At 37.6% G+C, this 72,089-nt stretch overlaps 3 protein-coding genes, 2 long non-coding RNA genes and 1 pseudogene across 8 annotated transcripts; 3 read left to right on the top strand and 3 right to left on the bottom strand.

Moving 5' to 3' along the window:
• The first annotated feature begins 26,670 nt into the window (after window positions 1-26,670).
• Window positions 26,671-32,543, top strand: LOC113346723 (protein MRG1-like). Of its 3 annotated transcripts, none has more exons than XM_026590217.1 (11): window positions 26,671-27,182; window positions 27,844-27,909; window positions 28,075-28,088; window positions 28,518-28,666; window positions 29,189-29,224; window positions 29,531-29,571; window positions 31,148-31,252; window positions 31,412-31,487; window positions 31,630-31,794; window positions 31,927-32,011; window positions 32,142-32,543. In XM_026590217.1, the coding sequence occupies exons 1-11, from the start codon at window positions 27,006-27,008 to the stop codon at window positions 32,248-32,250; spliced, it is 1,023 nt and encodes a 340-aa protein (XP_026446002.1). In that variant the 5' UTR covers window positions 26,671-27,005; the 3' UTR covers window positions 32,251-32,543. The 3 variants fall into 3 exon arrangements, with proteins under 3 accessions (XP_026446002.1, XP_026446001.1, XP_026446003.1); XM_026590216.1 differs by having other exon boundaries at window positions 26,674-27,182; window positions 31,412-31,491; window positions 31,625-31,794; XM_026590218.1 differs by lacking the exon at window positions 29,189-29,224 and having other exon boundaries at window positions 26,678-27,182; window positions 31,412-31,491; window positions 31,625-31,794.
• A 3,015-nt stretch (window positions 32,544-35,558) lies between these two features.
• LOC113350606 (craniofacial development protein 2-like) lies at window positions 35,559-36,229 on the bottom strand. The gene is made up of 2 exons (XM_026594745.1): window positions 36,167-36,229; window positions 35,559-36,035 (listed from the first exon to the last, which is right to left on the bottom strand). The coding sequence occupies exons 1-2, from the start codon at window positions 36,227-36,229 to the stop codon at window positions 35,559-35,561; spliced, it is 540 nt and encodes a 179-aa protein (XP_026450530.1).
• Window positions 36,223-42,708, top strand: LOC113346722 (probable cadmium/zinc-transporting ATPase HMA1, chloroplastic). Its single transcript, XM_026590215.1, has 13 exons — window positions 36,223-36,935; window positions 37,101-37,251; window positions 37,351-37,535; window positions 38,421-38,567; window positions 38,728-38,923; window positions 39,240-39,352; window positions 39,707-39,942; window positions 40,503-40,608; window positions 40,899-41,063; window positions 41,238-41,454; window positions 41,839-42,026; window positions 42,118-42,204; window positions 42,369-42,708. Exons 1-13 carry the CDS (start codon window positions 36,372-36,374, stop codon window positions 42,546-42,548), a joined length of 2,535 nt encoding a protein of 844 aa, XP_026446000.1. The 5' UTR covers window positions 36,223-36,371; the 3' UTR covers window positions 42,549-42,708.
• Window positions 42,709-46,019: 3,311 nt separating this feature from the next.
• On the top strand, window positions 46,020-48,636 carry LOC113352928. Of its 2 annotated transcripts, XR_003360991.1 has the most exons (4): window positions 46,020-46,112; window positions 46,324-46,450; window positions 46,872-46,982; window positions 48,281-48,636. It is a non-coding gene; the product is annotated as an uncharacterized LOC113352928 (long non-coding RNA). The 2 variants fall into 2 exon arrangements; XR_003360990.1 differs by lacking the exon at window positions 46,020-46,112 and having other exon boundaries at window positions 46,167-46,450.
• A 10,116-nt stretch (window positions 48,637-58,752) lies between these two features.
• LOC113352927 lies at window positions 58,753-62,570 on the bottom strand. The gene is made up of 4 exons (XR_003360989.1): window positions 62,034-62,570; window positions 60,974-61,120; window positions 60,561-60,690; window positions 58,753-59,495 (listed from the first exon to the last, which is right to left on the bottom strand). It is a non-coding gene; the product is annotated as an uncharacterized LOC113352927 (long non-coding RNA).
• An 8,480-nt stretch (window positions 62,571-71,050) lies between these two features.
• On the bottom strand, window positions 71,051-71,150 carry LOC113354592 (annotated as a pseudogene).
• Window positions 71,151-72,089: the final 939 nt, after the last annotated feature.

Below are 72,089 nucleotides of genomic sequence, written 5' to 3'. Positions count from 1 at the left end.
ATTTTGGATCAGGGAAGACCAATACTGCGGAATAACAAAGATTCATTCTATTTTTCATCACTATTTGCACAATGACATATAATAGACTTAATCTTTGTAAACAAAAGTTCATCCTTTCTTCCATCAATATTTGCATAAGGACATAAAAGGCTTAACTTTTGTTTGTCAAAAGTTCATTCTATCTTTTATCAATACTTTCATACCAACATATGATAGACTTAACTTTTGAACAAGTATGGGACAGTCATAGTTCACGGACGCAAACACGCATATCCCTTAAGTTGCAATATATGAAACCATAAAGATTAATACTGCAAAATCATCTTCCAAATAAACTTTAGAATTTAAATAAATAAATCTAAAAACGTTGCAAAATGAAAATCGCTGGAAATAGCTATGTGTACTCACAATAATTGTTATTCCAAACCCTAGTTATCCTTCTTAAAATATAAGAATAAATTCTCATAAGAAGTTTCCTAGACATTAAGACCTTTGAAATTTTTTTTATCGTCCCCGAACTCCTTATCGTCAACAGCCATTGGGACATAAGGCTCATGAAGATAGGAGTTCATATCAACAAACCTTCTTGACTGATGCCGAACCAGGGCCTTCTGAATCTCAAGAGTCTTAAACACAAAAGCCTTTATTTGCTGCACTTCCTTCCTTAATTCCTTTAATTCTTCAAGGACACCAGAAAATTTCTGAAGATTTGAAGGGACAACTCTTGGTTTTCTCATATTCCTCCTTTTTCTTTTCAAGTTTGAGTGAATAGGAGGAATGTATTTTTCCTTCATGATTGATAGCTTAACAATCATATTAACATCTTTTCCATCAGAAGTTATAATGCTCGGTGTCTCCATAACAATATGGGTTTGTGAGAGGAATTTCTCAGAACAAGCTCTACAAGCAAACTTGTGATAAAAGAGTTTTTTAGGGAAGGAAAAAGGAATGTAGGGTTACGGAACCTTTAGACACTTAAAGGATTCACGTACGCACAACTCTTACCCTATAAAAGGCAGAATTGTCTATTTTAACCCTCTTTTATTGATAAAACAGAGAAGGGTCCTTTCAATATCAATAAGATATGAAAAGATGGAAAAATTCCAAAAAAAAACAATCAACAACGAAACAAAGAAAGAACACTTTTTTCTAAAGCCTGTGGGGTGCCAACTCTTGTCTCTTTTGAACCAGGCACGTGAGACATGACATTTAACCAACACAATTACTTTGTGCTGGGGTGAACAGCAATCTGTCCACCATACCTTTCTTGAATGAAATTCCTAGTTCTATGTTTCCCAGACTGTTCAGACCAATATCTTTTTCTTAATGGTCTAGACACATCTTTGGGTATTAACTTCTTTGATGAGGAACTAAAATTACATACCTTATTCGATTCTTGAACAAGTTTGAGCTTGTTAGCTAATCGATTTGCTCTTCGTTGAAGTTTGTTGACATATCTTATCTTATGTTTGTACTTGAAACATTTTGATAACTCATGAACTCTAAGAGTACAATAAGAACACGTCAAACCGGAGGAAAGTTTATACATCATATTTGTGCAGGCTGCTAGACAAACTGTGGAACCTGCAAGATTAGAAAAAGAATTTCCATAGAGCAAAGAGAAATCCATTTTATCCTCCAATGTGGTTGAAGTTTATTCTGGAAGAATATCGAGGTTGATGAACGTATTGCTACAATTATAAAAAAAATCAATATTTTGACAGAAGAGTGCAACATTTGATTTTTCGTCTTCAATAGAATCATAATGGTCAGACATTTCATCAAGAGTTGCAGCAAGACCTTTGTTTCCAGTGTACTTTCCAGGATTTGGACCTTCATTTGCAAAATGACCAAAAACCGTTACACTTGAAGCACTGTGGCATATCCTCGTCATCGGTATCGTCAATATCCCTGTGTTTGAGGGTGAAAACGATTTCTGCTGATTTTGGTAATTTCGGGTGTGTGGGTGAGAAATGAGTTTAAAATCTAAACAATGTACTGCAAGGGAGTACTTTAGATTCGAGAGATCAATCTGTACAAATCCGGACTAAACCAAGAAATGGTCGTTCCAGACTTGCTTCTGTCACAAAGTGAAGGAGAAGGGTTGGTTTGGTGAGGGAAGCGAAGAGAGTGTTGAGACCAGAATAGTTGTTTCATGACTTGTATCAGAAAGTGGGAAGCTAACAGATGGAAAGCTAGCAAATATTTTCTGAGTGTTGTATCCTCCTGACCTGAAATTGTCGTTCAGTGGAAATCGGTAAGACCTATTTATACAAGTCGAAGTGAAACGTACTCTGGTCTCGTAAGAAATGGAAAACGGATGAGTAAATGGGAGGGGGTGGTAACTGGTAACGCCTGGAATTGATGTTTCATAAAAGAAAGCGTTTCACTATTACTCCCTGTATTTACTAACCGCCTCATCCTTATGACACTGTCTTATAACGGGCGTAGTGTACACCGCACGCTATAATCCGCCAAACCAATACCCAATGATCATCCCCCAGTTTGTGACATGTGTTGATGTCTCGAGTGTTTTCGTGGAAAACATGTAGCATGTTGTTGTTCGACAAGAGCTTGGGAGACTTGTCGGCTCGGTGGTGACCTTCGACGGTCGATATTTTGCATCTTGAGAGGAAGGGTAGCCGTTGATTATTGCAACCCTTCGTTTGGTAGCCAGTGGCATGAAAGCATGGCCGGTACGGCTTTAATGTGGCCTAGTTTAGGAGCGGACAAAAGTTAGGGTTTTGGATTTGTTTGGGCGCGACCAAACTAGGGCTTGGCGTCGGGCCAAAGGTTGCCATGCGTTAGCTAGTAACCTTGGACGGCTAAGATCTGCATCTTAGATAGAAAAGTGGTCGTTGATCTTCGCATGCCTTTGTTTTGGTAGCCGCATACGGAAGGCCGACATGGTATGGCGCAGCAAGGTGACTGGCATGCCATTGGCACATGTGGCATGGCTGGCATGCCTTGGCGCGGTTTGGGCGTGGCCAAAACAAAGGTTTTGGCGTTGGGCCAAAGGTTACCATGCGTTGGTTGACGACCTTGGACGGCTAAGATTTGCATCTTAGATGGAAGGATGGCCGTTGATCGTCGCCAGCCTTTGTTTTGGTAACCGCATAGAGAAGGACGACATGGTATGGCGCGACAAGGTGGATGGCATGCCATTGGCACATGTGGCATGGCCGGCATGCCTTGGCGAGGTTTGGGCGTGACCAAAACTAAGGTTTTGGGCCAAAGGTTACCATGTTGGTTGGCGACCTTGGACGGCTAAGATTTGCATCTTAGATGGAAGGATAGCCGTTGATCGTTGCAATCCTTTGTTTTGGTAACCGCATAGGGAAGGCCGGCATGGTATGGCGCGACAAGGTGGCTGGCATGCCATTGGCACATGTGGCATGGACGGCATGCCTTGGCGCGGTTTGGGCGTGACCAAAACTAGGATTTTGGCGTTGGGCCAAAGGTTACCATGTGTTGGTTGGTGACCTTGGACGGCTAAGATTTGCATCTAAGATGGAAGGATGGTCGTTGATTGTCGCACGCCTTCGTTTTGGCAGCCATGAAGGGAAGGCCGGCATGGCATGGCTTAGGCGCGGCAAGGTGGATGGCACGACATGCCATTGGCACATGTGGCATGGACGGCATGCCTTGGCGTGGTTTAGGAGTGGCCAAACTAGGGTTTTGGCGTTGGGCCAAAGGTTACCATGCGTTGGTTGGTGACCTTGGACGGCTAAGATTTGTATCTAAGATGGAAGGGTGGTCGTTGATTGTCGCACGCCTTCGTTTTGGCAGCGGTGAAGGGAATGCCGGCATGGCATGACTTAGGCGCGGAAAGGTGGATGGCGCGGCATGCCATTGGAACATGTGGCATGGTCGGCATGTCTTGGCGTGGTTCAGGCGCGGCCAAACTAGGGTTTTGGCGTTGGGCCAAAGGTTACCATGCGTTGTTTGGCGACCTTGGACGTCTAAGATTTGCATCTAAGATGGAAGGGTGGCCGTTGATCATCGCACGCCTTCGTTTTGGTAGACGCATAGGGAAGGCCGGCATGATATGGCGCGGCAAGGTGGTTGGCATGCCATTGACACATGTGGCATGGCATGCCTTGGCGCGGTTTGGCATGGCCAAAACTAGGGTTTGGGCCAAAGGTTACCATGTGTTGTTTGGCGACCTTGGACGACTAAGATTTGCATCTAAGATGGAAGGGTGGTCGTTGATCATCGCACGCCTTCGTTTTGGTAGCCGCATAGGGAAGGCCGGCATGGTGTGGCGCAGCAAGGTGGTTGGCATGCCATTGGCACATGTGGTGCGGCTGGCATGGCATGCCATTGGCGCAGTGGTGCGACTGGCATGGCATGCCTTTGGCGCGGAGGTCCGGCTGGCATGGCATGCCATTGGCGCAATGGTGCGGCTAGCATGGTTGGCATGCCTTGGCGCGGAGGTGCGGCTGGCATGGCATGCCATTGGCGCAGTGCTGCGGCTGGCATGGCATTCCATTGGCGCGGAGGTGCGGCTGGCATGGTTGGAATTCCTTGACGCGGAGATGTGGCTGGCATGGTTGGCATGCCTTGGCGCGGTGACGTGGCTGGCATGGTCTTCCATTGGCACAGTGGTGCGGCTGGGATGGTTGGCATGCCTTGCGCGGTAGCATGAGAATTAGGGTTTGGCATTGATGATGTCAGTCAGTGTTAAGGGTTCTGCCGTGGAACATGACCCATGTAAAAAAAGGGTACCCCGGTAATTCTTACGTAGGCATGCTGATTGATTCAATAAATGTGATAATGGTCATAGTGATGTCATGTCAGATGTACAGTTTTATGATTTTGATCTTAAGCTAAAAACCACCATCAACACCCTGTTATTAGGAGGAACACAATTAAGAGGCTTAACTGATGACTTAGGTTTGTCTCTAGTGAACCGTTTACTTCTCTTCAAAAGAAGATCTTTAAATTGTCTAGTGATCAATGAGACTGACTTGTCAAGATATTCATCTGAAGAATCAGTCTCATGATCAAAGATATTTAACTTCCCAACAAGAGTATTTCTGGAAAGCACATCAAGGTTATTTCCTTCAACGATGGCGTGTTTCTTAGAATCGTATATAGATGGCAGAGATCTGATAATCTTCATCACAATGTCCGTTTCATGAATAGTCTTACCCAATGCAAAAGATGCATTAACAATTTCAGACACTTTGTGATTAAACTCATCAAATGAATATTCATCTTCCATACGAAGGTTTTCCCAATCAGAATTTAGGTTTTGAAGCCTAGCTTCCTTTTCACAGGTATTCCCTTCAAATACGGTTTCTAAGATATCCCAAGCATCTTTAGACTTTGTGCAAGTAGTCACATGATGCTGGAGATCTAGGGTAATGGCATGGATGATTACATTCAATCCATCAGAATTTTTCCTCGTAACAAAAATCTCGGCAACATCATAATCACCAATATCCTTTGGAACCGTTACAATGTCTATTGTAACTACCGGAGGATTATAGCCATTAACCACGTAAACCCATGATTGAAAATCACGCGCTTGAAGAAAGGCACGCATCGGAATTTTCCACCATAAGTAATGCGAGCCATCGAAGACTGGTGGTACGTTATTGAGATAATACTTCTGTCGATAGAGTCAGATCGCTACAAACACAGACTTATGAGGTCTTAAACGTGTTTGCTTGATCTGATACCAATTGAAAAAGCGGGGGTTTAACAACCTCACCCAATATTTCGCTTAGCAATCTGTATGGACTAACTTCAATATACTTTCAAGAGAATCAACTAGACAGTCAGACTCAATCTTAAGAAAAGTATATCCAAGAGTTATATCTCAGTTTTTCAATTCAATCTGCAATCAAACAAATAGGAATTTGCGAGACCAATTGAATATAAGAAATAACTTGGACGGTATCAAAAACCAATATCCAACTGTCAATCAATTTAATCAACAACCCAAAGGTTGGATTATCTAATTGATTAAACTACACACAACCTGTGATATTTCAATTATATAAACAAATATAATGCGGAAAAGAAATAACACAGACACCAGAAGTTTTGTTTACGAGGAAACCGCAAATGCAGAAAAACCCCGGGACCTAGTCCATATTTGAACACCACACTGTATTAAGCCGCTACAGACACTAGCCTACTACAAAGCTAACTTCGGTCTGGACTGTAGTTGAACCCTAATCAATCTCACACTGATTCAAGGTACAGTTGCGTTCCGTACGTCTCTGATCCTAGCAGGATACTACGCACTTGATTCCCTTAGCTGATCTCACCCACAACTAAGAGTTGCTACGACCCAAAGTCGAAGATTTGATAAACAAATCTGTCTCACATAGAAAAGTCTATTAGATAGATAAATTTGTCTCCCACAGAAATACCTACGAGTTTTTGTTCCGTCTTTTGATAAATCAAGGTGAAAAGGAACCAATTGATAACCCGGACTTATATTCCCGAAGAACAACCTAGTATTATCAATCACCTCACAATAATATTATTCGATTAGCGAAAAAAGATATTGTGGAATCACAACGTTGAGACGAAGGTGTTTGTGACTACTTTTCTATCTTGCCTATCGGAGAAATTAATCTCAAGCAAATCTTACGATTGCACTCAATCACGATAGGAAACAGCAAGATCAGACCACGCAACTGCAGAGAAAATAGTTGGGCCTGGCTTCAAAATCCCAATGAAGTCTTCAAGTCGTTAACCAACAGGGTTTCATGAAAAACCTAAGGTTAAAGGAGAACCGACTCTAGCTTATACAACTAGTATCACAGGGAGGTGTGGGGATTAAGTTTCTCAGTTGATAGAGTTCTCCTTTATATAGATTTCAAATCAGGGTTTGCAATCTAAGTTACTTTGGTAATAAAGCATTCACTATTCACCGTTAGATGAAAAAATGATTAGATTCAAGCTAATATCTTACAACCGTTAGATCGAACTTAGCTTGTTATACACAAATGAAATGCACCTTCATTTATATTTGAGTAACCGTACCTAAACGTGTACATTTAGTTGGTTCAACAATAGTTAACCAATGGTTAGACATATGAGCACTTTCATACCAACCTTATTCATCATCACCATAACTAGTTCAAATGACTCAAATGAACTAGTTAGAGAGTTGTTCAATTGCTTAGATCTCATAGAAGTATACAAGATACAATCGAAGCAAAATCGATTTTGATTCACTCGAATCAATTCATGAACATTATAACCACGGTTTGCAAAGATAGCATTCCTTATTATATAAATGTTTTAGTTCATGAACAAACAGATTTTAGAAAGTAACCTACTTAAGTACGCAAACGGGTACGTATACCTAAGTAGTCGAACCGAGTTTGGTTATGCCAGTACGCGTACGGGTGTGCATACCTATTCACTTTTCCAAACTCCAGTAGAAATTCACGGACGTAAAACTTCCGCTAGTACACATACGGGTTCGTATACTTTCCCGGATTTCCAACAACCGCCAGTACGCGTACGGGTACGCATACTTTAGGTTCCCGGTTTTGGACTTTTAAACAAATGTGAGAACACACTGTGTTTATATCCAAACATGGTTACTTCTTCTAAATTCTCAATCATTGAAACTTTCTTATAAGATGTTATAATAGTCGTTATCCACAAACTATTTTCATCAAAGCGATTTTCAAGTTATTGAAACAATCAACATGACTTTCGTCACGAGTAAATATGAACTCGTCCAAAGCGAAAGCTTACCAACACATATTTCGAGAGATATATAAGCGAGATAAACTCGGCTCGTAATAGCAAATGTGTATAATTGAAGTCTATATAGCAATACGACTTTGTCTCAAAATAGTAGATAGACTTTTGAGTGATAGATAAGTTCAAGTCTCCACATACCTTTTATCGATGAAGTTCCACCAGTTCCCTCGAGTAGTTCTTCGTCTTCATTTGATGAACACCATGGAGTCTAGGCTCAACTACACTTACTATCCTAATCCGAGACTTAGATATAATTAGACTAGAAATCAAGACTTATAATTTTGGCAACTAAACTTGACAACCAGGATTGAGATAGCAACGCTTGCAAGTTCGACCGAGCAATGATCTAACACCATATATGCTCAAAAATTAAGTTTATTATGTCTTTATGCAAGTAATGATGAAAGATAGAATGAATTTTTGAAAAATTTTGTAGTATTGATCTTTCACTGATCCACTTTTATGTGAAAGTACTGTATGGCTCCGTAAGTTTTCTTATGTTGAGTGTTTCCGATTAAATTAATCGATAAGGTCTTCTTGTGGTAAATTTATTCGAGTTTACTGGATACAAATCCATGTGGTTTTTTAATGTCCAAAGAAATCCTTCTTTTTTCGTAAAAGTAAGGTTGCTCATGTTGTTCTCTTGAGAATGACATCAAATGGGGGAGATTTCTTAATTGAACTTGTGTTTAGTTGTCATTCTTTGTGGGGAGTACGACCGTGGAATATTGTAGGAGTTATCTTGTATCTTTATAAACTCCTTGATGAATACACTAAGTTTCGACTATGCGAAATCATCGAAACAAAGTTGATATGTTCTCTTTTAGTCATGAATTATCTTTTTCAAAATTTCATTATGATCCCGTAGTTTTCGTACCTTTGCCAATTTATAATGACAAAAAAGGGGGAGGGAATTATTTTGGTAGTTCACACTACATACATACATATGGTATACGAATCATTATGTAAGGGGGAGTGGTTTTCATTGTAATACTGAAGTATTGACTAAGGGGGAGTGATACATATCACCATAGTATTATTTCAAAGTTGTGATACAAATGGACTTTAATTATCTATAATAATACCATGAAACTATATAACAATGATCGATAACATCTGTTTCTTATTGTTATGGCTATGGATCTTCAACAATAATGATGCTGAGTTGAACACGTTCAGAATCGCTGGAGTATTTGGAGTAACGAAGAATTCAAGGAATGTTGAAGAGCCTAGGAAATCAAGCATGATGGTTGAGAATCTACAAAGTTTATTTATTTTTTTAATCCATACGTATTGATAGTTTTGTCACTAAAATTGACAAATGGGAAGATTTTTAGAGCACTGCTCGGTCGAATTCGCTAAAGTTGTTATCTCAAGATTGTTTGTCAAGTTTAGTTGATCAAAACTATATACTTGATTTCTAGTCTACTTATATGTCTCGAATTATGATAGAATGTGTAGTTGAGCTATAGACTTCACGATGATCACCAATTGAAGAAGAAGATCTACTAAGGAGCTTGAAGGAACTTCATCAACAAAAGGTATGTGGAGATTTAAACTTATCTATCACTCAGAATTATATTCTATTTTATATTCTAATGAGACTAAGTCGTATAGCTATATAGACTTTTACATTATACACATTTGATATATCGAGCAGAGTTTATTTTGCTTATATATTTCTCGAAATATGTGTTGGAAACTTTTTTGCTTTATCTTTGTTCATCGTATTCTTGACGAGTTTAGTTGGAAACTAAATATTAATTCAAAAGATGATCATGTGAAAAATACCTTGAAAATTTTATATGATTTGTATAAGACAGTCATTTGATGTTAGCTCGGGAAGTTTCGTATTGTTCATTTGATCACTTGAAAATTACTTGAAGCTAATGGTATGTGTGAGACTACCATTGTCGTCTTCTAAGGATGTTTCAATGATTGAAATGAGATTTTAGAACAATTACCCATGTCTGGATACAACACGGTATGCATACCTAGTACGCATACTGTATTGTAATGATTCAGGTCTGGAACTCTTGTTTGCGTACCTATTATGCAAATGGATTTATCTGAAAAGGTTCAGAACTCTTATTTGCATACCTAGTATGTGCATGGGTTTACCTGAGTTGGGTCCAGAACAGTTGTTCACGAACCGGGTTTGCGTACGGCTTGACTAGGCCAAGGTCCGGAGCCGCTGTTCCGGTACCTAGTTTGCGAACACAGTGGTGAAGTTCTAAAATCGGTTATGTATGATTCCCATACTCATGAACTAAAACATTTATGATTTTAAGGAATGCAAATTAACTTTGAAAACCATGGCTTAATGTTCATGAATTGATTTATGTATAAGTAGTTTGTACTTTGTACGAATCAAACCGATTTCGTTTCAATTTGTTCATATATATTTCTATGAGATAGTGAAAAATTGAACAACTCTATTTGAAACACAATTAGATTCATTTTATTATCTATCATGATTGATTGATCTTCATATTTGATCTAGAAGTGTTAGATGAATACGGCTAAGACAAAAGTGTCCATATGGCTAACTTCGGTTAATTGTTATTGAGCCAACCAAATATACACGTTTAGGTACGGTAACCCGTATCTAAATATAAGTATATTTCATTCGTGTGTAATAGGCTAAGAGCATCTAACGACGGAGATTGATTGCTTAATTTCTAAGTAGACTTAGCTTGAATCTTAAATCAGGAGTTTATCTAACAGTGAATATTGAATGCTTTGTTACTAAGCTATCTTAGATTTGATTGTAAGCAAACCTGATTTGAAAGACTATATAAGGGAGAACTCTAGCAACTTAAAAACCTAATCCCGACACTTTTTTGTGTCCTAGTTGCAGACTAGAGTCGATTCTCCTTTAACCTAGGTTTTCCAAAACCATTATTAGGTTAACGACTTGAAGACTTCATTTGGGAATCGTGAAACCAGATCCAACTATTTTCTATGTAGTTGTGTATTCTGATCTTAATTGTTATATCATATTAAGTTTTATATTTTCTAAGATTTACTCGAGAGATATCTCCTATAGGTAAGATATAAAAAGTAATCACAACAATTCTTCGTCTCAGACTCTTGTGATTCCGCAATAACTTCTACTATTAATCAGTTAGGTTATTGTGAGGTGACTAATATTTCTAGGCATCTCTTCGGGAGTATAAGACCGGATTATTAGTTGGTTTCTATTCACCTTGATCTTTGCATCAAAAGACGGAACAAACATAATAAAGAATAGATATATCTGTGGGAGATAAATTTGTTTATAAGTCTTCGACTTTGGGTCGTAGCAACTCTTAGTTGTGGGTGAGATCAGCTAAGGGAATCAAGTGCGCAGAATCCGACGTGGTTATAGACGCATAAGGAACGCGACTGTACCTTAATTGGTATGAGACTTGGTTAAGGGTCAACTACATTCCAGTCCGAAGTTAACTTGTAGTGGGCTAGATTCTGTAGCGGCTTAATAAATTGTGGTGTTCAAATCTGGACTAGGTCCCGTTTTTTTTTTGCGTTTGTGGTTTCCTTGTTAACAAAATTTCTGGTGTTTGTGTTATTTCTTTTCCGCATTATATTTGTTCATATATAATTGAAATATCACAGGTTGTGGGTAGTTCAATCAGTTGATAAATCCGAACTTGATTGTTGGATAAAACTTGATTGACACTTGAACATTGGTCTTTGGTACTGTCAAAGTTATTTCTCACATTAATCAGGCTCGCAGATTTCTATCTGTTTGATTTGCTGATTGTATTGAGAATTATAATTCTTGATTGAGTCTCACATTTAAGTTGGTGCTCTTGGAATTATATTGGAGTTTAGTCCATACAGATTGTCGAACGAATTATTGGGTATGGTTGTTGTACCCCCGCTTTTTCAGAGACTGCAAGAACCTGTTTGATTACTTGAATGGACTATCTTCATCCGCATAACCTGACAAAATCAAGCCATAATGGAGGAGGTGAAACAGGAAATTAGCTTTTGTTCCAATTTTTTGGTTTTTTTTTTTCTTTATTCCTAGAACAATAGACAATGTTGCTGACTTATTAACAAAGGGGGCCAAAACTTTTAACACACCTATTCATTGGGTGGAATATTTTCCTCCTTGTATTGGTCATGCTTTAGAAGTAGATAAAGCGAATATTGGGGAAGTTCCCATCCCTCTGGAATTTGATGGCTCTACTCTTTCTTTTGTAAGGGTTGAACTGTTTCCACCACTTGGTAGACCACTGTGCATTCTAAATTTTTAGTGCTTAATTTACATGTTTAGAATGTCAATTCCATACTTGTTTTAGCTATAATTCTTGCGTATTACTTGTTATTATGATTATTTTCTAGTTTATGTGTCGTATCAGGTAAATCATCCTAAAAAGAGTGAAAAGGACTACAAAAGAGCTATAACGTGAAGTTCTCAAAGATCCAATTGTCTAAAGCCTAAAGAAAGGAATAAGTGCGACGAAAAGAAGCAAATAAGGTCGAAAACATAAGAAGGACAAGAATACTAAGCTCAACTCATCCAAATTCAGGATTTATTATTACCATCTTAAAGAGAATTCAATTTTGAATAGAATGGCGAAATAATGAGGTCATTCCTAGTTCGGATGAAGAAGTTACGGCCAAAACAGTCGAGACGTAAAACTGCAATCTACAACACCACTTTAGGCATTGCTTTAACAATACCGAAAGTAGTCGTAATTCAGGCAGAGAAGGTGTATTTTTGAGAAAAAATTTCGGTATTGCTTTGAGGAACTCGACAACGCCGACTGAGATATACCCATGGGGTCCCTTATGACGTATTTTGACTTCCAAATAAAGGAAACACGGTCCCTGATGGATTCTAATACCTAGATCTCATGAAAACTATATAAGGGGACTCCACGAAAATTAGCATATCATCACTTCTCATATTATTCTTTCGTTCTTCATTAAAAATCTAGGGTTTACCCCTTTGGAGGAAACCGGGTAACAGTGTAATCATGAGTTGTTAAACCTTCTTTGATTGAGGATGAATTTAATGTTCTAGCGTGAAGCTTTATTATTATACAAGTTTGTTGGAAGTTTTAATCATCATCGATTGTCTTTTCTATATTCAGGGTTTATGAATGATTCTTAGATTGATTTGGGATGCATACTAGATTAGTCTATTGATTGTTCCATTGTTAGTAAAGGGTTGGGATTTCCGTGTAATTGTTGAATAATCCTTACACAAGTAGAGAACGCGAGACCTTGCAGAGTGATTCTGTGGAGCAATCGTGTGTAAAGACAACACTAGTAAGTGGACCTTGCGCTAAGAGTCTAACGGCTAGGATCAACCTAAGTTCACATAACTTAAAGCTTCCGTTGGGTTACACCTTGAGTGCTCTACTACTTGGTGGTTCAGTTGGATAGAATTTGATATGCGAGCGCTTCGGTATCAAGTTACGTAAGGGGAATTTGGGGATAGCACTGCTCTAGCTTCTTTCCTGCGGTTGGTGACTAATGGTTCTAACGAAGATAGATAAGTATACTATTGAGTCAATGTTTGGTAACGACGAAGGATTGCTTAATCATCCTTTTTATCTTATTCTCTTTTTATCTTTTATTTATTTCATAAACCAATCCCTCTTTTTACTTTGTTTTGCTATCTAAATAACATATCAATTACACAGCTCTTTGTGGGAACGATCTCTTACTACCGCTATATTACCAGTTAATTAGTGGGAAATGTCTTAATTAATTTGTTGTGGTTACGACATGCATCAAATTTTGGCGTCGCTGCCGGGGAGCAGTCGCTAATTGATTTGTTATTTGTTTAGCTTGTTTTTATTTCGTTTTTAAATTTTTGTTTTTATTTTCTCTTTTTTTTCTTGTGAGTCGTCATGTTTCCTTACGGAAGTAACATGTACGGAGCACAAGATGACAAATAAAATTGTGGTAATCAATATGGTTTTCAATCTCATTCATATGAAAGATACCAACCATCCTATGGGTATAATCAAAACCAATCTTTTGGCTATGATCAATATCCCACGGAACCTTATGGATATTCTCATACATGTCAACAACCTTATGAAAGGCATGTAAGCGAACAATCACAAGGATGGGAGGATAGTTATACTTCTAATCGTTTATCTTCTAGATGTGAGCAGAAACTTGATTGATTAATTCTTCAAATAAAGGCCAGTTTATCCACGTCGGAACCACTTAATGAACAACCAAGCATGGAGAACAATACATCAACCAGATCTTACTAAAATATATCTTACCACAATATATCTTACCAAACTCCTGATCGTTTTTATGATCGTTCACCTATTCAAAAGGAGGAGACTTGGTCTGGAAATCTTGTGGTGAGTGAAAGTGCAGGTTCTGAAGGACATCTTGACCAACTCATCCAAGCGATGGCACAACAACAACAAGGATTGGACCAATATCCACAGAGTGTTGATAAATCACTCCAATAACTTCAAGAAAGTGTCCAAAACTTAAGAAGAGTGATCAAATTAAAGAAGAGATGAATAAAGAAGAACTTTGGTCTCAAAACCAAAACTATTCTGACATCTCCCTGGATAGTAATGAATACTTGATCGGTAATGATTATGAAGATGAGCAACCTTTAGAAAGTCCGTGCAATAATGGTGAAGTTATTCCAACTACGGATCATAATAATGATCACTCGCCTATTCAAAAGGAGGAGAATGGATATGACATAACCGTTGTTGTCAATGGTGTAACGTACACAAGTGAAGATTTTAGGATTTGCACCGATGAACTAGAGTTTTTAGGAGAGGATTCCGATTCCGATGACGAGGTTTTTGAAGAGATTGAGATTGATAATGAAACCAAATTGATTGAAGTTGTGGAAGACCAAATTGAACTTGTCATAGAATATAATTATGCTGAGATTTCGGTTGAAGCAGATTTTAAAGTTTGATAGAGGACCACGATATACTTGAGGTAAATAATTCACCAGAGATAAAAGATGAGGATATCGAACAAAGTTTGTCTAATCCTTTGCGTAATTCTATATCTATTGATCCTTTCCATCCAATTGAAGTATATTCTCAAAGAGTTGTTAACCCAGGTTTTAGGAAAATACCTCACTTAGGATTGGAGTTGTGCGCTTCCAAAGTTTTAACGGATTATTTTGCTTCTGATGTATTTGATTCTAGCATTGTGCAGGTTCCCCAAGCTGAAGAACCTTTAGAAGTACCCATGTTTTATGTTCTCTATCCACTTCCGAGTGTAGAAAGGACTAAGTGTGGGGTAAACTTTGATAAAGTGGCAGCTCCAATATTTATATTTTGTGCTAATTTTATTGTGAAGTTTTTATTTGAATTGTAGATTGTTGTCCGGGAGGACTACCAGATTTTCAGATTGTTGGTTTACGGACGATAACAAGAAGGTCAGGCTGAGGACGTTAAACTAAGCGCTGCATGGGAGACAACCCATAGGTTTTGTATTTTCTATCCCTTTTGTTTTTAGTTTTCTTCTTTTGCATATAATATTAGGATTTGCCACCTTGACTTTACTTAGGACGAGTCAATTACATTGAGGAAAATGTAGAGTTTAAGTGTGGGGGAGTGTTTGGATACTTTGCATATAGAGTTTTTAGCCTTTTTGAGTCGATTTTTCAAATTTTTGCATAAAAAACCTCAAACTTGTAGAGATTTTAGAGTCACTAGCATACTTCTATGTATGTTTACATAGAATTCTGACCGACATAACTGACCTTGGAAGTGTTAGGGAACTACGTTCTGATTTCTTGCTTGTTAGAGTGTTAAATAATGGATTTAATCATGCCGGTGATGCAAATTAGGAGCAGGGAGAAATGCATTATTAGAGTTTCTGATCAATCATTAGTGGAGACTGATGAGTGCCAAATAATGTATATATTTATCCCTTTTTGTTGGCATTTAACTCATCTTTTGTGCATTAATTCTACATTTTATCCCATATTCTGTATTTTCATTGTTTTCAAGAATAAATATTTTTATTAATTAATTTTGCATTTTTAGGTAATAAATAAAGTTCGGATGAGTCGCGGAGCAAAAAGAGCAGAAAAGTAGTGAAAAGCCGGGAGAAATCACGCAAGGAAGCCGCGAAGAATGGTGCGCACAACCTCATTTTCTACACACAAAAACGCCTCCGTTCTCAGCCATCAGATCAGTTCTCAGAAGCATCCGACGGTCGCTCCTTCATAGATCATCAAAATCTGAAGTCTCTGCCAAGCACCACAGCGCTGAAATTCCAAGCCTTCAGATTAGATGATAGTTGAATCCAACGGTTGCTCCCTTGCTGTTCATCAAAGTTTGATATCTCCGCCTTACACTACAGCACCTAACCTAATCTAGCACCGTTCGTTTCGTTGTATCCCTTCATCCGACGGTCGCTCCTCACTTGCCTCCGCATTACCGCCCGATCTACCTACCATCTCCACACCCCACGGCTAAGCATCGCAAGACATCGAAATATGATGGGCCGCCTCACACTCAAACAACCTAACCCTATACCCATCAAACCAAACAGACCTTACCCAAGTCTCATCTTCCTCCTTCGAGCAGTCGAGCTCTGCTCCTGCCATGTCCGCCACCTTACCCTGCCCCGCTCAACCACCACCTCAACCACCACCATCTCCTCTCAAATCAACCAAGCACCATAACCCATCTCCACTACCATCATTACAACCTATCTAGCCACCTAATTTCCCATTTTTATACACGTTTTTCTCAAAACCCTAACGTGTGAAAAATTGGTAAGTTAGGTGAGTTAGGAGAGCAATTGGAGGCGTGGAGAGGTAAAGGAGTACAAATGGAAGCATGGGTCGAGAAGAATTGGGAGTTATCACATCAAATTAGGTAAAATATCTAACCCTAATTTTAACTGATTTGGGGGAAACTTGTAGAACCCTAATTGAGTGTTGTGGACTATAAATAGCCTTGTGGGTGTTGTTGTAAAACTTTATGCTTGGATTAGCCGGCATCCAGGACTTTCATGTCCTGTTAATGTGTTTTTTTTTCTTCAGTTTTGTGCTGTTTCATGCACTTTTCATGTTCTGTTAATGTTGTTTTTTAGTTCAATTTTATGTTAATTTTCAATTTCAGTTCAATTTCATTTATTTTCATATCCTGTTAATGTTCCTGTTAAATGTGCATAATCCTGTTAGTATCCTGTTTAGGTTTAATTCCATGTTAGTTCACTGTTAATGTTAGTTTAAATGCTCACTGTTAGGATTAATTCACTGTCATGTAATGTTAGTTTGATGGAATGCTAGGCTAGAAGCCTTTGAAGCACTGAATTGATTGAGTAATGGAAGAAATCAGTGCTCATAGCAAGCTGATTATCTTGCCATTCCATTTTTGTATGCTTAGGTTGCACTGATTTGATTGAGCATTGGGAGAAACTAGTGCTCACTAGTGACAATGAGCAAGCTAGTTCTCTTCCCACTCTAGATGAATGCCTTAGTTTTGCTCCATTTCAGTTTCACTATCATCCCTGCCCTTGGCTTAGGCCTTGGTTCTTCTTGCATTGTCTTCATTGCTTTGTTTTGCCCTGTTGTTGCCTCTCTTGCACTTGCCTTGCACTGCTGCTGTGCACTTGCCTTGCTGCATTGCACTGCTGCATTGCACTGTTTTCTTCCCCTGCTGCTACTTCTTATCCTGTTAACTGCCTTTTTTCTTCTTGGCCTTGTGCTGCTGTGCACTGCTTGTGCAGCTGCTGCTGCAAACCCATCTGCCCTGCACTGCACTGTGCACTTGCAGTGCTGCTGCTTCCATCTTTGCCTTGTGCTGCTGCTGGTGCCTTCTCTGTGTTTCCTCTGCTGTTGTTGCTGCTGCTGCTGTTGTTGCTGCCAAGCCTGCAGCCAAGCAAAAGCCCATCAGTCCAGTTCAAGGCCTAGTTCTCAGTTCTAAGCCCACTGTCTATTGTTTGTACAACTGAGCCCAAGCCTAAGTTTAAGACCAAAACCCAAGTTCATTATTAAGGCCCAATCCAATTCAGGCTTAACCCAAAAGCCCAGAGCACAACTTGAGCTCATCAGAAGACCAAAACAAAAGCCCAAGGTTTAGGTCATTGAGGCCCAGTTCAGCCCAAGCCTAAGTTTAAGGCCAAAGCCTAGTGTACTGATAGGCTAAAGCCAAAGCCAACTTCAATCAAAGCCCATTTACATTTCAAAGACCAACTGAGCCCAAGCTCAGTTCATTTCATTGTTATCAAACCCATTAGTACTCAAAGCCCAATTTGAGCCAAAAGGCTTCATAGCCCAATAGCAATTTAGGAACCCAATTAGCTAGAAAACTCCGAACACTCCCGATCTCTGTGGATCGACCCGTACTTGCACGAGCTACAACCGACGACCGTGCACTTGCGGTATTACTGTAGGCCCGCGTTTTCACTACGCTTCATTTTTTAACCCACCTTCCCGGGCACACCAAGTTTTTGGCGCCGCTGCCGGAGATTGGTGTTGTGTTTTTCTTGTTGTTTTATTAGCTATTTTTGCATTTCACTGCATAGCATTTGCATCTGTATCTGCTTCACTTCATTTGCTGTTGGACCTGCTGTTCTGAACCTGTTTTCCTCTGCTGGGACGCCACCAAGGAAAAGAACCAAAGCCCAACTGGGTTTTTGCAACAATATCAGAGCAGCTGGGTTGTGCTTAAAAGGTAACCCATTTAAGAGAACCCGAATTGTGGGCTTCCAATTTTTTTAATTGTGGGCTTGTAATATTAAAGCCAATTTTTGGGCTTCTCTTATTTTCTGTTGGGTTTGTAATAATTTATTTGTGGGCTTGTTTGTTTAATTTGTGGGCTTGTTTAAATTCTTTCATTGGACTTGTATTTTGGACTCTGGGTTTAAACCCAGCTGAGCTTGTAACCGATTGTGGGCTTGTTTCCACTCAAGAGTGGACCTCGAAACCAAAGTTTTAAAACAAACGTCGGGCCTTAACCAACTGGGCCAAATTAAACTTTCAAAATTAAAACTTAGTGTTTCGTGGGCCGCAGCCTTCCTTCCATTTCATTAGAGGACAAACAGTGGGCTTGCTCCCATTCAAAAACCAAATTTTATTTTCTTTTTCAAAAAAAAAAACAAAAAAACAAAAAAACAAAAATTTCCTTTGCTCCCATTCAAAAACCAAATTTTATTTTCTTTTTCTAAAAAAAAAAAAAAAAAAAAAAACCAAAATTTCTTTTGCTCCCATTCAAAAACCAAATTTTATTTTCTTTGTTAAAAAAAAAAAAAAAAAAAAGTTTTATTTTTCTCCCATTTAAGTCCAATTTTAGTGTTTTGAAACTTTCCATGTCTCTACACTTTTTCTTTTGGGTTGATCCTCAACTCTTTAGACTTTTGGTGTATGGTGATTTTTTTGTATATAATCCAGTAGATAAAATTTCTTAAAAACCCTTTTGTTCCTTTTGTATATATTTTGCTAATCCAATATGATCTCGGCTGAAATATGTTGGATTTTTGCCTTGAATAACGGAGTTTTAATTCTGCTTTCGCCGAAATCGGGTATTCTCTCTCCTTTTACTCTACTCAGCATGTCCCTTTCCATATGTTGCATTTTAATTCTTTCCATATTTTGAAACATTGAGGACAATGTTTAGTTTAGGTTTGGGGGTATAGAGTAGATACCATGATAATTTGCCATAATTGAAAACGAACTCCTTCTTCTTTTTTGAAAAAATTGAAAAATTCCAAAAAAATTGAAAAATCAAATTCAAAAAAATTAAAAAATTAGAAAAATCATAAAAATGGAGCTCATTTACCTTGAAATGTTGACTCTTGTGCAAATATGTATTTTTATTAGGAGTCTTAGTCTAGATATTTAGGCACCCTGATTCTAGCACAATTCACATAGTGATAAGAAATTTGCACGCGCACGATCTACCAATACATGTATGGCCTCGATCTTCAAGGTGTTTGATAGGAAGTTACGATTGCCAATCACTTTAGAATACTGAACGAAACTTGACTAGCTTGTTCTTTGGTTGGTTGGGATAGAAGGTGGAGGTTACATTAAGAAAGACAACCATCGAATTTAACTGGGTGCATCAAAAAGGGCTACCTCTTGCAAAGTGTCATGTAATCTTTTGTTTCCTTTTGTATATGTATCAAAAGTGTTTCTTTGTTCAAAAAAAAAAAAAAAAAAAAAAAAAAAAAAAAAAAAAAAAAAAAAATATCAAATATATCAAGTATTTTCAATTCCATCTCTCTTGTTCCAAAAATAAAAGAGAGTAGTCAATGTAAATAAGAGTCATGTAAATAGTCATTTTGTGTTTTATTGTAATAAGCAAGGAGGGTGTATGCCATTGATGTACAACGCGAGTAATTGTGAAATACCTCCAACTCATTCACAATTCTCGTAAAGTCCGGACAGCTAGCTAGATTTCGACCTCAGTTCTTAGCCTGAGAAACTATCTCTTGGTGATTAGTAGTCATAACTTCAGATCTTTCTTTACACATGTGTAGATACACTTTACACTCTTATCACATGTCTTTTTTTGTTATCAGTGCTAGGATTGTGCCTTCGATAGCTAGATTGACATCTCCATTTTGCTGTGAGCTTAAACTGTTTTGCACATGTCACATTTGATGGAATCTGAGCTTATATTTTGACCTAGAACTTTGTAGGTACGTTCTAAGCAAACCTTCACGAGACTTCAACTCGTCCACTAGGGACACTTAGTGGTTTAAAAGGCTTAGTGCATACGCTAAATGCATTCGAGAGACCAGCGACAGTGGTATAGTTAGGATTTCCTTAGTTTTGTTTTACTTGAGGACAAGTAAAATTCAGGTTTGGGGGTATTTGATGAGTGCCAAATAATGTATATATTTATCCCTTTTTGTTGGCATTTAACTCATCTTTTGTGCATTAATTCTACATTTTATCCCATATTCTGTATTTTCATTGTTTTCAAGAATAAATATTTTTATTAATTAATTTTGCATTTTTAGGTAATAAATAAAGTTCGGATGAGTCGCGGAGCAAAAAGAGCAGAAAAGTAGTGAAAAGCCGGGAGAAATCACGCAAGGAAGCCGCGAAGAATGGTGCGCACAACCTCATTTTCTACACACAAAAACGCCTCCGTTCTCAGCCATCAGATCAGTTCTCAGAAGCATCCGACGGTCGCTCCTTCATAGATCATCAAAATCTGAAGTCTCTGCCAAGCACCACAGCGCTGAAATTCCAAGCCTTCAGATTAGATGATAGTTGAATCCAACGGTTGCTCCCTTGCTGTTCATCAAAGTTTGATATCTCCGCCTTACACTACAGCACCTAACCTAATCTAGCACCGTTCGTTTCGTTGTATCCCTTCATCCGACGGTCGCTCCTCGCTTGCCTCCGCATTACCGCCCGATCTACCTACCATCTCCACACCCCACGGCTAAGCATCGCAAGACATCGAAATATGATGGGCCGCCTCACACTCAAACAACCTAACCCTATACCCATCAAACCAAACAGACCTTACCCAAGTCTCATCTTCCTCCTTCGAGCAGTCGAGCTCTGCTCCTGCCATGTCCGCCACCTTACCCTGCCCCGCTCAACCACCACCTCAACCACCACCATCTCCTCTCAAATCAACCAAGCACCATAACCCATCTCCACTACCATCATTACAACCTATCTAGCCACCTAATTTCCCATTTTTATACACGTTTTTCTCAAAACCCTAACGTGTGAAAAATTGGTAAGTTAGGTGAGTTAGGAGAGCAATTGGAGGCGTGGAGAGGTAAAGGAGTACAAATGGAAGCATGGGTCGAGAAGAATTGGGAGTTATCACATCAAATTAGGTAAAATATCTAACCCTAATTTTGACTGATTTGGGGGAAACTTGTAGAACCCTAATTGAGTGTTGTGGACTATAAATAGCCTTGTGGGTGTTGTTGTAAAACTTTATGCTTGGATTAGCCGGCGTCCAGGACTTTCATGTCCTGTTAATGTGTTTTTTTTTCTTCAGTTTTGTGCTGTTTCATGCACTTTTCATGTTCTGTTAATGTTGTTTTTTAGTTCAATTTTATGTTAATTTTCAATTTCAGTTCAATTTCATTTATTTTCATATCCTGTTAATGTTCCTGTTAAATGTGCATAATCCTGTTAGTATCCTGTTTAGGTTTAATTCCATGTTAGTTCACTGTTAATGTTAGTTTAAATGCTCACTGTTAGGATTAATTCACTGTCATGTAATGTTAGTTTGATGGAATGCTAGGCTAGAAGCCTTTGAAGCACTGAATTGATTGAGTAATGGAAGAAATCAGTGCTCATAGCAAGCTGATTATCTTGCCATTCCATTTTTGTATGCTTAGGTTGCACTGATTTGATTGAGCATTGGGAGAAACTAGTGCTCACTAGTGACAATGAGCAAGCTAGTTCTCTTCCCACTCTAGATGAATGCCTTAGTTTTGCTCCATTTCAGTTTCACTATCATCCCTGCCCTTGGCTTAGGCCTTGGTTCTTCTTGCATTGTCTTCATTGCTTTGTTTTGCCCTGTTGTTGCCTCTCTTGCACTTGCCTTGCACTGCTGCTGTGCACTTGCCTTGCTGCATTGCACTGCTGCATTGCACTGTTTTCTTCCCCTGCTGCTACTTCTTATCCTGTTAACTGCCTTTTTTCTTCTTGGCCTTGTGCTGCTGTGCACTGCTTGTGCAGCTGCTGCTGCAAACCCATCTGCCCTGCACTGCACTGTGCACTTGCAGTGCTGCTGCTTCCATCTTTGCCTTGTGCTGCTGCTGGTGCCTTCTCTGTGTTGCCTCTGCTGTTGTTGCTGCTGCTGCTGTTGTTGCTGCCAAGCCTGCAGCCAAGCAAAAGCCCATCAGTCCAGTTCAAGGCCTAGTTCTCAGTTCTAAGCCCACTGTCTATTGTTTGTACAACTGAGCCCAAGCCTAAGTTTAAGACCAAAGCCCAAGTTCATTATTAAGGCCCAATCCAATTCAGGCTTAACCCAAAAGCCCAGAGCACAACTTGAGCTCATTAGAAGACCAAAACAAAAGCCCAAGGTTTAGTTCATTGAGGCCCAGTTCAGCCCAAGCCTAAGTTTAAGGCCAAAGCCTAGTGTACTGATAGGCTAAAGCCAAAGCCAACTTCAATCAAAGCCCATTTACATTTCAAAGACCAACTGAGCCCAAGCTCAGTTCATTTCATTGTTATCAAACCCATTAGTACTCAAAGCCCAATTTGAGCCAAAAGGCTTCATAGCCCAATAGCAATTTAGGAACCCAATTAGCTAGAAAACTCCGAACACTCCCGATCTCTGTGGATCGACCCGTACTTGCACGAGCTACAACCGACGACCGTGCACTTGCGGTATTACTGTAGGCCCGCGTTTCATTGCGCTTAATTTTTATACACGTTCCCGGGCCCACCAGAGACTACCTATTTTCATATCAACCGAGGCACCATACCAGATTTCTTTGTACATGACTAAAGAGATTTATTTTGAGTGTGTGTCACCATACGTTAATTCCGGGTAGAATAGTGAGCTACCCAACCTCCCACCAATAGAAGCACTACTCTTTGATATCTTGAGTGCTAATTTTGTCAATCATGAGGGTGACGTCTATAGATGAAAGCCACCTTCTTGTAGTTTGATTTGCAGTCAGCACCATTCTCTCTCTCGCCAACAACAGGTCCATAGAAACACCATCATCATCAACAAGTGGAGCGACATCGAAATCTACAAGGAAAGTTGAAGACATTTTGAGGTTTACAAGCAACAATACAAGGAAGAGCAAATTTCATATCCGAGTAAAGCAACATACAATGAGAAGATTTTTATATACATGTTGAAGACTTACATATAAGGAGCGGAATTCTATATCTAAGTATGAAGATTTATTTACAAGAGCGAAGAAAATCAAAAGATGAGAGTTATTGAAGTTTATGATACGAGACAATACAAGTTGTGAAGAATCAAACGGTAAAGTACTTCACCCATGGCTATTTCGATTGTTATTTTGTATTATTTTTCTTGTCTCACTAAAAATAAGTAAAAATAAAATGAAATTAATAAAAAAAAAAAATGAGAAGAAAAATTTGTTATTATTTTTATTTATTTAATAAAGCCGCGGGGAAGGAAGAAAAATCTATAAGGAAGTTTCAAGCAACAAGGAATTAGAGGAAAAGAGTTACAAATTGTCAAAGTACTACGAAGTTTAAGAGTTTATCATCAATAGTTGAAGACCGAAGAACAAGAAGATGAAGAAGACGAGCCGAAGGAAGGAAGACGTTTCTATTGGATGCTGTGAGAGTGGTGTTATCATCATTGCATTCAGATGTGAATGTGGTAAGTACTCTCATCCTCTATTTTTGAATAATGATAGTTGATATCCTTTCCTAGAGATCATCAGAAAAAAGTCTTTTATTTCCCACGATATTGTGGAGTCTCCGGAAATAATTCAGAAGGTTTCCTTCCCACCATTCAACGTGTGTAGGATTCTCTCTTCATTCCCACCTGCACATATGTGAGACCCATAAAAAAGCTGTCTTATTTAGTGCAATTATCATAAAATCTTTTTAAGTGAGGCAGAAGTCGAGGCGAAATGCTTATTGATCGCTCTCAAACACGCATTCTCTCATTATGATGTGGTCATTTCTCACTCAACATTTAAGAATGAGAATATGTTCTTTGGTATTTCTAACTTCTTATTACTAGCATGCAGAAACTCTATGTCCTCATAGCTCTTTGGATGCTTGGGACGCTGGAACGCTTTGAAGTTGGAGCAGGTTTTGTGAGTATATCTCTCGTAAGCCCTCACGAGACTATAACTCGTCCACTAGGGAAACCTAGGGGTTTAAAGGCTTGTTATACGCGCTAAGTGTAACCGTATCCTCGACGACATGGAGTTGTTGTACTTTAGATAGTTTTCTCAGGGACTAGCAAAAGCTAAGTGTGGGGGAATTTGATAAGTGCTTAATTTACATGTTTAGAATGTCAATTTCATACTTGTTTTAGCTATAATTCTTGCATATTACTTGTTATTATGATTATTTTCTAGTTTATGTATCATATCAGGTGAATCATCCTAAAAAGAGTGAAAAGGGCTACAAAAGAGCTATAAAGTGAATTTCTCAAAGATCCAAGTGTCTAAAGCCTGAAGAAAAGGAAGAAGTGCGACGAAAAGAATCAAAGAAGGTCAAAAACATAAGAAGGACAAGAAGACTAAGTTCAACTCATCCAAATTCAGGATTTCTTATTACCATCTTGAAGAGAATGGCGAAAGAATGAGGTCATTACGAGTTCGGACGAAGAAGTTACGGCCAAAACAGTCGAGACGTAAAACTGCAATCTACAGCACCACTTTCGGCATTGCTTTAGCAATACCGAAAGTAGTCGTATTTCAGGCAGAGAAGGTGTATTTTTGAGCACAACTTTCAGTACTTCTTTGAGGAACTCGACAACACCGACTGAGATAGACCCATGGGGTCCCCTATGACGTATTTTAACTTCCAAATCAAGGAAACGTGGTCCCGGATGGATTCTAATACCTAGATCTCATGAAAAATATATAAGGGGACTTCCACAACAATTAACATATCATCACTTCTCATATTATACTTTCGTTCTTCATTAAAAACCTAGGGTTTACCCCTTTGGGGGAAACCGAGTAACGGTGTAATCATGAGTTGCTAAACTTTCTTTGATTGAGGATGAATTCAATGTTCTAGCGTGAAGCTTTATTATTATACAAGTTTGTTGGAAGTTAATCATCATCGACTGTCTTTTTTATATCTAGGGTTTATGAATGATTCTTAGGTTGATTTGGGATGCATTCTAGATTAGTCTATTGATTGTTCTATTGCTAGTAAAGGTTTAGGATATCCGTGTAATTGTTGAATAATCCTTACACAAGTAGAGAACGCGAGACCTTGTAGAGGGATTTTTTGAAGCAATCGTGTGTGAAGACAACACTAGTAAGTGGACCTTGCGCTAAGAGTCTAACTGCTAGGATCAACCTAAGTTCACATAACTTAAAGCTTCCGTTGGGTTACACCTTGAGTGCGCTACTACTTGGTGGTCCAGTCGGATATAATTTGATATGCGAGCGCTTCGGTATCAAGTTACGTAAGGGACTTTGGCGATAGCACTGCTCTAGCTGCTTTCCTACGGTTGGTGATGAATGGTTCTAATGAAGATAGATAAGTATACTATTGAGTCAACGTTTGGTAACGGCGAAGGACTCCTTGATCATCCCTTTTATCTTATTCTCTTTTTATCTTTTATTTATTTCATAAACCAATCCCCCTTTTTACTTTGTTTTACTATCTAAATAACATATCAATTACACAGCTCTCTGTGGGAACGATCTCTTACTACCGCTATATTACCAGTTGATTAGAGGGAAATATCTTAATTAATTTATTGTGGTTACGACACGCATCATCCCAGAATTTATATAATATTCAATTACATCCATAAATCGAAATACATGATTAATACAATAATCTTGAACCGAAAGAAATCGAAAACAAAATTCTGTACTAAGTATATGTAAATCGAACGGCGAATTGAAATCTTCTAATGGTTTATCACCATTTTGTAGGATACTTTCCGAGAAGATGCGATGCTTCCATAAAAGAAGTAATATGCCCAAATTCCACATCGAATTCTGTAATCTCTGATCATCACGTCCATAAATGGCTGATTGAAAGATTGAACGAAATCGAAGGCCCTCCAGGAGGTATGAGAAACCGTAATGGCATACACTTGCCATACGTATGAGAATTAAAAGACACCGTAAATACATATCAATCGTTGGTATAATGCAATTTTATTTATTCAAACATTAAAAAAACAAACTAAACTACTCTACCCGAATCTTAACAAAATCAAGATCCTGATAGAAAAGGTAAAGAGATTTTAGGAAGGAAGATGAAGATAACTGATTTTGTGGATGAAGAGCGTTTTTTTTTTTATTCTCTCTCTCGTCTAGAATAGAAGTTGTCGTACTGGCAGAATGGAACTCATCTAGCCATCTAGCGGTGGAGACTTGCATCTTGATGGGTCAAGTTTGGCAGAATGGGCATTTTAGGCACTCGATAGATAGCTATTGTTTGTAAACTTTACTTTGGAATTTGGGAGTATTTTAGGCGGCAACGAAAAAACCCTCAGGTGTAGAATAGTTTAAGGTTCAGATATCTTCATCTCATCGCTCTAACTTCTAAATCTCTCAGAAACAAATCTCATTGTTTTCCAACAAAAACACAGATATTAACCAACGCCGAAGTAGCATAGATTAACTTACCCTACACAACTCTCATTAATCTTCCCGCCAAAATGGGCAGCCCTAAATCAGGAGGTGCTAAAGAAGACACAGACGTCGATATTGTTGGTGATTCTCCTTCAAATTCTAGTGGCGAAGCAGATCCTTCTTCTTCTTCCTTAGGTATTTCTGCATATACTGAAGGTGAAAGAGTTTTTGCTTATCACGGTCCTCGTATTTACGAGTCTAAGGTTCGTAACAAAGAAAAAAACCCTAATTTTTCAATCTGAGGCCAGAATTTGTTACTGTAAATGTTTAAAGATTGAAATTTTATCCGCAGGGGAAAAATACATTTGTTTGAAGTGAAATATTCTACCCTAAATTTCTGTGTGGTGTAAATTTCATTACATTTAGGGTTTTAAACGTATACTTATATCTAATTTTAGGTTTTCTCACATTGAGTGAACTGATACTATTAATAGTTCTCTATTTGGTGGTGGACTGGTTAGGTTTCTGCTATATATCTCTTAAGTGGTGTCATTCTTAACCAGTAACTGCTAACCCTGTGGGTGCCGAATTACACGTTGGCCTTATTCCAAGTCACAGTGCAGTGAAATGGAAGAAATTGTAGGGGTATTGGAGTTAATTCTTGCTTAGGGGACACTATTTTGTGACCGACATGAATCACTTTTAGTCACCTTAAGAGGGCTCCTACTTCTCAACAAAGAAATTATTTTTATAGTGTATTTGCAATTCACACCTAATAGAATGTAAATTACATTACTTATTATTCAGAAAAAATGAAGTAAGCATGTCTTATTCAGTGTGTCAGTTTATAAGTTTTGTTACCTTTGGTTGAGTCATTATTTGGGTTCTATCATGGCTTACATATACTTTGTTTTGTTGATGAAGGTTCAAAAAGTTGAGATGCGGAAAGTTGATAATACGGAGGAAAAGAGATACTTTGTTCATTACCTTGTGAGTATAGTTCCTTATTTATTTTCTTATAAATTTCTTTTTTCTTTTGAGCTGCTTCTTATTATATTTCCTAGTGAACTGCTTTACTGCTAAGTGATCAAAGTTGAGAAATTGAATGATCGGTTACTTTTTCTATTATTAACGCATTATCTTTCTTTTTTGCAGGGCTGGAACAAAAAGTGAGATTATGCTCTTTTCACCTCATCTTGTAGGAATTTATTGACTTGTATGGGATATGCAAGTTAACTCATACTTAATGGTTCTTTTACTCTTGCACTTATCATCTATCATCAGACATGCTCTTATTTTTGCAGTTTTCTGTGTAGGAGTTCCATGCCTTTAAATTAATTGGTATAAGAAAAACTGTATTAAATTCAGTTTGTTGGAACCATGACAAAAAGAAACATGGATTTAGTGTCTAGTTAAGATAGTGGTACTAATAGTTTTTTTTTGCCTTCAGATCAAGCAATGGAATATAATAGATTGTATATTGATTAAAAAGTAAATGGAATCCAAATTTGCGTGATATTACTGTGTTTCAATTTTGAAGTCTGGCTTAGCAATGCATTTTTGACTTCTATTAATGTTAAAACCGTCATTATCAACAGCTGGGATGAATGGGTTGGCCCGGAACGTTTGTTGAAATTCACTGAGGAGAACAAGAAACTGCAGGAGGACCTTAAACTTAAACAGCAGGGTACAGACAAGAATCCCAAATCAGGGCGCTCATCACACATGAAGCCAAAAAGCTCTGCTGGTGAGGTCAACTTGCTTGCGCAACTAATGACTGTGTATCATATTAGCTTGTGTTATTTTAGCATTTCCTTTCACCTTTTCACTTTGTTTAAAAGAAAATGCTGGTACGAAGTCGTTAGGACTTATGTTCAAACATATTAAACTGTTGATAGTAAGCAGGTGTGTTGTTGATAATGTGTCTCATGTAGTTCAGTGTCGAAGGCTTCATGCTTGAAATTTTCTTAGAGGGGAATTAGTAGGATGTCATGCTAATGAACTTCTGGATCTTACCCTTGGAGATTGCCATTATTAAGTAATAACAAAATTCCACAGTTTATGAATAACAAGTTTGGATAAGGACTGATCTATTAAGAGGATGAAGATGTTGATATTCACCTGCCAATTTCTTTAAAATACCAATGCATCACTGGTACCTAACACAGCCAGCTTGTACATATGTTTCAACCTTTTTCTTTATTCTCTTTGTTGATTGTTAATTTGCATTTGTTGCGTAATTGGAAGTATTTTTTGATGGGTTTTGTAGATGCAAAAATGGATAAAGAGGATACTAGAAACTATGGTAATGCAGACATGCGGTGTATTGTTGTACTTGTTGTTATCGTCGTTCATACGTGTTAAAAATGTATCTTCGTGTTATTGTCTTTTTAACTTTTAGCAAAGGAAAGTAATGCTGGCAGTTTTAATAGAACAGTTGTTTTTCTGTTAATTTGCCTGATTATTTTTAAATGTAAAGCTTCATATACTTGAGATGATTAATGTTGCGTATCATTTGTTTTCTACGTATCTGGTGTCGGTTAGTTTTAATTTAAGAAGCACATGGATTTAAAGCAAATATTTTTTTAAAGAATGCTTAATGATGTTGCAGTTGGGAAGGGAAAGAAGCGGAAAAGTGACTTCAGTATTGAGGTATGTAATTACTGCTAACATTAAAAGAAACATATCTGTGGCTAATTTCTTCTTCTTTTTTCCCTTTCAATACTGCTTGAAGTTTCTGTATGATTTTCCCTTTCGGGGTGCTCATTGGCGACTTAGAGTTCCTTCTAACGAAGGAAAAATCACGTCTCACACCTTCCAAAATATAAATAACAAATCTTACTGATAGATACAGCGGATTTTAGTCATACCTTTGGCAGAATAGCTTGTCTTCAGCTCACAAATATGTATAGATGTACTTGAAATGAAGAACACCTGGCACTGCAGACGTACAGTGAGGCAAGTGGGTCAGTTCACCCCACTAACCTCACTATCTTAATTATATATGTGTTTTTCTTACTTACGTATAGTTACACTGTTTAACAGTAGGTTGATATATCTGATTGACACTGCAACAAGAATTATTAGTTAAGTAGAGTACTAGAAAATGGTCGGTGATTTGATTTCTTATATCCTAATGTTACTGCAGGTCATTATATAACATGTTTGTCAATATCAATATTGTATTTGAATGACAATACTGATAACAACTTCCATCCATAGCATGATGTTAACTCATTAAGTCAAGACAATCTAGCCAACTTCCACCAATTTTTTTTTCTTAATAGTTTATATTTGCTATTTTGCTTCATGGTTTGTCTGATTAGGTCCCAAAATCTCAAAATAATTAAATATGTGCAAGGCTTTTGCTGGATCTCAGTATCTAAGCAACCCTCCCTAGTCTTGCTAAAGTTAGTTATGAATACTTACTGTTTACTTAGCCGTTAAAAGATGATCCGATGATTGAATTTTTAAGAAGTGATCTTCCTATTCAAAGACTTTTCTATGATTAAACTGTAAGAAGTTAGTTGATATTTTGAGTCTTTTAAGAACATTGTCATGCTGATGCACGACCAGTATGTTTCTGAATTAGCTGCGAACTAGTATGTGTATGATTAAAATGGTATTAGTTCCACTTTTCACAAGCAACAAAAGATTAAGAATGATTTGAATAGTTATAAAATATTATAGCAAGTAATTGGAAATTCCGTGAATATGGACACAAAATTCTACCACATTAGAAATAAAATTTTCAGTGTTATAGCTTTGTAATTTGCCTCCTTTAGATTGATATTCTGGGACTGGCCCCTGAGAACATTTACCTCAACTGGTTCCTGCCTAATGATATATTGTTAGTTGGTTGTTAGATGCTATACAAGTCCCTACAGAGGCATTTCTCCATGAATGGTGGATTTTTCTAGATCACTATGTAAATGAATATGTTTTGTACTCTTTGAGAGTTCTATTTTGGATCTGGGTGGGACTTAAATTGGACCATTTGTCTTCTCTTCTCTTGCTCTTTGATACCGTATCACTTGATTCCAATAGTGTTTAGATTGCACTAAAGATGGTGGTATATATGGATTCCTAGATCGCTTGCTGTATTATTATGTAAGAATGTAGTATATTGATTCTATGAGCTGTTCTTCCACTTTATTGAAGTTTCTTGACCTGGTTCTCACAAACCGTGCTGGACTTTCTGGGCTAACTTTCTAGTATGGTGATTTAGGAGAAGGACACCATTTCCAATGAGAAGCTTGTGAAGATCCAAATTCCATCAACACTTAAAAAACAACTGGTTGATGATTGGGAATTTGTAGTTCAGCTCGGCAAGGTATAATATCTGCTGCCCTGTTGTTTTAAAAAAAATGACGTGTTGTCTTTATGAATGCATGTTTAATTCTTGGCTTGATTCTTCACGGTATGCCATGTGAAATGCAGTTGATGTATGTTCTTGCAATTTGAATAACTGGATATCTCCATCATGTTTCAGCTTGTTAAGCTTCCGCGCTCTCCTTGTGTGGATGATATAATGAAGAGGTACCTTGATTACAAATTAAAGAAGGAAGGCATGTAAGTCTCATGTGTTGAAACTACTTATTGATGCATAAGTTCTGAATGTTACTCATTCTGGTGTCATCTGGAATCTTAGTTTGTAAGGCCATATCCGGCATGAGGCTGATCTGGCACCTGTTGTTGTAAATAGGATAGGCGAATCAGTTGGGGAGATCTTGAAGGGTTTGCGCTGTTACTTTGACAAAGCATTGCCAGTCATGCTCTTGTACAAAATGGAACGCCAACAGTATCAAGAAGCAATTAAAGACGATGTTTCTCCATCTAGTGTATATGGCGCTGAGCATTTACTACGCTTATTTGGTATGTCATAAACAGCTACTGTTTTAAATTCATATTAAGCACGGATGTGGCACCTTTCTCATTTCATATTGCTTCCAAATGTTGGAATATGATTTCATGATATCTTAGACAAAGTTTCTTGTTTTTCTGCAGTGAAGTTGCCTGAGCTACTGTCTTATGCAAACATTGAAGAGGAAGCGTCAACACGGTTACATACGAAACTAATCGACTTACTCAAGTATGTTATTTGTTGTTTCCTTCACAATCAAATACTAATGTTTAGTTGTATTCTTACAGATACACACTTTAGACCCGCACATTCAGACTTGCTTATCAAAATACACACTTGCTGTTGTTTGTTTCAACAGATTCTTGCAGAAAAATCAGAGCACCTTCTTTCTTTCTGCATATGATAATCCTAAAGGTGGAGTAGCAGAAGGAAGCGGTAAGGACGGTTTAGAAGGTGACGACAACTGAACCTGCATATTGCCCTCACAAAACATGCTCAATTCCATGTATACATACATGTCCACTAACTTCATCTCACAATGGACAGCGGGAGTCACAAGATCGTATTGTATGCTTTGTATTGCACCATCATTGTCACATTTATGACAACAGATGTTTAGTAGTATCAACTTCTTCCTCTTTAATGGAAGTAGTATTAACTAGTAATAGTGGTCAAATACTGAAAGTGTGATGTAAAGTTTGTTTTACTGAGTGTGATATTTGCAGAAGTAGCACCAACTCAACTTGATCACTTTTGTGTACGTCGGTTTCAAGTTTCCGCTTTCAGGGAACGTTGTTTCCTACTCCTACTTTTCGACGATTGCCACGTGCCTCATTTAGAACTTCTGAATGTGACATGGAGGATATCGAGCACGTGGCTCTGGAGAATGTTATTGGTCAATGAAGTGGTAGCTTTGACCTGCTGTCCCAGTGAAAATGACCCTTTATTCCCTTTGTTCGGGTTGGGTAGTTTTGGGCATGAGATAATCGCACCGTTTAGACCGTGAGTGCTGCAGATATTTGATGTCCCGCTGGCGTGGCCAGACCGCCTAAGCGCCCTTGTTGCCAAGGGGAACATTCTTCGCTCGACCCTTCTCGATGCCGATAGTTCGGCTTTCCTTCTCATTTTTTATACTCCGCTTTAGTCTGCTTCCCCGATGACACCTCTACCCTGTACATCCCGCCCGACCGGTGATGTCCAGTTCGGGACAGCCGCCCAGGCTTAATCCATCGAGCCGCTGTTCCGTCCCGGCCATCAACGGTATCCGATCTGACTTGCTTGGTTGGTCCCGTAGATGAAGATTGTGTTGGGCTGGCCAATGTAGGTCCCCGTATCGTCGTAGATGTACGGAGAAGTGGAGATCTTGATGTCTGGGGAACAAAATGTATCCCACCTGACGTGTCTCACAATGCTTGACTTCGTATCTACGCACACTTCATGGGATTGCTACCCTTTGGCTCAGTCCGTCGATTCTCTCCTAAAGGACCATTAGCGAACGCGCGAGTCGAAGACGAACCCAGTGCGTTGTTGGCACCAAGGGCAATTTAATCCTTGGCCCCTTCTGGGCCTAGTGTTTACCCCATTGACGCTTACCGCGGCTAGTAAGGACCGACTAAGGACCGAGATCCGAAGTCTAAGGGGGCATCGAACTTGGGTTAACGTGTGCACTAACATCTGGAGTCGAGGTACAAGGGGCCTTAGTGAGCGCCTCAGGGTTCCTTCACATGGATTGCGAATTTCCATGCTTTCTTATCGGACACGATGTATGGCGACAGTGGTATCTTTCCTAGGTCCTCGCGAACAGAGTCTTCCCATATCTTCTTTGGCCGACCGACTTTTGGCCTCCCTGGTTGTATGTTTCTTATGTTCTTAATTCCTTCGTGTATTGGACGCCAACCGTTCTATACTAGACGTCCGAACCAGCGCAGGCGTCGGTTGCGTACCACCTCTGTGATTTGTGCGACTCCGAGTGTGTTACGGATGTCCTCGTTCCTTATTCTATCGTGACGAGTGACACCGCATGTCCACCGGAGCATGCGCATTTCCGCAGAGTGCAGGTTCCTACAGTGTGCATCTCTGGTCACCCAACACTCCGCACCATATGGCATGGTAGGTCGGACCACCGTTTTGTGAAACTTGCCTTTAAGTTTGGGGGGTATTTTTTTGTCGCAAAGGAGACCGGATGCCTGTCGCCATCTAGTCCATCTTATCTGGATGCGCTGCCGGACATCGAGGTCGATTTCTCCGTTACTCTGCAGGGCTGATCCCAGGTACCGGAAAGAGTCTTTTTTGGGGACCACTTGACCTGCCAGCAAGACATCGCCGTCGTCTGCTACTTCTGTACTGAAGGGGCATTTCAAGTACTCTGTCTTAGATCGGCTCAGTCTGAAGCCCTTTGTTTCAAGGGATTTCCTCCATGTCTTCAGACGTGATTCGACATCCAACTTGCTCTCTCCGATCAGGACCACGTCGTCCGCAAAGAGCATGGTCCAGGGCAATTCCCCCTGAATATCCTTCGTAATCTGGTCTATGACCAGTGTGAAGATATAGGGGATTAAGGCTGATCCTTGGTGGAGTCCAATTCTAATTGGAAACTCGTTGGAAAATCCACCACTGGTTCTTACCGAGGAGCTTGCACCTTCGTACATATCCTGGATGAGGACAATGTACTTGTCGGGTACGTTCTTTTCCGCCAGCGCCTGCCATATGACTTCACGAGGGATTTTATCATAAGCTTTCTCAAGATCTATAAAGAGTAAGTGGAGGTCTTTTTGCTGCGCTCGGTAGGTCTCTAGGAATGTTCTTGCTAGGAAAATAGCTTCAGTTGCTGATCTTCCCGGCATGAATCCAAACTGGTTGGTACTGACAGAAGTCAGACCCCGTAAGCGTTGATTGACTACTCTTTCCCAAGTCTTCATTGAGTGGATCATTAATTTTATTCCTCTATAATTTGAGCAACTATGTATATCCCCCTTTTTCTTGAAGACTGGGACAATCACGCTTTTTCTCCATTCATCCGGCATCTTGTTGTGTTCAAGGATACCGTTGAATAGTGTGGTGAGCCATTCCACACCCATATCTTCTAAGCTTTTCCAGACTTCGACAGGAATATTATCTGGGCCAAGGGCTTTTCCTCCTAGAGACTGTTTCAGAGCCAACTTTACCTCACTCACATGGAAACTCTGGACCACGGCGTTGTTCTTGGCAGGTGTGACGCCTGCCTCCAACACAGCGATATCACTCCCGTCGTTATAGAGCTTATCGAAGTAAGTTCTCCACCGGTCCTTAATGTCCCCATCTCTGATCAGGAGACGATTGTCTTCGTTCCTGATACACTTGACTTGGTCAAGGTCCAGTCTGTTTTTTTTAACGCGACTGGCCAGCTTATATATTTCCGAGCTACCTTCCCTCGTGTTTAGTCTGCGGTATAGCCCCTCGGTAGCCTTATCTCTAGCGGTTCGTACCTCCCGCTTTGTCCTGGAATTGGCCTCCTTGTATTTCTGCCAATCTTCCTCGCTTTTACTATGGCAGAAAGCTTTGTGGCACTCGCTCTTGGCTGTGATAGCCGCTTGAACTTTCGGGCACCACCACCATGCAGCTCTGTGTCCCAACCCGTTTCCGCGCGAGACGTCAAGAACTTCGCCTGCGAGCTTCCTGATGCGAGACGTGGTATCTTTCCACATTGTGTTTACGTCCCCATCAGTTATGAGCACCCCTTCGGCCTGGGCACGTTCCCTGAAGGTTAGGGCCTTTTCACCCTTAAGGGTCCACCACTTTATTCGGTACTCTCTTTGGCCGTAACGCCGGGTGGTTTACCTTTGAGGCGGAAAACAGCCACCAGAAGTTTGTGCTGGTGAATGAAACCGAAACCGGCACCAGGTATCGTCTTGCAGTCCAAACAATACTTTAGGTCCTCTCTCCTGCAGAGGATAAAGTCTATCTGGGTGGAGTTGCCTCCACTCACGTAGGTCGCCAGTTGGTCCTGGCGCTTTGTGAAAAACGTATTTGTGACTGCAAGATCCGCCGATACCGCAAAATCCATGATGGTTTCGTCTGGGTGGTTTCTAGTACCGTCACCAAGCCTTCTGTGTACCCTTTCCTCCCCGGGTGCACAATCTGAGCCCACGTGCCCATTCAGATCGCCTCCTACAAACAATTTCTCCTTCAGTGGTACACTCCTGACGAGACCTTCTAGGTCTTCCCAGAAGGATGTTTTCTCATCCTTTGGGGCTCTCTCCTGGGGGCATAAGCACTAATAACATTCAAATGTCTTTATCATAAACGTAAGTAAACATAACCCAGTAGTAAGTATCACCCACTTTAGAAAATAGGCGAAAAGGTTCACGGCTGTTAGTTAAGTAATCTTAAGCACAGAGTGAGCACATCAGGGTCAGGGGCGTGTGGAGATGTGGACCGTATAATGCAGTAAAGGTCAAATGTCTGCATCTGACTCTTCGAGTCTTCTTCTTCATTCTCTCCAAACCACTGACTGGCTGGTTCGAAATCGAATTCTCTCCTAATTTCTAATTTAATGGTTTAGGAAGATATTTTCTTATTTCAAGATTTTTGTTTTTGTTTTGGTGTCGGAATGGATGCTTCAAATTGTTTGCCGATTGGAAGTAGAGTTAGTTTTTGTACTACACTAAATCGTTCGAGAAGAAGAAGTATTCAAGCTGGAAGAATTGATTATTCATTTTTATCGAAGAAGAAGAAAATTTCTTACTCGTCAAATTCAATTATCAAACCCTATTTATCTCAATCTCTTTGTAATTCAACTCAATCTCAACTACAACGATGGGTGATTCAATGTGCATCCTCATCTCATGGTCATCACGTTCACGATCATCATCATGAAGAAGAACACAAACACAGTCAAAAGCATGATCATGATCATGAGCATCATCACCATCATCATCATCATCATCATGGTGGAGAATGTTTGGAACTGACTAATTCTCAGAAAGCAGTTCTTGGATTTGCTAAAGCAATTGGGTGGGCTGACTTAGCTGGATTTCTCCGTGAGAATTTACAGCTTTGTTGTTGTTCTGCAGCTTTGCTTCTTTGTGCTGCTGTTTGCCCATATTTAGTTCCTAAATCAGCGGCTAAGCTTCTTCAGAATGCCTTTATCTCCATCGCGTTTCCTCTCGTCGGGGTAATCTATTTATTGTCTCATCACACATTTTGTTATCACACATGTAATTCTCGTATTGTTTAGTTCATTTAATGCTTGATTGTTTGTGTTGCTAGATTAATGTAAATCTATACACCGAGAAGTTTGTGTTAGTTAATGAAATGTGGATACCATTCTGAGCACTAGGTTTCAGCGGGACTTGATGCTGCGATTGATATTGCGGCTGGAAAAGTAAACATTCATGTCCTTATGGCTCTTGCAGCCTTTGCATCGGTATTCATGGGGAATGCTTTAGAAGGAGCCTTACTTCTTGCAATGTTCAACTTGGCTCATATTGGTTACTTTCTCAAACTACCTCATTGTGATCACCGGTTCTGATTTGTCCAACAAGATTTATTAATATATTTTGTGTTTTCTGATTGTTTGGAGCTTACAGCTGAAGAATATTTCACTAGCCGCTCAATGGTTGATGTTAAAGAATTAAAGGATGGGCATCCAGATTTTGCGCTCGTTGTGGAGATGAAGGGTGAAAAACTACCTCATCTCTCTGACTTGGCATACAAACAAGTCCCTCTGCCTGACGTTGAAGTCGGTTCATACATCTTGGTCAGAGCTGGTGAGGTGGGTGCATATGTGTTTCTTCTTCCGTATACTATCTCTTCGTTACTTGCATTTCATTCTTTTGTTGTTCATCTGATAATCCCTTACTTGCATAATTGGATAAGCCAATACTAACACATTGTAGTATACCAGGTTTCATTCTAGGAAAAGTTTACTGACTATTAAATCATATAGGTTCAACTTAGCCTTGGTCCATCCTTACTGTCTACAGTTGTATGTTTATTATGAATTTCCCCACCATTCTGTTTTGGTGTCAGACTGTCTCCCATCATGGGATTTCAGGTTCACACAAGTGGCTGTTCTGAGTTTATATTTAAGGAAGGCAAGGGAATCTATTAGTTAACTTTATCAAACTCTTAAGGTTGAACTGCAGAATTATTTGGAAATAGCCTACTCATACCTGCTTCTCTCTCAGTATGCTCTAGTCTGGAAGATGATTGCAAAATTCTAGATTTTTCGACATGTTTCATTTCAGTTGTAGTGGCGAATATACATATATATATATTTGCTATCAGCATATCAGAATTTCATTTGACTGACAATTGAACTTGTTGGTAACCTGATTATGCTTTGGGATTTGTTACTGCAAAATAGGTTGTCAAATGATACTGTTCTTTTTTTATTTGCACTAGATCTCTGGAATGGGGGGGGGGGGGGGGGGGGGGGGGTTGAAAACTGGTAGGGTAGCAGGGGGTTTGGGTTGAAAACTGGTCTCTGCAAACCCAAGCCATGTATGTCTGCAGTTATTTGTCTGTCCATGTCAAACCCAAGCCAAGCATGTCTGCAGTTTTTTTTTCTCTGTCTGTCTACGTCAATTCCAAGACAAGTATGTCTGCAGTTCAAATTTCGTCTGTTGATGATCATTAACATCAGCTTGTATTGCAGTCTGTTCCAGTTGATGGTGAAGTTTCGCAAGGGAGATCAACAATTACAATTGAGCATTTGACTGGTGAAGCCAAACCAGTAGAGATGAAAGTTGGGGATAGAATCCCTGGAGGTGCAAGAAACTTGGATGGTATGATGATAGTCAAGGTACATTCCCCTACATCTGTTCCAAAGGTCCATCAGTTTCATGCCCCTTTTTTGTATACCATATCCATCTTGTGCAAGCATTACAATAAAATCCTAGGTTGTTAATGTAGGCAGTTAACTATAAATGTCATTTTGATCCTTCCTTCAAATTTTGGTTTAGGCAACGAAAACATGGAGTGAGTCAACACTGAACAGGATTGTGCAGTTGACTGAAGAAGCACAGTTGAATAAACCAAAGCTACAAAGGTGGCTAGATGAATTTGGAGAGCAGTACAGTAAGGTTGTAGTAGCTCTGTCTCTTGGAGTTGCTATCCTTGGACCATTTCTATTTAAGTGGCCCTTCATTGGCACATCAGGTAAATGATCTAAATGCTTTGGTTTCAGCTAAACCTATCAATCCTTATAGTTGGCTTTGGGAAACACTTGTGAGATTCATACTACTCTTCTATTATTATGTCTTTAAATATGATATATGCTTCAAAAAAAAAAAAGCTATTTTGTGAGCTCATCAGCTATTTAATTATCTGTTTACCTTATGGTTTGAGAACAATTTATGCTCTCTGGCCAGTCTATTCTATCATATATTAATAGGTTTTATTTCCTTAACATCAAGTCTATCTTCCTTCGGCTCTTATTGTTTTCCTTCCTCTCTTCCACTTGGGTGGCTTCTAGTTTGCAGAGGATCAGTTTACCGAGCATTGGGGCTTATGGTCGCCGCATCACCGTGTGCATTAGCAGTAGCTCCTCTGGCTTATGCCACTGCAATCAGTGCTTGTGCAAGTAAGGTATTGATCTTCTATGTAGCTACCTTTTTGATATGTCCAAGAGGATATATCTTGTACATCCGAGAACTAAAGTATATGTTTGTTATATACTTATATTGCTCATTCGGGCAGCCGGACTAGTACAAATGTCTGCTGTAGCAAAACAATGGTGTCTATATTATCAGAACATGCCTTATCTCATCCTGTATAACCTAGAAAGCTAGTAAGTCGTAAGTGATTCTGAAGATCCCAAAATAAAAACAATAAATAAACTAGATGTCAACCAAGTGCTTTGATAGTTTATAAATTTCAAAATCTTCTCAAGGGAATACAAATGTGGTTTAGAAGTTGTATAACTGGATTTTGTGTTTTTAGGGAATATTACTGAAGGGTGGACATGTATTTGATGCTTTGGCATCGTGTAACACGATTGCTTTTGATAAAACTGGAACACTGACTACCGGGGAGCTTATGTGCAAAGCGATTGAGCCTATTCATGGACATCGGGAAGTATTTAGATCAAAAGGTGCTTGCTGTACGCCTAATTGTGAGAAAGAAGCTCTTGCTGTAGCTGCTGCAATGGAAAAAGGGACTACTCATCCCATTGGAAGGTATTGTATTCGTTGGAGCTGAATAGGGGACTCGTAAACTTCTATCTTTTAGATTTCAGAACTTCTCAAATTGAATTGTCTTTGAAATTTTCTACTTCTTTCCCTACACCTATTCATTTTGGACCTCCATTTCCTTTTTTGTAACTTGCAGTTTACTTGTACATATTTAGGGCGCAGAAGCTTTTTCGTTGATGTCATATCTACGTCACAAAGAGTCAACTAAATGCTTTTTGAAGTAATTTTATGATGGCTTGTTTTAGTTCAATTCGGTTCATGGAACAAGAGTCTCTAATGACTGTTGTTTATAGTTAACTTGAACACATTCTGACCAACCATTGTGAACAAAAATTAAAATCATCTTATCTTACTGTCAAGCATATACGTGTATTTTTGAGTTTATGAATCTGCCGATCCCGTTTAAACCTCAACTAAGGAGTCATGTTAAATGAACAACTTATGCATGTTTAAGTTTCTTTATTTATCTACCATTTCTATTATGTTCATGATGTTAATATTTTCTTTCCTTCGCAAACTTATATAGGGATATTTTTGTTTTTCAGAGCTGTTGTGGACCACAGCATAGGAAAAGATCTTCCCTCCCTGTCCGTCGAAAACTTTGAATCATTGCCTGGTAGAGGTCTCTATGCAACATTGACAGGTGTTGAGGTATAAACAATTCAGTTTCAGTGTACTTCTGTACTTGTTGTTGTAGGTTATTTGCCGCTGAGTGTAACACAATGTATGTATTACTTTGTGGGTGTCCTGTGCTTAGTTTTCTTCGGGAATCTTCAAATAGGAAATGTAGGATACTTTGCTGCTAGGAATAGAATAATGGAAAATATGCTCTGTTACACCTTCCGGTTGTTGGAACATATGTTTATAGAGGCTGCTTTTATTTTGTTTATATCGGCATTTGGCAGTAACATGTAGCTGCAATTATTTTTAATGTTCAATAGTCAGGAACAAGAAATGGGGAACTGCTGAAGGCATCACTTGGATCAGTAGAGTATATTGCCTCACTGTTTAACTCAGAGGATGATTCGAAGAAGATAAAGGAGGCTGCGAGCACATCTTCCTTTGGAAGTGATCTTGTACATGCGGCTCTATCTGTTAATAGTAAGGTCAGTTGTCTCTCTAAACCATAAATTAGAAATATTTCGGAAATATGTTCTCCAGTTGATCTATTATCTATCACATAGATATACTGGGTCCTATCATTTCTATTGCAGCTATCATGAAGGAAAAACCTGATTCAAATGACACCCAATTTTAGAATTCTAACATTTTTTATGCAGGTAACACTATTTCACTTCGAGGATAAGCCTAGACCGGGTGTTGCAAGTGTAATATCCGAGTTGAAAGATCATGGGAAGCTTCGTGTGATGATGTTAACCGGTGACCATGAATCAAGTGCTTCCAGGGTTGCAAGTACTGTGGGGATCAGTGAAGTGTACAGCAGCCTGAAACCTGAAGATAAGCTTAATCAAGTGAAAACTATTTCAAGAGATATGGGTGAGATTTCCAATTTTTTAAATTCCACACATTCTGAGTTATAGATTTTAGACTCATCGATATATAGGTGATTGTCACACTAATCTACCCATGTATTGCCAATCATTTATTTGGCATGTTTGCGCAAATGATTAATGGTTCACTAGAAAAACCAGACATGCCAAACTAAATGATTTGCCAATCCTAAAATTTAAACAATCAGACATGCCAAACTATATCATTTTTAAATTCTGATCCTTTTTTTGACAAGCAACTCAAAACCATCCTTGAAATATTTGGTTAGATATCCATTAGAAAGAAAAACAACTAAACAGCTAGAAAGTTTGTGTCTGAAGCACTTGATGCACCATTAATTTCTGCTGAGCAAGTTCCAATACTTCGCAGGAGGGGGTTTGATTATGGTTGGTGATGGGATCAATGATGCACCAGCGCTTGCTGCTGCCACTGTAGGCATTGTGCTTGCTCAACGTGCCAGTGGAACAGCTATAGCTGTGGCAGATGTTCTTTTGTTGCGGGACGACATTTGTACTGTACCATTTTGTATTGCTAAATCCCGTCAGACTACTTCACTGGTATTTTCTTGCTATGCTCTGTTCTGCTCTACATGTCTGTCCCTGGGAATTGTGTTGTCTACCATTAGCTGAAGTTAACATCTGTCTGCAGGTCAAGCAAAGTGTGGCTCTCGCACTTACATGCATAATACTTGCTGCTCTTCCATCTGTTCTGGGTTTTCTCCCACTTTGGTTAACGGTAATGCTCATCTGTAAACATGGTTGTTAAGTTTTCAGTGCTGTGTAATCAGAGGCAATCTTCTAGTCTCTATGAACATGCGGATGTGATAAAATTTCTGGAAAAAGAAATACCTCACGTTATTTGCTGCTGCTGACCTGTCTTCTCATCTAATTATGATGTAGGTTCTTCTGCATGAAGGTGGTACGCTTCTTGTTTGCCTAAATTCTATTCGTGCCTTAAACAACCCCACTTGGTCCTGGAAGCAGGATTTCCAGCTCATGCATAAATCATTTATGTCATCTTTAGCTATGCTGTTGAGAAGACCGCCAATTTCAGATACCGTACAGGCTAAACCAGTGTAACTGTGTAGTTTGATAGTCTCTTTTATGTTGCATATCTCACATATCTCAATCAAAGTGGGTAGTAGATAAACAGATGTTGGATATTTGTGCATAACTCTTCCTTGTATCATTTTATCTTGTACATAATTTAAGCAATGATCTTTTCGGTCATTCCTTTTTTTTTTTTCTAAAAGAGGCAAGCCTCGTATGTATTCATTTATGAGTCTCTGATTCAAGATCAGGACATCCACACCAAGTTCAAAAAGATTACAAGGACACCAAGATCAGGACATCCACAGCAATGATAATTTCCACGGCTACAACAAGTTCAAAAAGATTACAAGGACTACCAGGACATCCACACCACTTAACACCATAGTTCCAGGACTTAATATGACAACGAACACCTACCATTCCAGACTGATACATACATCCAACCCTTTTTTTTGAAAATCATAGTAAAACATGTAACATAGGTATAAAAGGATCCATAGATCCAACCATTTGTCCATGATTGTTTCAAAGTAACAGTAGCAAATGTAGCAAGTATAACAGTAACAAAAGTAACAAATATAACCTAAATCGGTTATAATATTTCTGAATCGGTCTGTTGTGATATGGGTCGGTACCGAAATCGGTCTTGGTATCTTAGGTGTTTTTGTAAAACCTTGCATCTGTGTCTTGAATGTCTTTGTAAGAACTTGTACCTGTGTCTTTGGGAAACATGTTGCTGTTGTAGAGGGAAGCTGAAACAGCGTCAGGATGGCTGTTGATATAACTGATGAGATAATCTTTTACTGTTGCTGCTTGATACCCGAAACTTGTTGGAACAGAGGTTGAAGAGGCCTCTTTGATGTGAATAACTGATCCTGCTTGATTGAAAAAAAACACACCAAGATCTTGAACAATAAATTGATGAAGGCGGTTTCAGAATTTGGTGTATAGATGTAGTTTACCATGTGTACAAGTTAATTTTGTAATTTGATGTTAGTAATTAGTCGTATTGTTGAATGGGAAGAATTGACATCATTATGAACTTCTTAAACATCACTAAGAAGTTTTATGCAATCTGATTATACAAGTTTAGTACTTTAATTTAGTTCAGAGACTTGAGAACCATGCCAAATAGAGAACCATGCAAGTTTAATTCAGTTCATACAAGTTTAGTTAAATTCAGTTCAGTTCAGAGTCTTCAGACTTGATTTTAAGCTGGTTTTGGCGATGGAAAAACTTTTGATGATACAAGTTTACTTGAGAACCATGCCAAACAGAATGATCCCTAATAATTCAACCTAAGTAGCATTGGAAACCGTGAAGCAATAATTCAAATATAAACCATTATTTTAATTTCTGTGGTAGAATTCTCTGTTTTTTTTCCTCTGTTCTTCTCTTTTCTTTTTTAATGGGTTTCTTAGGATTATTTCTTCACTTCTACCAGTACTACAACCATAATAAACTGTATTGTTTTGGAAGGATTTTGGGTTAGACCAGAATATCTTTTGTGTTTGAAGAAGTTGTTTTTCTTAGTAGTTAGTTAAATTGGATGTTTTAGGGTTTGAATCCTTGTGTGTTTTATGGATTTTTTTTCTTCTCTTTCTATTTTAGCTTGATCTGTTCTGGTTTGATTTGTGAATCACTAGATTCATCTTTCAAATAGATATATTAAGTTTTGTTCTTTTTTTTTGTTTTATTGTACGTAAAATCTAATGGATCCCTACCCAAATCAGCCTTTAGAACAACGTTTGGTGATACCAAATCGGAATCTTCCTTTTTTTTTTTTTTTTTTTTTGTTGATTGATGTCTTTTCGTAAGATTCTATCCTTTATATTCACTTGTATTGTTAGCTTAGAAAATTTACTAGTTTTGTTTACATAAAATTAACTAGTTTTGATTCTTTTACAGACAAATTCTTTTTGGATTAGACGGCGGAAGATGGGCAACTCCAACCCCAAAATGTTGGTATATTGTTGTTGCCTCATGGACATGATGGGCCAAGGGGTCAAGCCAATGCTGCATTTCAGGGGGCTGGGTATTCCAATGAGTTCTCTTACGGAAGAACAATTTTTTGGTAACATGGTTTTATTTTGGGTAAAGACATTAGAAGTAAATCTAGGTCACCCCTAATCTAGATATTTATATTAATACCTAAATTATCCTCCTGATTAATATTGGGTAATGATTAATTAGTGTTAATAATAGTTAGTGTAATGATTAGTGAGATGATTAAGTTAAAGATAATTAGTGAGATTAAAAAAACCAGATGAGTTTTTTTTTTAAAAGAAGTAGAATTATTGAGAGAGTAAAGTTAGAGAAGATGAAGAAGGAAAACATGAAAAACGATGGATTTTACTAACCACAACCGGAGGAAGGGTATTTGGGGTACCCAAGTATGCTTCAAACTTAGATAATGTTGGTTGAATTGCTCCAAATTTTCAAAAAACTGTAAATTTTTAGAGTAGATTTGGGCTTGTTCGGTTACCTTATGTGAAGAACAGGTTACCGAACTCATCTAAAAGTGTAGTTCGGTTACTTCATCCAAACACGCAGGTTACCGAACTCGCTCTTTAATGGAGGTTTTAGTCGTTTGGTAAACATACATGTTACCGAACTTTGTTTATAGGATTTACAGAGTAATGTTCGGTTGGTTCGCAAACTTTAACCCAACAACATATCTAACCGAACTCCACATGTATGGAATTAGTGAAGAGTTCAGTTTGTCAAGATTTTTTGCGAACAAACCGAACAGAGTAGGCAAAGTTCGGTTAAATCATAACTCAACATAGTGGGAAAAATAACACAGTTCGGTTACGTTGTTTTTTTTCTTTTTGTATTATGGGTAGAGTTCGGTTACTAACTAGTTTTATAATTTTTTGCGAACCAACCGAACACAATATATTGGTTTTAAATGAGGAGCTCGGTTAAAACTATTTTTTGCGAACCAACCGAACACAATTTATTGGTTTTCAATGAGGAGTTCGGTTAACACTATTTTTTGCGAACGAAAAAATAAATGCGTGATAACCGAAGTGTTCTTCGTGTTCTTGGTTTCAGAATATTCAGTTACAAAACTAGTTTTTTTTTAAAACTATTCCTAACCGAACATGCCACTTTAACTTCCATTTAAACCATATTTTAATGATTCTACTCAATTTACCCAATCATTTGATGATTTCTACTCAATTTACCCTATCAAAAAACGAATTAAAAATGATTGATGGTTTTTCAATCAAACGAGGAACGTCGAGGAAAGAGAGAAGAAGAAGAGAATATTTTTTTTTTCAAAACTAAAAAATTTCCATTCCCCTCTGATATTTGATTTTGATTTTGGTTAATAGATTCATTTAGATTAGATGTATATGATTAGATTTATAAAATTATTAGATTAGTTTTAATTTAAATTAAAGTAAAGGATAAATGTGTATTTACCTAATTTTAGGACACTCCTTATAAATATAGGGAGTTTGGCCTAATAAGACCATGGTCCCAAAAAAAAAAAAAAATGGCCCCTGAAAAATCTCTGTTACGGAATGACTTATGAGGGGCCCAAAATGGTTGTTAAACTGAAAGGTTTTGGTAACACACCAGGTAATGCCTATGAAATTCCAATTTGATTTCCCACTTCAAAAAAATAAAATAAAATTGATTTCGTCTTCTGTTAGATATCTTGATAAAGACCATTCCAAATGATTTCGAGTGATGAGATTAAATCAATTTGGGTCTTTAGAATCCGAAAAACTCTAAGATAATTGAAGTGTAATTTTTGATATTAATGATTTTATATTTGTTTGTGTGACAGCAACTCAAGCAAATTGTTTGAAAGACTTGATTGATTTTGGTAACTTATTGATACCTTATTTCCGGAACAACCAGAATGAAATTACCTGTGCTGAGGCTGCTGACTTATATCTGAGAATCAACAGGGAGTAAGTTTTCACCCTTATGTTTTCTTCTCCAATCTCTCTAAAAAAAATTTAGATCACACTGAATGCTTAGTAATTAATTTAAAAGTTGGAGCTGTTGAAATGAATTCATATTACTTGTAATCGTATTAATACCTTATAGTCTCAAGGTGATTTGAGAGGGTGAGATTTTTCATTTTCATTTTAGTTTTAGGGTTTTTATGCTCTGTAACTTCATCTTAACAACATTCTTGTCTTACTTATATTGATCAGTTCATCAATTGCAGTTTTGTTCAAAAAACTCTCTATTTTTGTTTTGCAGTAAAAGTTAAAAATCCAAAGTATTAGTGTGAATCTAAGCTTGGAAAAAAATAAAGAATCTCTTTCTGTATGCAAATCAAATGGGAATACTGAACTAATGATTGATTGTGTCAAAAATTTGAAGGATAGTTTTTAATAGAGGAACTGAAGAGAGAGAGAGGGAGTTATGTGGTGACCTGTAATCTCATGTCGAAATGGTGAAACACATTGGGAAAATTTTACTTTCCAAGAAAGGGTAACTATGAATTTTACTTTGTGTTTTTCTTCTTCCCTTTGAATTGAGTTCTTTATTTGTGCTAATCTATGTTCAGTGAAATTTTTTCTTTATCAAGTTTTCTACTGTTTATGTCTGCACATCTCCAATGTTCTGAATTCGCACAACATTTGCATAACTGTTACCAATCCTGCAAATTTTGATTGATGATTTGGGATGTTTTCTTAACCATGAACTCTTGCGCATATACTTTCTTCAAGTACCCATGCTTTTGACTTTCTTGAGCTGTGATTAATCTCTCGGTTTGAAATCCATCAATTTTACTTAGGTTAATTCTTAAAGTTTGATATAAATGGTTTTGTGAAGATTAAAAATGTTTCTGCAGACACCCAAATTTAATTTTTCTGTCCTATTGTTTCTGTGCAAATCAAGTCTTATTCTGTTTTTTTTTTTAATTAGCCTATGACATGCTTATAAAAATGAGTCAGTGGGATATGTTTTTGATTCTATCACACCATTCGCCAAAGATTTAATTTTTTTCTCATGGACTTTGTATATTATTCTCCTCCACTATGCTACTTAAAAATCTCAACTCAATTAATGTTTTGTTTTAAGGCACTAGCTCAAGTTTCTTTCTAAAATCCTTGTTTGCAACTCAATCCTTTATGCCTGAACTTGAATTATTTGCTTACAGTTTTGATATTTTGGTACAAACTTGAGCAACTGAAAGCAATTATAGGTGCCTGTATACTTCCTTGATTTATTTGCATCACCTTGGATGCTTCGTGCATTTTATTTCACTGATGACTTGTCGAACAATTAGGACTAACTTTTTGGTTGAGTTTTCAAATGGAATATATTTGAAATGTTTTTCTTTATGTTTGTGCACCTGACTTAGAGCAATGCTTTGGATCCATGTTTGTTTGTAGTTTTACTACCTTACTGTTGCTAATGGTTCATTTTTCCGTCGCCTTATATGAATTGTTGTATTTTCTAATTTAACAAAGGTCTTATAGTAATTGAATTGTTCTTATGGAACCGACTTCTTAGTAAAGTTAGAAACTGCCGCACTTAGACTTGTGCTGGTTAATCGTTTGTTTTTCGGAGCTATCTTATTGTTTCAAAATGTATGTGAGAATTTACATTTAATTGTTTGAGCACGATGGGTCTGGTATTGGGTGTTTGCAACAGTGCCTTTGAATCCCCTTTGTTGTCAGATATCAATGTACTGCAATTCAAATATTTTCATTCTTATTTTACTGTATTATGTGTTTAATTGAGATTTACTAATTCAATTTATTGAAAAATTATTATTGCAGCGTGCTTTGGGTAGCTATTTGATTCTTCAGAACTAGATATCCCAGGCTGGTAGTACATGCATATACCTGTCTTCAACTGCACTACAGAGCCTTGCAATCCGAAGAAGATCCAGCGTTTATGTACAACTTCAGGCAATTCGTACCATCGGCTGCTCGTCTTTACTAAGCCTTCTCATGGGGGTTTCTATTCTGCCTGGTGTGGATAAAAAACTTTGTGTTGACTAGATAGAAGCGTTGTCAGTTTGACTGTTTTTGGTACTTTTCTGAGACATTATCCAGAATGTTATTGTTGTAATCAGATCGACTGTTATTCAAAATCAATACTCTCCTGAGCAGCAGGGACTTTAGAACTGATATCGGTGAAGGTGTTATTGTGATTTTCAGTACCACAAAGGAAGCAAACAATACAGCACCAGTTATAAAATCCTGAAATTGAACTACTGCCTTCGATGATCAGTTAGATGGTGAAGATGAGTCATTGGAAAAATGATGGTTCGATAATGATGAAGATTTTCAATTCATCAACTTCACTCAACTAGTAGAGCCCCAGGTAAGCATACTGTAGTACCATTCCCAGCCACCGATGCGGTTATGCCACTCCATAGTCCATACTCGGCAGTAATTGTACCAATGCTTTCCATCCTGGAAAATAGAATTAGTATGCTTAATGAACTTTCTGTAAGTCTAAATCATATGCATTCTAGTTACCTATCAGAAAAACAAACAAACAGATAATACATCGGTATCTCTCTCTTACTTGTATAACAATAGTAACACTTTCCAGACTTCCAGCAGCCACTGGAAGTGATTTTAGCTTGAGCAGGAGGCTTCTTGGGATTGGGAAATCCTGATGGGTTATAAAATAACAAGTGATGCTTCAAAGATAAAAAAAAGTTTTATGGCCAACTTTAATAACCTGGCGTTTTTAGGGGCCATCCCAAAGGATTTAGGGGCCATCAATTTATACCCAGCCAAAAACTCTAGTTAAGGGGTACCCTATATGATATTGAAGTTACATAAATGCCCTTCTGGTAAAACTGTATAAAAACCAAATCAAAAACAATTCTACTCATTTCAACTCTTCTTCTTCCAGTTTCATATTATCTTCCGATTGAGGAAGAAATTTTTTTTTTCCTCGTTCAACCGAAACATCGCCGCGAATCGTAAAATCAAAACATCGTCGATTCGATTATAAAACAATGGATAAGAGAAATGAAACCCACAGACCTAGAACCAAAAATGTTGCTCGGGGTATCGATCCAAACATTGGAATTTCAGCAAGAAATAAAGAAATTCTTGCTGCAAATGAAGAAGAACGCGAAGAACGCGAAGAACAAGTACCCGACAATGTAGTCGGTGGTGGCGATTCCGAGACTCAAACACTTCGTCAACTTCAAATGGCCCCAATTAGGTAAGAATCTATCATTTTTGGAGTTTATTTCGCTTTAATTCGTCGAATCGAGAAAAAAAATTTCTAGGGTTTTCGGTTATTTATCCAGATTCGGACGATATGCATGCTCATTTACTTCCGAATGTAGTCGTGTTCTTCATTTTTCAAGAACATCGACAGTATTCGGGAGAAAGATTTGATGATTATCTGCCGAATATTGGTGGCCATATCTTCCTGGACACAAACTACTAATAATCGGTAGTTTAATGAATTTTTTGGCTACCGAATATATTTAAGTAGACACAAAGTATTCGGAAGAACACTCACTACCGAATGTATATATTGAAAAAATCTCAAAATTTATGATATAGGAAAAATCCCATTTTGGGGCCAGTATTTATTCGGAAGACAATATAATGTTTTATACCTCCGATTGTGTAGGATAAAATTTTAGAGTTTCTGAACTCCAGTTGATGAATATTCGGTTGTAAACGTGTTTAGTTATATTCCGATTGTTTTTCATTCGAAAAAAATATGTGTCTTCTTACTTCCGAATTTGTACATTCGGGTTATAGAGGTGCACTTTTCTTCCGATTGTGTAGGATGAAAAATTTACAGCTTCTGAACTCCAATTGATGTATATTCGGTTGCAAATATGTTTAGTTAGCTTCCGATTGTTTGTATTCGGGAACAATATGTGTCTTCTTACGTCCGAATGTGTACATTCGGGTTATATTTCCATACTTTGTCTTCCGATTGTATAGTTTGTAAATATTGTTCCTTTCTTTGTTGTTTAGACAAAGTCGAGAGGGAGGAAGAAAGTGACAGCTAGTTCTAGGAGGGAAAGGAGTGCCAAAGATAATTCAGGTGCTCAACAAAGCGAACAAGAACAAAGCAGTCAACAAGGAGTGCAACCAACTGTTGAACAACAAGGCAGTGAACAAGGGGTGCGACCAAGTGTTGAACAAGCCGCTCAACAAAGTGCAGGACCAAGTGTTGAAACCAGTTGATCCAGTGGCAAGAGTAGAAGAAGAAGGACAACCAGTGGTACCCAAAAAGCCAAAAAAGGAAAAGATGTTGTAAGGAGGAATTGCCTAAGAAAGCATCACATCTTGTCCCTCAGCACTTGAAGAAGAAGGGTATTCCAGCAAGCACAATCCTTGGACTACCAGCGGATGGAGGAAAATTGCTATTTGGATACAAAGACTCATGGGCCAGAGAAAATATGAAACCGAGGTAAAAAATTACTATTTTTTATTAATGTATTGTCTATGTGTTATATCGTAATACTTGTATTAATAGGATCATCAAGATGCGGTCCGTCTACTCAAACCTACCGCCGCACCAACAAAAATGCTTGCGTGGCCTTTATCCGGTGAATGTGAAAGGTTCAAGTCAATTGTTGCCAACTCGGGGTTAGCTAATGCCGCCGAGAATTCATTGTTGGAACATGATCGTGTGGCCATATCGGCGTTCGTGGAGAGAATGTATCCTGAGACCGATACTTTCCATATGCCGTTTGGGGAGATGACGATCACCCCGGAGATGATGTTGTGCAGATTCTTAACCTTCCCGACCAAGGCACAACTGTGAAGTTTAACTACACAAAGCAGTTAAGTTGGGCACAACTTTATTCTCTAACTAACAAGTGCTTAGCTTGGGAGAAGAAGAGACAACAACAGCAGAGTTTAGGAGGCATGCAAGTTACAGAACAAGACAGATCAACATTACAGCTTTGATGAATATGTTTCGAGGCACCTTGGAGAAGGAAAAGAATGGAACGTTAACTGATGAGCAGTGAACCACGCTGCCACCGCATATCTCCTTTGGTATTGGGATGTGTCATATTCCCCAATACTTCTGGCAACCGGATCGACGCCAACCTTATACAACTTTTGGATCCTCTCCATGAAGTCGGTGACTATTCTTGGGGCACGGCATGCCTAGCATTCTTGATGGAAGAGTTGAGAAAGGCTTCGAGGCTAGGACCCACCACCTCCAGCCCAAGTTGCCGGGGGGAATGTGGCTCTATTGCAGGTTTTTATTTAACTCTATAACTCACTCTATAGTTATTCAGTAGACAATACATATGATGCATATCCATAACTCCAAATGACGCATATTCGGTAGGAAATTATCCATCTCTTTTCCCGAATGTTGGTTATTCGGTGGTTAAGTACTTACTTTGTTTTCCGATTATATACAATCGGAAATATTCTTTTGATATTAGAACCGAATATACAGGCCAGAAAATCTATAGGTTACTGAACTCCAAATGACGCATATTCGGTAGGAATTGATCCATCTTATTTTCCGAATGTTGGTTATTCGGTGGCTAGGTACTTAATTGTTTTCCCGATTATATACAATCAGAAATATTCTTTTGATATTAGAACCGAATATACAGGCCAGAAAAGCTATAGGTTACTGAACTCCAAATGACGCATATTCGGTAGGAAATGATCCATATATATTTTCGAATGTTGTGTATTCGGTGGATAGCTACTCAGTTTTGTTTCCGATTATATATAATCGGAAATTATGTTTGGAAATTACTACCGAATATACACAATCTATTTACTAAAACTTGGTTTCTTATGTATATAGGCATGGATCTATGACCACTTCCCTATCCTGAAGTTGGCCGGAGAGAACCCGGGGTGGTGCAAAGGTACTCCTAGAGGAACAAAGTATATATTTGAAGACAACCGTTCTAGGACAAAGGAGCAGCAGTTGATTCGCATGAGGGAGATTTTTGGACCAATTGAAGGCCTCAGACGTATGCTTTGATCCATACAAGGAAGATCGAGTCAGTGGGCATATAAATGTTCGGTCGGACTTGTCCCTTTATTTTGGACCATTGTGGCACCCCACAGGATATGTGATGTATAACCCCTCTAGGGTGATGCGACAACACGGGTATATACAACATCAACCTCTGGAGAAAATGGGGGATTACTACAAATTGGAGTTGGAGTTGTGTTCTTCTAGTGGTGACAATCTCACGATTGTTCACACAGGCCCACCTACTGTTCTTGATAACTGGGATAAGAGGAATGACTTCATTATCGACACTGGTAGACGAACCATCCGAGGTGATGAAAATTCTCCAGACTATATGAGTTGGTATAACAAGGTATCACATCCTTTGGTTATCCGTGAAATCAAATCCAACACTACTGCGGCGGGTTCAAGTTATAATTGTATCATCAAAGACAAACCAGCTGGTTATGATAGACTGGTGCGTGTTCTTATATTTTTGTTCATTTTATATTATTCCTATAAATCTTAGGTAATTACCGTTTGATGTTATGTCATTACGTATAAAAAACAGGTGAATAGGTTCAAGCGTGTTTCCAAAATGTTAACTGCATGCTTGAAGAGCGGAGATCCCATGCCAGCTGAGAAGATCAAAGAGGCTAGATATCTAGTTGATAATATGGATAACTAAGATTATGCTGCCCAGTTTGGGGAGAAAGTCACGAAGACGCATCATCCCAAGGTGGCAGTATCAAAGACGGGTAAAAGAACTCGAGCTTCATCGAGCGCTGAAGCTGCTCCAACTGAAGGTGCTCAAACTGAAGGTGCTCAAACTGAAGGTGCTCAAACCCGTGGTCGTGCAGGACTGGGAGGTAGTCACGGTCGTAAAGTAAAGAAGAGCAGATAAATGACAATGATTTTTGTTGTACATTCGGAAATTTGTTTGGGTAACTAAGTTAGACAAGTTCAAATGACAATGATTTGTGTGGTATATTCGGAAGTTTTGGTAACTAATTTAACTTCCAATTATTTCAAAGACAAAATTTGAAAAGTATAAGTTTTTCCAAATTCTGATTTTTGGGCCATCGTACATTCAGAACTTTATAAAAAACTTATCCTCCGAATATCACAAGTTCAAAACAAACCACGTCATGGCTCCAGGTGATTCCAAGGGCCAATATTGAAGGTTAGACATCCCATATTCGGAAGTTTTGGTAACTAATTTAACGTCCGATTATTTCAAAGACAAAATTTGAAAAGTATAAGTTTTTCCAAATTCTGATTTTTGGGCCATCGTACATTCGGAACTTTACAAAAAACCATATCCGAATATACAAGTTCAAAACAAACCATGCCACGGCTCCAGGTGGTTCCAAGGGCCCATATTGAAGGTTAGACATCCCATATTCGGAAGTTTTGGTAACTAATTTAACTTCCGATTATTTCAAAGACAAAATTTGAAAAGTATAAGTTTTTCCAAATTCTGATTTTTGGGCCATCGTACATTCGGAACATATATAAAAAAGCTATCCTCCGAATATCACAAGTTCAAAACAAACCACGCCATGGCTCCAGGTGGTTCCAAGGGCCCATATTGAAGGTTAGACATCCCATATTCGGAAGTTTTGGTAACTAATTTAACGTCCGATTATTTCAAAGACAAAATTTGAAAAGTATAAGTTTTTCCAAATTCTGATTTTTGGGCCATCGTACATTCGGAACTTTATAAAAAACCTATCCTCCGAATATCACAAGTTCAAAACAAACCACGCCATGGCTCCAGGTGGTTCCAAGGGCCCATATTGAAGGTTAGACATCCCATATTCGGAAGTTTTGGTAACCAATTTAACGTCCGATTATTTCAAAGACGAAATTTGAAAAAGTATAAGTTTTTCCAAATTCTGATTTTTGGGCCATCGTACATTCGGAACTTTACAAAAACATTATCCTCCGAATATTACAAGTTCAAAAAAAACTGTTTCCTGGAACCAAACAACACCATAATCGGAAAGAAAGTTGACTCATAAAATAACCGAATATTACAATCAGTAGGTTGTTTAACAAAATAATCTACCGATTTCGTATAATCGGATAGTTTTTATATTAATAATACTCCGATTACATCCATTACATAAAGTTCAAACGGCCTTAACCTTACAATTTCGTCAAAAGCACCTAAATCCATACTCCTAATTGACCATAAAAGTATTAAAACAGATCATAACTTCCAGTGACCATAGAAATTGTCCCTCTTGATTTTGTAGCATCCTTCATGTTCAAATCGTTTCCCGTAGAGGTCCACATACCGGCGATCCGCAAGATTTCTCTGAAATTACGAATGAGTAACAAGTTAGTACTAACTTTTGTTAATGTGAATTGGAGTTACAGAGATACTTAATCGTTTTTCATACGTCCACCAAGGAAAAGCGTTCCTAACAAACCGTTCCTCATCTTCAAGTTTGTCAATCTCCTTATCTAGCGCATTCTTTCTCATCTTAATGTCATTGGATGATCTTCGAATTCGATTACCATCTAAGGCCTCAAATACCATTAAGATACGGTTCCATATCTGCTCTTCGGATTCCGATTTGTGGAGCTTGTGAACACGATCATGAGTAGTTACCATAACCCACGCTCTATAAATAGCACAATCTTCTTCTTCGGCAAAAGCAATATCCATGTTTTTTGTTATGAAAATTAAAACTGAAGAGAGGAAAGAGTTTGGTGCAATTGGGGTGATAGATATGAGTTTCTTTATATAGGTTTTGGGTCCAACGGCTCTTTTTGTTTTTCTCAAAAACTCCAACGGCTAATTTGACGAAAGTTGAATGTGGAGAAACCAATAATCGGTAGGTATTGGATTTAGCATATCTACCGATTATGGTAGCTTTCAAAATTTGAATTTGCGGCAACTTATAATCGGTAGGTTTTGTAATATATTAACTCCCGATTAACGCTGAATCCAAAACACGAACCAAGAAATACTGCATCTCGTATAATCGGACGTCTGGCAAATATTTTGGCCTCCGATTGCATTCGGAGGGTAACAATGTTATCATATCCTCCGAATATATAAGGGTAATTTCGCCATTACGAATTACGCGAGATAAGGGCTGGCTACATTTTCCCTTTGGGTGACCTTTTTTGTTTTATTGTTGGCCCCTAAATCCTTTTGAGTGGCCCCTAAAAACGCCCCTTTTAATAATGTACTCGTCAGAAATGATTGGAAATGTAAATCCCCGGAATAAACATTACCAGTTGCACAAACCAACTATGAGTCTTTGAAAGTTAAAAGTTGCTAGGAGAAAACAAGGCCAACCAAAGAAGATGCCCATCATAACTTCCTGAAACGACAAGGTAGATAATTGAAGTTTTGTTATTATCAAAAGATTGAGATTACAAAATGGTTTCTCTAAGACTAAGAGCTTCTCCAATGGTTGTTGTATGTATTTCCTATGTCGCAACACAAACAAGACATCTTTATTCCAATTTTTCTTAAATTTAGGTGAAAAAAGTTATTCATCTCCAATGGTGTTGTTTGTGATCATTTTCTTATTAAATGTAAATTTTATGTTTAATAATTTTAAGATTTTATTAGATCTAAAAATGATTATGTATTGTGTTTTAGTAAATAAAATATATTTATAATTAAAAAAAGCTGACTAGGATGGTAGACAATGTCAAGAGGAATGTGGGAAACTAGACATTCCCCTTGACATTTTCTACCTAAAGTATTGCATACATTGATTTATGACATCCGGGTTGGAGAATGATTTTAGAAAAAATGGATGTGCATCCTATGTGGATTTCGACATTTATCTCCACATACATGCCATTGGAAAAGCTCTAAGTAGGAGAAAACCCCAAACATATTTTGTGAGCATTAACACCAAATAATATCTTTCCTAACTAGCAAAATACATCACCATATTTACAATATACACAATAAATACATATCTCCTAATACTCCCCCTCAAGTTGGAGCATGGAGATCACGAATGCACAACTTGCGAAGAAGCAGCTCAAACTGAGGGCGTCCAAGAGCTTTAGTGAAGATATCTGCAAGCTGAGCAGTTGTCCGAACATGAGAAGTAACAATAGCACCGGACTGAATTTTATCGCGCACGTAATGACAGTCAATCTCAATATGTTTGGTGCGTTCATGAAAAACAGGATTACCAGCAATATGAAGAGCAGATTGACTATCACAGTAAAGGCGCATAGGCTGAGAGTGAGTCACACCTAGAGATTTCAATAATTCCTTTAGCCATGTGAGCTCACTACAAGTATGAGTCATGGAACGGTACTCGGCCTCAGCAGAAGAACGAGATACGGTATGTTTCTTCTTTGTCTTCCAAGATATAGGTGAGCCTCCCAGAAAAATAAAGTAACCAGTAAGTGAACGACGACTAAGAGGGCAGGAGGCCCAATCAGAGACACAATAAGTTGTAAGTTGAAGAGCACTATCCTTGCGTAAAACAATACCTTGACCAGGATGGCCCTTCAGATAACGAAGAACTCGGAGAGCAGCTTCCCAATGAGACACCCGAGGACACTGCATAAATTGAGCCAATACATGCACCGAGTAACACAATTCGGGACGCGTAATGGTCAAATAAATCAAACGTCCAATAAGACGACGATACTAGGATGAATCAGAATACAGAGGTTCATCGTCAAGAGCCAAACGATGATGTTGATCAATGGGTGAAGTAGCTGGTTTGGCTCCCAGAAGTCCAGTCTCAGACAAAATGTCCAATGTGTATTTTCGTTGAGATAAAAATAGTCCATCAGCTCCTCGATACATTTCAATACCAAGAAAATACTTGAGATTACCCAAATTCTTCATATGAAAACAACGGCTTAAATATGCTTTAAAAGCAGTAATGAACTGTTCCCAGCAATAATTAAACCATCCACATAGACAAGCACGTTAATAGAATTCTCACCTCGTCGTAGTGTAAATAAAGAATAATCAGCATAAGACTGTACAAACCCAAATTCCTTAAGAGCAGCTGCAAGCTTAGCAAACCAATTACGAGGAGCTTGACGAAGACCATACAAAGATTTATGTAGTCGACATACTTTACCAGGAGAATTAGTCGAATATCTAGGAGGAAGTCGCATATATACTTCCTCATCAAGATCACCATGTAGAAAATCAGAAAACTAATTTCGGTTGGGATAACCAAGCCGTAAAATGTACTTTCGGATGGTAGTTCTTAGATTCCCATCCGAAAACACCTTCAGAATTATTATTTTTTACCCGAAATTCAGGGAATCATATTTTTTAACTATTTAAAAGCAAAAATAAATTGTGGGTTTTCTTAATTTGTTCTTTTTATGATGATCACCATCTTTATATCTATGAATTTATGATAATAGTTTTGGGTTTTCTTTATGATCATCGCTCTCATCGTGATGAAACTATGATCATCATCTTTTATCACAATTTATGAATGAGAAGAGAAGGATGGGGAGAAAATATTAGATTTAGTTTGTTTTTTAATGATCTTCATCATGATGAAATCATGATCATCATGATTTGTAAATGAGAGGAGAAGTAGAAGAAGAAGATTATAGATTTAGGATTTTTATTTTTATTTTTTTTAATGAATAGTGAAATTTAGGTAAGGGTGTTTTTGATTTTTGATATATCTTGAGTCCCCCTAACCATTTTTTACCTCCCCAAAGCATTTAAGCCCCCAAAATGGTCAAAAGACCGAGACTTTCTAAGTCCCAATAATAGGATTCTAAAAAAAAAGAAAATGGCACCAAGTAGAATACTAGAATTCTGAAATCTCCCCTCCTTTAAAACACTAAGTCATACGAGCTCCCACGTCGCACGGTAAGTGTGACACCCCCCTCAAATTAAATTAGATAAAGCTTTGGGCATTAGTAAACCTGGAGAGGACACTTGGCAATACTCTATAGGGCAACACATTAAAATTCCAATAACACTCAGTTTACACCCGGTATTTAACCGTACGTTATTGATATTTAACTGGACGTTATTCACACTGTTAGCACAGACGTGGGTATACACCACTTACGATTCAAACTACATGTAAATTAGTGGTTACACTTGGTTTACACCCAATACTTAACTGGATGTTTTTTAAGTCGGTTAAGTAGACAATACATTTGTTGATTTTACTTTTTTTCTTTTAAGGAACAGGAGCAAATGCTCACAGTTTCATATATTCATAAGGATTCTTACAAGTATCAAATACATCTTAGTTGAAATACATGGACAAATACAAAATCTATGTATTCTGAAATACAACAAAAATACTAAATTCATGTAGTTCGTCGAGGAAATCGATGCTATTCGAGGGATGGTGTGAAGCTTCTGATTCCACCATTTGAATTGTTGTTCTTCATTGGGAACAAATTTATCTTCTTCTTTAAGATTTGATGTTCCTATAACATAAGAGTAATATGCGCTGTGTAAATCAACGTCAAGCCAATGTGAATCGTCCTCGAAGATGTATTTGAAACGATTGTAATAATCGATTGAACTGCCATGAAGGCTATATGAAATTGTTATACAAACATATAATAAGAAATCAAGATAGCATACATAAGCCATCTGATTGATCAGAAATAAATAAAATAAAAAACCTTAGAAAATTGTTGGAACAACAATTTTATTAGAATCTATACAAACTAGAGAGACTAACCTTGATCTGCCTAGAAGATCGGAAAAATCAAATCAAATCCATGCAGATCAAGATAAAAAACGAAGAAGATGGGAGTTTTTTTTTTCTCTTTTTTTTTGCGGTTTCTGGAGAGTGGAGAGAGAGGAGATAGACGTTTTGATTTGTTGATTTTACTAAACCTAGATAATAAACCTAAATACATTTGTTCGTTTTCTTAAATACCATGGTTCTTCTTCCACATAGAATACCGCAGAAAAAAAAACCTAAATACCAGTTAGTTTTCCTCCGGCCATACTTTTCAACTGCAGGAAAATATCAGGCTTGAAGAAGCAAGACACCAGGCTCGCTAGGGCGCTAAGGCTTTCGATTTTGCAGTTGAGAACTAAAAGACTTCGTCACGGTGCTGAAATTGACAGGAAAAAAAAAAGAAATCAATTAAGGTTATGCAACAATTCTTAAACCTATGAGAAGAACCTATAAGAAACCAAAAAAAAGGGATACAAGCCAATCTGCTATTGATGCTGCTATCAATATAGCAAACGTTGCTGAGAAAGGTTTGCAGTTATATATATCTAGACACATATATTCTATTCATCTATCACTAATATGTTCAATGTATTACAACAGATGTGAAAAGGAATGCCGGAAAGGCTAAGCTTGCTGTTTTATTGCAAAAAAAAATGTTTTACCAGAAATTAAGAAGATCAATTAGACCTGTTGGGGAATGTATTATCATAAAACAAATACATCAGCAGCCATCACTAGGAAGAAAAACAGACATGGTGTGTATTCCAAATCCAACTCTTATACTTACTGAATGATATTGAATGATTAATTATTATATTTATTGTATTCTTATTACTGAATATTGTGTCTTTGACCTGAATCAGATACTGCCAAAAAAATAGCAATGCATGCTGCAAGAAAGAAAGCTATACAGAAAGCACATACAATCCAGAGATGCAGAACACGCAGGAAAAAATTACTAAGGCGATCACGGAATTCCAGAAAAAGAAAAGGTACGCACCAGGCACATGTGATCCAGTAAAATTACCTAGACTACATGTAAAATTATTGGTATCAGCTTTATGAGCTATTAGTGCTGCACTCGAGGTTTCCAATTTCTTGCCAGCATTGCCAGGAGATGGATTACCTAACCTAAGTTTAATATTTTATAGTAATTTTTTCCTTGCAAAGAGCAAGATACCATGTGTACATTGACACTTTTAAATCCAAATATGAAAATAACCAACAGATCCAATACTAACCTAGAGAAAATATCACATATAGATGATAACCAAATCAGATTACAGTTTAAATAGTAAAAGGATCAGATTATATAAAGATGTATTTTGACTTCAAATTTAGCTTAAACATCTGAAACAATTTATACTAATCCTACAAATTTCTAACAACATCCAAAACAATTATAGAAATCTAAAGTCAATCGCAATATTCCAATAGCTACCTGATTATACTAAAGAGGGTATCGAATTCTTGATTAAGAGATTCCCCATTCCGAGCAACAATTACGTTAATCCATTAATGAGAGATTCTTGATTTCATCTTTGTGAACCACAAGCTCTTTGTTCAGATCCCTACGACAATTTCAGATATTAACAATTGAATAAGTAAATTACTGATCTTGAATTTTCATTTTCATAAATGGAGTTACGTTTAGATTTTGAAAAGATGCAACAAAAAACAGAAGAATAAGCTACCAGAATTTGGAATTTGAAGTTTGAAAGGTACTGTGAAATTGCCATTGCTGTGCAAAGCGCCAGAATTCTTAGAAAATCTATTGCAATATACATGTGGTGGTACCAGGGCAGCGAAGTTCAAAATTAACATAAGAGCCTATAATTCCGTGTTTGCATTTACCTCAAATGGGCCAAAGTGAAAAAAACTCAGGACGACGGTACAACACCATGGGTTTTTAGAATGTGTGGCCAAAATCATCATTTCATTGGTTCTTTGTTGCCGAATGACGGTAGCTTCCTGCTTTGTGTCAACTTTACATGATAAACACTGAAAATCAAATACAAAATAGAAAGAATGCTTTGTCAAAGAACAATAAGAAAACAGAAGCAAAAAAAAGGGCAGATGCTGATGCAAACAATGATACTAATGCAGACAGTGAAATGAATGGAGTTGACGAATACCAAGATGAGACAGCTAGCTCATTGGATGACACTATAATAGCGGGATTGATGGAAATGTTGGACAGGCACAATTGGTTGTGCCAAAAATTCAGAATGTGGAGGGACAGGTACAGGGACAATGAACCGAGTAAAGTTGATCTGCGTCTTATTGGTACCTGTGGTAGAGATGCAAAGGCAATACGATTTGCCAACTGCATCTGAAATTGCTGGTCTATTAGTTGATGACTCAGAGTCAGATGGGAAAAGAGATATCATTGTTAATGAAAAGGGTGGCGGTTTAAAAGATATTAGCGACATACATCCCAGTTACATGGCATTACAGTATCCACTAAACTCTGAATTCATTGAATTTTCGAAACACTTTTTATGCAATATAAGTACTCCTTAGTTTCCACTTCACATGTTAAAATTGCTTAGCTTCACGGACAAAGAACGGTTTGATGCCAAATATCTAAACATTATAAAATTGCTTAGCTTCACCGACCAAGAAATTCATCAAAGGACTAAGAATGGTTTGATGCCAAATATCTAAACATTATATGATAGGGCTTAGTGGATTCAAAATTTTGATAAACAGGAATTAGGACCTAATTTGATAATGATACAAATTTCTCACAAAATCATAAACAATTATACAAATCTAAAGTCAAAAAAGTGCGTCCTACTTAACATTTAGGGCAGAAAATCAAATCCAGCACAATTAATGAAAGAAATCAGAAGATACAACTATATTAGGTCAAAATGTGTAATCAAAAACAAAGAAATATATAGAAGAAAACCTCTGAGAGCTGGTGCTTTCATCTATTCCTTCGCCATCTCTATCTCTCCTCTCATTGCCATCGACAATTTCATTAATGAGAGATTCCTCATTTCCATCGGCAGTCCTATTTGTTGCAGATTGAATGAGAAAATTATTGATTAAATTTTCATTCTGAGAACTGGAGTTAGGCTAAATTCATGTTCAGAAATGGGGTTTGGTCTACTGTCGAATTTCATAGAATATCAAGTTTAAGACAATCCCGATCAACTTGGGGAAAATAGCAAAAACCTGTTCCAAACACCCCTTTCCAACCCGTTTCCTTTGTTTCCTTTGTGATCTAGAAATTCCTTTGATTTGTTTCCTTTGTGATCGAAAAAATTATTATTTTATCAAAATTATGTATTTTTTGTTAACTTGATCTTGATACTTCTCACTTGCGGCCACAACAAAAAAGAATGGTGCTATCAACAGGAACCGGGATGAAGTTCTGTGGTTTCTGAATCTAAATCTTTTTTTAGAGATAGTTTAATGTATTGGGACAGGGCGCCGAGCCACTGCAATTTAAAAGCCCTGCAAGATGGGACGGAACGACACCCTGCGACACCAAATGAGACCAAATTAAAAAAATATGATTAAAAGTAAACGTTTGGGATCCGTGAACAAAAGGAAAATGACAAATCATCTCGGTCGTCGTTTATTTTATATCCAAGGGTGCATGTTACTGATGATGTGTCACCTAATGTAGCTACACGGCTCAAACTCTAGCCGAGCCATATATATTTAACTTAAGGAGAGACTAAAAAAAGAAAAACAAAACGAAACCCTAATCGTTTTCTTAATAGAATTCTTATATAGATTTCTTCTTTCGTAAACTAGTTCATCGTACAAATCCAGTAATTGTTATCAAAATCGAAAGGTACGTGATATTCCCTTTTAGCTATATTACGTATTAGTGTATCAGTTCAATATCTCATTCATTTCTGTTTGCTTAAAAAAAAAAAAATCTCATTCATGAATAATTTCTATGATAACTCATGCGCCTAATCAAGTATATTTTATCTTTTCTTCTATAACATGATCCCTTTCGTGAAAAACCAGCACAATCCAGACATTATTGAACAATAATCTCAGTACTTATACTTTTTGTTTTGGTGTGATTATATATAATTTCAAGAAAAATGGATGGACACCCCGATATTTAAATGAGGATTCCGATCAGGATATGACAGATGCTAATGAAGTTACAAACAAAAAAATCGGAAGAAAAAGAGAATGCTAACAACAATTTCAGCACTCCAAGTAAGGGTAATAACAGTATAACAACACCACATGAAGGAATGAAATTCAAAAGTTACAAAGATGCAAAAGAGTATTATATAGAGTATGATCGACGGAATGGTTTCACTATACGGGTTCGATCAACAATTTTGGGTTACTTCTAAGTTCCATCTGTGTGCAGGTCAATGCATAGCGGCGAAGACGACACGATGCCATGATGATGTGTATACATTTGGTTGAATGAGGGGTCTGTAAAGTGGTGTCTATATATTTCCGAGAAAAAGTATTCGGTGTTGCTAATGCAATAGTGTCAGGTTTGCAAATTGCTGATGTCCCAGGCAATCAAGGTTCAAACTCTGACCTCGCTTTCTATCTCTCTCACTTTCTTTGATTACCTTAATTATTTTTTGAGTAGCTTTGCTAATTAGTTGTGCTTATGCAGAGGTGCAGGCATTTTGAGATTTGTCGATGCAGGAAAGGAAAGGGATCTTCACTTTTGGATGATGGAATTGCCTACTTATTTCTTGTTTCTTTTACTAATATTTAGAGTTAGATATGATGTTTGAAATACCCTAGCCGGTGTAATTTTTACTTTTTTCTTAGTAGTTTCAGAACTTGATGTTAAAGTTTTATGAGACAATAGATCCTGCGGCATATTTTTTTGTTATTGTGTTGTTTGGTATGTTGTCATGCCATTTCTTGCTCATCCCGGTCTCTGTAAGAACTTTAGACCTTATTAAGTCAGACTGCCTAATGGTGGAACTGTTGGCAGGGACTTATAAAACATTCACGATTAAGCAAATTCACGCTAAAGAAAAAACAAATCCTTGTTCATGAGTTCATGCAGCACGCTAAAGAAAATACAAATCCATGTTTATGAGTTCATGCAGCTGGGGTCATTGAAGGATCATTTATACGGTATGTATGAGGATTTACAAGTACTGTAGATCAATATTTAGTTTCCACATATACATAGTTTAGCTATATATTTAGCTCCTTCATGATCTAGTTCGTATCATGTCATCTTAGTTTTCGTCAAAGGTAATGCTGGAGAAATCTACATGTCAAAACTCAAACGATGTCATTAATTGTAAATATTACTAAAAGCCTTCCTTAATAGTAAGAAAAATGGTGGCTAGTTAGTGCTAATGTTATCGTTGACATCCATATTGCAAAAGATATCTCAACTACATAAGCGATGGATCCATCTTTTCTATAAGGAATGAGAAATTTAAGCATCTGTAGTGGGGTACTCAAAGACAGCATCTTTTCTGTATACTCCGGAGAAAGTCTCTAACTTGTATTAAGTGTTGTTCCTTTCCTTAGGATCCAAGAAGATCTTGATAATTTGGATCCATCTTGCCTGTAGTTAATCGCTTTCCAACAATCTCAGGCTGCTGCTTAAGCAAAATTTTATACCAATGATCAGAAAAAAAGACCAGATTTTTATATCCAAGAAAAAAAAGGTAAACTGCCAACGTACTTGAGATGGTTGATGCGACTTGTTAAAAAATTAAGGGATTTCTGTGTCCGAGAAAATCTGATTCTGGGGATACGATTTGAAAAGTTCTATTGGATTTTCTTCGATTAGAAAACTGGCTCGGCTAGAGCTTGAGCCGTGTAGCTATATATTAGGATATATGAGCCAATAAAGGTGACACATCATCAGTAACATGCCCCCTTGGATATAAAATAAACGACGACCGAGATGATTTGTCATTTTTCTTTGTCAAACCCTTTTGTTCACGGATCCCCTCCGAAAAGTAAAAAGAATGATGGTAGATGGTTTTCGGGTCCGCTCGGTACGTAACACGGACACAAAATCTAATCCCCGTGAATAAATCTAGCGCTATTAGTAGATGGTCTTCCCAAGTTTATGACTGTACAACTCTAGATCTATAACCATGCTATCCTTCCATGATGGTAGGATATTGGTCACTTAAAAATATATTTTACCTATATTGACCCCGTAAAAAACTACATTATTAAAACCCCATCCTATTTACGTTTGAAGCATGCATTTTATTAAGATTACTCACGGGAATGTTATGCCCGTAGTCTGCTATTACAATAGAACTTATAGGTGGGGGAATTATATTGTCCCACACTGTCGTTACAAGTTTTCCTATAGAGTAATCATATGCCGGTGTTTGTTTTCGAGAGATGAAGAACTGGGTTTTGTGGCCAGCCTAGGAGATGGAGTTGTGCATGAGAAAGAGGACTTCATTTAGCTTGGGTATGGGTATGGCTGGTTTTTACTGGGAAGTTGGTCTTCATCGAAATGTGGTGATTATGGCATGTCTGGGAAGTTCTCAAAGTTGAGTTTTGGCCAAGAAAGGTGATGGTTGTCGTCGATGGTTGGAAAAAATGCTGGTAATGATGATGTTCTGCAACGGAGACGAAGAATGGGTGCTGGTTTGTTTTGGTCTTAAGGTCGAGCTGGTGGTGTTATTTGATAGTACAAGCTAGAGGAGAAAAATTAATCAGTTTGGATAAGTCTATTTTTAGACTCTCGCAACATGAATAAAGGAGAAAAACAGACAGTGAACAAGAGGAGGCCGCGGATACAGGCTAGAGGAGCCGCAATTTGGAGAATAGAAATAGGGTTTGCACTGTGAAGTTTAATTTCTCCCATCTCCGTCTTGGTTTTCTTCGGATTCGCTCGATTTGTTTATGGCTTTTGAGAAAGCCATGTCTTGCTAATTATTTTGTAATTAGGGTTTTTATAGTTGAAACTACATGGGTATTATTAAGCCATTTTCTATTAAATTGAATCACGAAGCAATAAACTATTATGATTTGAATTGATTAATTTTTGTTATTATCTATCGATTAATTGAAATATGAGTTTTTGCGTTACTGGTTTTATAAACCTTTGTGCATAATTGGAAGTTTTACAAATAGTTTTGGTCTCGTTATTTGATAGTCCATGCTTTGATGTGTTTTACTTTGAAGAGCCAGATACAATTTGTGAATCAATATTTTTGTTTCGTATGATTTTCTCGCTAATACAATTTGATAGTGCATGCTTGGGTTTAATCTTTTGATGTGCTATGCTTTTAGTATCCCGGTGATATTTGCGATACTATCCTTATAATAAGTGATGTCAATAGAACGAAAGATAAACACATATTCATAATTATGTTTTGTTTCAGTAATTTAATAGAAATAGTAGTGGATATAATAAAACTCCGGTTACCGACTCTCACATCTTGGTTACATCTTTAATTATTTTGTTTGTCTATCCCTGTAATCTTATTTACCAATTCTTAAACTTCTGAAATATTTAATTTGATTGGTTAACTTTCGGTATTAGTTAGTAGTGGTATTTTCACACTCCTTGTGGAAACGACCTGTACTTTCCATTGTCTGCTAGTTGGACGTTGTGCACTTGCAGTATATTTATTGTAGGTTTCCCAACCTACCAAGTTTTTGGCGCCGCTGCCGGGGAGTGGTTGCAAAATACTCTCTCGTTGTTATCAAATTTTCTTGTACATAGTTATTTTTATTTTTTAATTTTTTTATTATTATTACTTTTTTTAATGGTAAATTTTTATTTATTTTCTAATTATTAACAGAAGAGGGTTTAGTTGGTAGCCGAGCAACAAGATGGCACCAACCCCTTTTTATTTATTTTCTTTTTGTATATAGTTTATTTATTTTATTTTATTTATTAGATTTTCTTTAGTTCATTTTTACGCTGTGTGTTTGATTCTTTGTAGGTACCTTAGTCTGAAGTGCGGTGATTGGAATTGATAACGGGCTCAAAAGTAAGTACTTGATATTCTCACAAAGCTTTTGCAAGGTGAGTTATTGAGTAAATTTTACTTTATATTATGGTTTCCAGTGAGTTGACTTCTTTTATAGCTTTTTGGAATCTTACCAACATAGCCGAGAAAGATGAGTCATCTAATAGTTCACATGGAGAGTATGCATATGCACATTCTTATTGTGAGGAACATGTTAGAGACGAGTATGTAATGATTGGAATTATTCTCATAGGTATAATCATTCCGGACCTTGTGAAGGTTATGATCATTACCAACCGTACCCAAGTTATGAGAAACATTATACAGATTCCAATTATTATTCACATACATATGAGTCACCATATGAAAGAGATTAATCGATTGTACGACGAACTATCTCTGTCTCTCGTATCCTGGAAGAATTTACCAAACAAACTGAATTATTTGCGATTGCAACTGCTGAAAGTTGTGCTCAAACTTATAGAATGATTGCTGAACTTATGAAACCAATAGAGGATCGTTGTCTATATGATGATTCAAGTTTTGATTTCCCCGGCTAAGATGTGGTCAAGCCACATACATTTTGTATGTGGCCCCTCTTTATTTTTTGACACATATCTAATTAAAGTACCTAGCCCCTCCAAATCCCCTCCACCGCTCTACTTTTTGAGAAAAAGTAGGAAGTTAAAAAAAATAAACAGTTATGTAATAAAATTGGTTTTCAGAATTTCTCCTACTTTATATGACATGTCAGCATTTAAAGAGGGGCCACATACTTCAAGTATGTGGCCTGACCACATCGTAGATTCTCATATTGATAACACCAATAATGAAACCGTTGTATATGTGATAGACACATTTTTGTGTCCGATTTGTCTCGATTCTATATATTGTTAGGGCTCATTTTTGTACTTATTATGGTGTTTTATTTATTTGTAGGTATTTTTGGCTAATAAACATTTTTGAAAAAAATTGGCTCGAAAAGTTGTCGGAAAGCACCCGGAGGACATTTGCTATTCGGACTCTCACTTTGGATAAGGGGTAACTTAATTACTAAGGGGCATCCCATTTCCAGGCAGTTGCTAATCGCACCCCTACTCTGGATAAGGGGCAACCATCTTCAACATTCAAAAACCAGGATTTTGGCGGGAAAAAAGTGCAGTTAAAGAACAGTTTTGGCAATCGTGATTTGGAGGAGTTTGAGGTCGATTAAACCTCTGATTTTCATATGATAGACTCCTTATGGGTCTAGGAATCTGATATGGGTGTTTAAATCGATTAGACTGGGCTCAATCGACGGATTTTTCTCACAACAGAAAATATGGAAAGTCACGTGTGTGACCTGTTTTAGTGAATTTTAGAGAGATTAAAACGCTGTAAACCTTCCCAAAGATTTGTATCTATATAAGGAAGAGTTTAGAATAAAAATGAAAGCTCAGAAACGCGTAGAAATCCTAAAACAAGAAATTGCCGCAACTTGGTTGTGAAGAGAATGAAAGAGATTTTGGAAGATTTAGGAGAGATTTAATCGGTATTTTTGATATAAATAGATGTCTTGGGTCATATAGAAGAGGTGTCGAGAGCTTGGGAACCTAAGGAGAGCCAGAGAAGAAGAAATCAGAGCTTTACCAAACTCTGTTTCTGCTGCTGAAGAAGAAGAACGCGAAGAACATTGACGCTCGGTAAACAGTCGCAGAACAGTGTCGTTGTTTAACAGCTGAAGAACATTAAGCTGTTCAGGGAAGTCTTATTTTAGGATCTTAAAATCAGCGACAAAGCAACAGTTTTTCTGTAACAGTTCCATTGTAACAGCTGTTTTGCAACACCAATACATTGTTGCAAACAATCTGTGTTATTACTTTTCACTCTTTTAATCGTCTTTTGAGCAACAAACACACATTTTGAGATCATGATTAATATGAGGGGCTAAACCCCATTGCTGAGGCGATAGAGGAAGCTATTTTTCCAACAAAAAGTGGTATATTCTATTTTATTTTTTTATTTGCAATAATTATATGATTATTTGCCTTGACTATTATTGAATATGATTTTTATTTGAGTGATTGTGATCTATTTTGATGGAGTATGCTTGATGCTTCATACTTGGTATTTACAATTATTACTTTTGAAAATCTACTTGTTTCAATATTTTAGAAAAAAATTAAACAAGAAAATTGCATAAATATAAGTATTGGTTTAATCACTTTGAACTTGGAAAATAGTGGAATCTTAGCCTCAGTGTTTCTTTTATTATTGATATCATCTTTGATTGAGTTTGCTATAATTTTTAGTGAGTTTTCTATTTTAATATTATAATTTAAGTCTAATTAATATTCTTCACAAGTCTGAGAATCGAACCACTTTTACCACTATCTACAAATCACATCAATTTTTGGCGCCGCCGACACGGACTTGTTTTTAGAGTTTTAGATTTATTTTATTTTATTTTTATTATTTTTGTCCTTTTTTATGTTTTTGGGTATTTATCTTGTGTCTACAGGTTCTGGATCATAAAGAAAATTGAGCCAAGGAGTTTGGTGATTTCATAAAGACTTGGAGCTAAAGATTAAAGCAAAAAGAACAGAAAAGAAGACAATTTTATTTTAGACAATTTTAGTTTAGGGTTTGTTTATTTTATTTAAATAAAAAAACTGTATTAGGGTTTATTATTTTTGTAATTTTTCTTTATTTTTTTGGACTTTTAGACTTTTGGACTTTGGGACAATATTATTTTTTTTTTATTACCCTACGGAAGGGTACTTTAAATATAAACTGTTTGCAGAGAAGGAGGACAATTACGATATTGTCTCTGCACCTTGGGTTCGTACACTAGACATCGGAGTCAGTGGCCCGAGTCGACTACAACCGATTCATCCCCCGTCTGGAACGGGAGGTAAGATTTTAAACACTTGCGAATCCCCTGTCAGCGAGTTATTGGACTCCTTCGTATGCATATATGTTGAGGACTGAATACGGACATTTATTTTTCTAGTAAAGGGCAAGTCCTGACCATACAAGATAAGGGTTCGGATTTCATCACCGTTCTCTTCTTGCCCGCTTTAGGAACACGTAACCTACGAGAACCTAAGCCTAAAATTTTGACTAGAACGAGACCAATAGGGTAACGAGCTTAACAGGAAAGTCATTCTAAAAATATTGGTTACTCTTTTAAGCATACTTCGAAGTTCTTGACGGTTTCTGTAAGTTGAATGCGCCGCCTTGTAATACCGGTGAGGCCTTGGGTATCAAAGCTCCACCGAGCTTCCCTCGCCTCTATTCAACTTACATTAACTAGGATTGATTCCAGAGGGGTTTGCTTAAATTGTAACGAATTCCCGTTCGAAGGATTAAAAGCTGGTCTAGAAACAATCTAAGTGAAGCCATCATGCTTTTTGTTTGCTAGAAATCAATAGGTTTGATTTGGTTGAGTCGGACTTGATCTATGTTTGCTTACCCTTCCAATTTAGAAAACTCTATTGTATGCCTGAACGTAAAAGAGACGCACTAGGTAGATTTGTTAAAGAGAAACCTAGTAGTTTGAAGCGTCTCGATTACCTTAATCTAGAAAGTCCGGCTTTTGAAGAGTCTGTTTTTGAACGTTCTTTGACTGAGGAGAGAATCCTTGTTGCTCCGATAGCGCCAGAAATGGAAACTTTGAAAGCTTTGTTGAATACAACTAGGACTACCCGTCCTTCGTGTATTAAGTTAGCTGAAACGGAGGCACCCTATGAACTGAAACCTGGGACCTTACAGATGCTCCCAATCTTTTTAGGGAAAGAAAATGAAAACCCTTATTACCATGTTAAGGATTTTGAGGAAATTTGTAGTACTCTAAGAATTAGAGGCTTAGATGATAATGCTTTGAAACTTAGGTTATTCCCATTTTCCCTGAAAGATAAGGCCAAGTCGTGGCTGTATAGTTTGGACTCCGAGTCAATTGAGACATATGAACAACTTACATCTGCATTTTTTAATAAGTTCTTCCCTAGGCACAAAACATCGTCTATTAGGACGCAAAAATGCACATTTTCACAACAAGAGGGAGAATCTTTATATAGGTATTTGGAAAGGTTCAATGATTTATTATCCCAGTGTCCTCATCATGGTTTAGAAAAGGTTAGGATAGTTCAGATCCTTTATGAGGGTTTACATTATTCCACAACGACCATGGTTGAGTCTCTATGCACTGGTGGATTTGAAAACCAAACTGTTGATGCGGCGATGGAGTTTTTTAATGAAATCGCTGAAAAAACCCAGCAATGGGAAAATAGTAGGGTACCCTAGAAAACAATTCTTTTAAGTAGAGGAAACATTAATAGGGTAGAAGGAGGCTATGAATCAGATGCCAAAATTGCTGCTATAACAAAAAGGTTAGAAGCCTTAGAAGTGGTCCAGACTAGTGGTAGAGTGGAGCCTTTTTGGGAAGGCCAGAATATTGAAGAGCAGGTCAATGCTATTTATAGTAACACTAGATTTGATAACCGTCAAAATATTGACCCATATTCAGAAACCTATAATCCTGGTTGGAGAAACCATCCGAACCTTTCGTGGTCTAAGGGCCAAAGTCAAGGTCAGTTTAGTAATTCTAATGCTCCCCCAGGTTTTGGCTATACTAAGAATCCTTCAGGACTAGCTCAGTTTCAGAATCAGTCAGATAAGAAAATCCTAAGTTTAGAGGAATCTCTCGCCTTGTTAACTCAGCAAACTGCAAAACTCCAGTTATCCGTAGAACAGAGTCTACAAGCTAGTAACAGGATAGGACAAGAAAATAGTCAGGCTATTTCCGAGTTAAAAACCCAGGTTGGTCTGATAAGTGATTCTTTGAGAGAAAAAGGTAAGTTTCCTAGTCAAACACAACCCAACCCTAGAGGAGTTCATGAATTAGGTGCAAAACCATCGAATCAATTGAATGTTGTTAGGACCCTTAGAAGTGGTAGAGTTGTAGACAATAAGGTAACCATGCCCGATAGTGAACATATTGTAGTTCACCCCTCAGGATATCACCTCTCAGGACCAGTAGCTGAAGAGACTGATAAAGTTTCTGATGA

Source organism: Papaver somniferum, chromosome 2, assembly GCF_003573695.1.
Source record: "Papaver somniferum cultivar HN1 chromosome 2, ASM357369v1, whole genome shotgun sequence".
Lineage (NCBI taxonomy): Eukaryota > Viridiplantae > Streptophyta > Magnoliopsida > Ranunculales > Papaveraceae > Papaver > Papaver somniferum.
Note: the sequence above shows the minus strand (reverse complement) of the source record. Positions and strands in the feature narration are given on the sequence as shown.

Bases quoted from the DNA above. Each gene is read 5' to 3' on its own strand.
- LOC113350606 (XM_026594745.1), bottom strand. From the start codon at position 36,229: ATGCAGACATTTGACCTTTACTGCATTATACGGTCCACATCTCCACAC. The intron at 36,036-36,166 runs GTGCTCACTCTG...GAATGTTATTAG, and splicing joins CACACGCCCCTGACCCTGAT to TGCTTATGCCCCCAGGAGAG.
- LOC113346722 (XM_026590215.1), top strand. From the start codon at position 36,372: ATGGATGCTTCAAATTGTTTGCCGATTGGAAGTAGAGTTAGTTTTTGT. The intron at 38,568-38,727 runs GTACATTCCCCT...ATTTTGGTTTAG, and splicing joins ATGGTATGATGATAGTCAAG to GCAACGAAAACATGGAGTGA. The intron at 41,064-41,237 runs GTCAGTTGTCTC...TTTTTTATGCAG, and splicing joins CTCTATCTGTTAATAGTAAG to GTAACACTATTTCACTTCGA.
- LOC113346723 (XM_026590216.1), top strand. From the start codon at position 27,006: ATGGGCAGCCCTAAATCAGGAGGTGCTAAAGAAGACACAGACGTCGAT. The intron at 31,492-31,624 runs GTAAGTCTCATG...TGTTGTAAATAG, and splicing joins AAATTAAAGAAGGAAGGCAT to GATAGGCGAATCAGTTGGGG. The intron at 31,795-31,926 runs GTATGTCATAAA...GTTTTTCTGCAG, and splicing joins GCATTTACTACGCTTATTTG to TGAAGTTGCCTGAGCTACTG.